Genomic DNA, 72,089 nt, shown 5'->3' with positions numbered 1-72,089 from the left:
ACATTGTCGTCTATGCGGACACCTGGCCGCAGCATATGCAGAGGGTGGCGGCGGTACTACAGTCGCTGAGGCAGGCGGGGCTGACGGCGAACCCGGCGAAGTGCGTGATCGGGCGGGGGGAGATCCGGTATCTGGGGTACATCCTGGGCGGTGGGGAGGTGCGACCGCAGGTGGACAAAACCACTGCGATCGCCGCCGCCCCGCGGCCCAGGACCCGGAAGGACGTGAGGCGGTTCCTGGGACTGGCCAGCTACTACCGGCAGTTTGTGCCGGGGTTCTCGGAGCTGGCCAGCCCCCTTACCGACCTCACCCGGAAGGGGGCCCCGGACCCGGTCCAATGGAGTGAGCGGTGCCAAGTGGCGTTCGATGGGATTAAGAACGCCCTCTGTGGGGAGACAGTCTTGTATGCTCCTAACTTTAACATTCCTTTTTCTCTGCAGACAGACGCGTCGGATAGAGGGCTGGGGGCGGTGCTGACCCAGCAGGTGGAGGGATTCGACCGTCCGGTGCTGTACCTGAGCCGAAAGCTGTCGGAGCGGGAGGGCAGGTACAGCACGGTGGAGAAGGAGTGTCTGGCCATTCGGTGGGCGGTCGGCGCCCTCCGGTACTACCTGCTGGGGCGCTCGTTCACCCTCTACTCCGACCATGCTCCCCTACAGTGGCTCCACCGCATGAAGGACACCAACGCGAGGATCACCCGGTGGTACCTCGCGTTGCAGCCCTTCAACTTCACGGTGGTTCACAGGCCGGGGACGCAGATGGTCGTGGCCGACTTCCTCTCCCGTGATGGGGGGGGGGAGTAGGCTATCGGCCGGTTGTATCCCCGGCCTCGAAACTGGCGGTGGGGATGTGTGGGGAACATGGCGCGTTCTGGCCTGCAGAGGGAGCTAGACTGCCATTGGAGGGGAATGATGGGTTGATTACGGACAGGTGTCAGTGATCAGGCTCGTTATGATGGGCTGATTACGGACAGGTGTCAGTGATCAGACTCATTGTTCCACTGGTCTATTTAACCTGTGTGTGTTTGTTCCCTCGGGAGATGAGTAGGGCAGGAGGTACCTGCCGCACGGAGACACGGAGAGACCGAGAGAGAGAGAGAGCCGCGGCGAGCCAGCACGAGACCCCGAAAGGGGGTGAGGTGCAGGGAGCCGGACGGACGGAGCGGGTCCCGAAAGGGAGGACTAGCGGGGCGGGAGCGAGGGCTCAGCCAAGGAGCGGACTAGCGGGGCGGGAGCGAGGGCTCAGCCAAGGAGCGGAATAGCGGGAGCGAGGGCTCAGCCAAGGAGCGGACTAGCGGGGCGGGAGCGAGGGCTCAGCCAAGGAGCGGAATAGCGGGGCGAGAGCGAGGGCTCAGCCAAGGGACGGAGCGGGTCCCGAAAGGGAGAGACAGCGGGAGTGGGGGAAAGACTGGCTCAGCACGTCAGTGACGGTGCTGAGCAGTGTTGGACTAAATAAAACTATTATTCTGCACCATTCCTCTGTGTCAACCTCCCTCTGTGCCTAGAAACTGCTACAATGACGAATTATTAAAAACCAAAGAGGATAATGAAAGTAATACAGCCATTGAAATTCAACAGTAAATAATTATTACAAGGAAGAACTGAGGACTCTACAGACTAATGCAGGGAGATAAACTGTGGCTCAGCTGGTAGAGCACGGCACAAACAACGCTGAGGTCGTGGGTTCGATTCCCGCTGGGACCATCTGTACTGAAATGTATGAACTCACTGTAAGTTGCTTTGTATAAAAGCGTCAGCTAGCCTAAATGGCATATATTAAACACCACAAGGGTTATCAGCCACCACATAATCAGCCATGAGGGGTCATTTGAGTAAAGAAAAATTGTATATATTTGCTCTCGATCAAATTTCAGGACCCTCCTTTCATGACTTTTCCTAGATATGTGTGTTCTACCACCCAGTATCCTTACATTTTCAAAATCACATCAGGATAAGTTTTTCTGTGTAGGAGGCAGGCTAATTTACAAGACATGCCAACTAGTGGTCTTTGTGTGTAAGTAGCAGCTTCCCTTTGTAAAGACTATGGTCGTTTGACCCCCGAGGCGGCTCTTATAGTAGGTAACATAGACACGACTAGTGTTAAGCTTCGCAGACATAGTGCCAGACAAATGCAAAGGATTCCAGATGATTCCATATACTGCAAAAGACAAATTCTCCATGTCACACTGTCTTGTTGCCATAGTAAATAAATGGTAAATGGACTGCACTTACATAGCGCCTTATTCCAAAGCGCTTTACAACGGCCTCTCATTCACACATTCAAACACCAATGGCGGCAAGCTACCATGCAAACCCGTGTGTAACCCGTGTGTAACCCGTGTGTTACCCGTCCCACCAATGATCACACGACACACAAGGGTTTCCATGACGTGGCCGTTTACTCGGACAGCAGGAATGTGTTCAGTACAAGAAATAACATTTGTGACAGCTACTGGAAATCACAGCATGACCTTGAACTGCGTTTAGTGATCGTATAGTGGTTTTTCGAATCAAATGATACATACATATATTTATCCACGAACCAGCATAATCTCTTTCATATATATATATATATATATATATATATATATATATATATATATATATATATATATAAGAAATAAAACATATAGAACCTATAGAAAATAAAGTATATACACCGTTTGTAAAACATTTAATAATGAATACAATTAAACAGCGCCATCTGGTGGCGACAGAAAAATACAACAGACCTCTTACACTGCCTAACAGCTAGCCGTTCAAGACCAGGTAATTTGTATTCAAAACGCAAATACGAATTCTCACCTTCAGGAATGTGTTCAGCTACTGGAAATCTATGAAAACACAAGTATAATTTTGGGTTAGACAATAAATAAAATAACTCAATTTACTTCTAGAGACGTATACAGTCTTACATGTAACTTACATGTAACGATGAATTGAGTATCAAGGACCCCAATTGAAATAAGCCAGTGGCTTTCTTGGGTTTTTATCCTGTTAGTTGACCTTGTATGTAATATGTACTTTCATGTACCTACTTCTGCAAATCTTCTAATAAAATTTTCAATCAATCAATCAAAACAGAGCTCCAACTTACCACAGCATGATCTTGAACACCTGTGGCTAGCTACCGACTTCCGGTCACTTTATAGATTTTCTACAACCAGTAGATGTCGCTATTGAACACATTCCTGAGACTAACATTAACATTTTAAGCAGGAATTTCACCAACACTAAACTAGTTATTTACAACCTGTTACACAAGGCGCTGGCCCGCTCATTGGGAGCAATTTGGGGTTCGGTGTCTTGCCCAAGGACACTTCGACATGTGGCCAGCCGGGGCTCGAACCGCCGATCTGCCGACCTTGCGATGATTAGACGCCGGCTCTACCTCCTGCGCCACAGCTGCCCCATGCCATGTACACTGCACGACCAGACCTGAAGGTGTCTTTCACACTGGGTGAGGCTAAAGAGCTCCCACGCCCGTTTGTCCATACTCAACCTGCCTGGCTTCACCTGAAACAGGACACCATTTCACAAACAATCTGAAACAGGTATTTTATTGTGAGGTGGTTGATTGCATGGAAAACATAACCTTATGTCTGTCTGTCATCCTGTTTCAAAGAGTTACATCCTCTGGTCGGCAGAATTCACAACCAGGGAGGGACAGACCAAGGCATGGATGGTAAATGGTAAATGGACTGCACTTATATAGCGCCTTTTTTGCTGCTCCAAAGCTGCTCTCCAAAGCTCTTTACAACGGCCTCTCATTCACCCATTCACACACACATTCACACACCAATGGCGGCAAGCTGCCATGCAAGGCGCCGGCCCGCTCACTGGGAGCAATTTTGGGGTTCATTGTCTTGCCCATGGACACTTTGACATGTGGCCAGCCGGGGCTCGAACTGCCGATCTGCCAACCTTGTGATCATTAGGCGGCGACTCTACCTCCTGAGACACAGCCTCTACCTCCTGAGACACAGCCTTTACCTCCTGAGACACAACCTCTACCTCCTGAGACACAGCCTCTACCTCCACCAGCCTCTACCTCCTGAGACACAGCCTCTACCTCCTGAGACACAGCCTCTACCTCCTGAGACACAGCCTCTATCTCCTGAGACACAGCCTCTACCTCCTGAGACACAGCCTCTACCTCCTGCGACACAGCCTCTACCTCCTGAGACACAGCCGCCCCAATGGATGAAGATTACAACAATCTCTCAAAATGTAAAACTTGATCAAACGGCTCAATCAAGTTGCCATTCCACTGGTACATCTGGATTTGTACGTCATAATCTGATAATAAATTAGGGCCTTTAACATCGCAGAGAACATTTTACATAGCATGTCTGTAACCCTCTGATCCCACGGTTTGTCCCATCAAATCAATGCAGCCAGGCTATTGAATAGACCACTGTATGAATGAATGAATGGTCTTTACTGTATCTTTCTCCAATACCAAACTAGATACATTCATTCCCTACCACAAGGTTCACAACTATTATCTGTTTGACCTGAAGCTGAGGAGATAAGGACAGAGTACACTGTTCTGTAATCTGTACTTTAGTAACCTGTCTGTCCAAACAACCTGCCCTTGGATTGAACTACACTACCCATAATGCACAATAGAGCACACCTTTATCATTCTTTATGGCACCTTACTCCTACCCTGTTCATTTGTTACATGCACAAACATGACTTAGAATAGCCTAGCATGTCTGTCACTGTACAGTAACAAGTAAGATATGAGTGCAGTCTGTCATCACACACTTATTCTGATGAAAAATATATTCCCTCCATTTCTCCTCCCACCCTATATTCCAACAAGGCCCCTAAGGTCAGCTGAGACTAATCAGCTAATAATTCCAAGAGTAAAAACAAAACAAGGTGCAGCAGCTTTCAGTCACGCTGCCGCATGCTCCTGGAACAAACTCCCTGACGAAATCAAACAGGCCCAAACCCTTAAAATATTTAAATCTAAGCTAAAAACCTTCATGTTTTGCACCAGTTATGATTTAACACAAACACTTCTATCAATGTCTTTTTGCCATTAACTATTGTCTTATTAAATGTTTTATCTATTTACTTCTTAGATTTGCTTTTATTCATTGTCATTTTTATTTTCTTACTATGCTCCTCTTGCTGTATTTTTAAATAATGTATGTAAAGCACTTTGAATTGCCCCTGTTGTATGAAATGTGCTGTACAAATAAACTGGTCTTGCCTTCTGTCTGTGGAGTTCCTTGGGAGTGCAAAAGCGCCATGGGCTGACTTGCATCACAGTGTCAACAGACATCCATTCACATGATGTCCGTGACAGACTGCCAGAATATATTTTTTTTTACAGCTGGTGAAAACCAAACAAGGTCTGGAGACCTTGACAACACGTCAGTCACGTTCCTAAAACCATCGGACCATCCTGTTGCATAACGACACTGGCCAGCCAAGCCCCACCTCGGCCCCATATCATATAAATACTTCAACCTCCACTCCAAATGCGCTGCACTGCACTGCACAGGCTACCTGCTCCCTTCACCACCTTATCAGCAGCAGTCACAAGGACAGCCAGACAACTCCACCTAGCAACAGCATGCAGTCTGCAGACGCCAAATTCAACAGGAACTCCCTGCTCCTCGCGCTGCGGCGCTACAGCACAGCCGTGCACACCATGGAGCACACGGTGCTGCTGCCCAGCCTGCTCAGGGACGTGCCGTTCGACCACGACGACGACGAGAACAACCAGGACTGCGAGGCGGCCGAGGGGTCCTGCAGAGACGTGTACGAGTACTACCACATGCTGAAGGCCATCAGGAACACCGTGGAGAGCGGACTCATCCCTCTGGAAGGCCTCGAGGCGAAGACCCACATGGCTCTCAACACGTCCCTGGAACCCCTGCTGGAGGCGGACCCCGAGGCCATATTCCACTTCCACCTCAGGGGGCTGTTCTCTGTGATGGGGAACCTCACCCAGAAGTCTCAGAGCCTCACGTCCAAGTACATGGACATCATCGGAGTTTTAAATTAGGGAACCGACCACACAGCTAAGAACTAACTATTATAGGTACAAACAAGCAAACAAGCTTTTTTTTTTTTCCGAATTTGAACAACATGAAAAAGTTACTCAACATTCCGACTGTCAAACTGTTTACATACAGCAATAACGGGTTTTGTGACATGGTGAAATGCAATAAAAGTGCTTTGTCGAAACTGATCTGTGTTAAAATGTTCTTAATGTTAATTGCAAATACTGTGCCTATGCCAGCCTGTGGGATAGAGTATGTACTGCACAGTGTGTGTGAGGACGCCAGCAGCCACCACATGTCTTCATCTGACCTCTGATCTTAGGGTTAGGGTTATATCTTTTCAGGGTTCCTACAAGTTTCAACAAGTCGAATCTAAGACCTTTTTTTAGACCTCTTTGGATAGAATTTTAGACCTATTCGACACCATGTGATAGCTTTTTGTCATCCTCGAGGTGATGAAATTAGGGATTTCACTGTCATACAGACAAAAAAGTCTGAAGGATAATTAATATAAAATAAATAAGTCCTATAATTACTCAAAAGTACATTTTCATTTCCGTGTAAATAGATGTGGTCGGACTGATTTGCTTGCAGGACAATCTTATCTATTTTTTTTATACCTAGCACCTAATTTTTTAGACCTAATAACTGAAATGTAGGACCTTTTTAGGCCTTGTAAATCACATTGCTGGATTTTAGACTTTAAGGCTTTTTAAGACCAGCGCGGGAACCGTGTCTTTTACATCTATTTCATAAATATCACAGTCAATGCACATGTTCTTGACAAATGCATCTCTTTCATAATAGCATCACCAAATGATACGACATTGCATTTTGAACACAGCTCTGTATTTTGTCTGTGTATGAAATCACTTCTAAGTACTCTGCACATGTCCGTGAATAGCAGGTGATAATATAAAGATTTTAAAAAAAGTATTGTACTAGTACTGAAATACAATGAACCCACTCTATTGGAATGAATAATAATAATCAGAACATCATTTAGGTAGGGATTTTATTTTATTATTTACATGACTCTTTCGAGGTTTAGCCAGCATGTGAACGACTTCACAACAACAGGACAACAGAGAGAGAGGCCACCTCTCTCAGCGCACAGGGTGGAAATCTTCCACAATCTCAGCAAAGGTCTTTTTCTCTGTTAGGATGAAGACAAAGAGGAACAGAACACACATTTGATTACATGAATGAAACAACAGAAGAACAGCCTTCTGACAACACATGCATTAACAACATTAACAACATGAATAACATTAACAACCCTAACTAACTATGTGATCCTTGCAAGAACAAGACATCAGTCTGGTTTTACATAACTGAAAACAAGGTTGGAATAATCTGCCCACAAGTAGTTCTCAATCAATAACAAGTAATGACACAAGATGTCTACCAAGATGTCTACCAAGATGTACAGGTTGTGCAGGCATTCCTTCAGGCCCATAACTAATTGCAGCCAACACTTCAATGGATTTTGCCCCAGAGTGAAGACCATGATTAGGTTAGTTGATTTTCAGTTGATCACGTCTCTTCACTACACTGGCTCCCCGCTGTTGGAATGAGCTTCCCACGGCTGTCAGAAGTGCAGAGTCACTACCCATCTTCTGTCTGAGACTGAAGACCGCCATCTCTTCAGGCTACACCTTAACTGCTCCTCCTGAGACATCCACTACCCCCCAGCACTGTGTCTCCTGAGACACCCGCTTTTCCCCTCTACTGTGTCCCCTATGACTTCTACTGCTTCTCTGTTCTCCAGTGTCTATAGATATTTATTTATTTAAAAAAAGACGTTTTCCTTCTATCACTGAGACTGCCAATGGCACCAGGCCTGAGCTAGATTACTCTTCCTGCTACGACTGGTGGATTGATGGAAGGCGTCTGCTAAATGACAAAAATGTAAATGTAAAGTTGAGTTGGTGTGTTGGTACTGGGTTAAAGTGTACCAAGAAGGCCTAGGCTAGTTCTCCAGGACTGGGTTTAGAGAAGCCCATGTTGCCCTTACGTGTCACGTTCTAAAGCTTTGGTCCTCATGTCGGGATCTGATGTGATGATCAGACTTTTTTTTCGAAAAATCTGAATAAATTTCTGTGTTGTTGAAAATCAACGACACATCGCTAGTCAACTAACACTGCTTGTTTTGTGAGCCTGCTAACAATGTAAAGTAGTGTTCTAGTTAACTAGGTAACTATGTAAAGTAGTGTTCTAGTTAACTAGGTTACAATGTAAAGTAGTGTTCTAGTTAACTAGGTAACAATGTAAAGTAGTGTTCTAGTTAACTGGGTAACAATGTAAAGTAGTGTTGTAGTTAACTAGGTAACAATGTAAAGTAGTGTTGTAGTTAACTAGGTAACAATGTAAAGTAGTGTTCTAGTTAACTAGGTAACAATGTAAAGTAGTGTTCTAGTTAACTAGGTAACAATGTAAAGTAGTGTTGTAGTTAACTAGGTAGCAGTGGGGATTACTCACCCAATCTTGCGTTGTTGCAGTATTTTGGCTTGACTAGCGAGTTTGTGTTGTGATTCTCAACAACGTTGAAACGTACTTCCGTGTTTCAAAAGAAAAGTCTGAACATTTTGATTGGTTGTCGATATGAGGACCAAAGCATTAGAACCTGTCACATATGTGTGTAATGAAATGACCCGTTTGTCTTTTGTTGTGACTGAAGCCAACTTTATACAACTTTTTAACTAGATGTTTACTTCAATTTAATCTACCCACCTTTCTCCTGAAACTCCGCTGGATGGAGCCTGACGTACTCGTTCATGTCTCTGTCCAGTCTGGCGTACGTATAGTTCTCATACTTGGTGACGTGGTATCCAATGAACCAACCAACACTCATCATCAAGGCTTGTCGGTGAACACCTGTGAATGGGATGAAGACAGACTGAATACCAAACACACATATATATATATACACATGGGCCTGTATGAGGAACACATGCAGGAATAATTAAGCAATATCACACGAGAGGGAGTGCTGTCATACTCAATATCAGCATGGCTGTGATTCGGTCGTAGGTATGAGGCCGCAGGCCTATTCAGTATAACAGCACGTCCTCGAGTGTGATAAAAAATACAAAACAAAAAATAGTTCCGCAACTGAACTTCAACTGGACTGTTGCCTAGTAACCTGAACACAAACATCCGCAGGCTAGCTACTTTGTATTAACGGTCATTTAATAGAACACCTGTGGCGTGCGGCGGAGTGATACATAGTTAAAAGTCCCAGTGCTGTTATACTGTAAATCAGCACTCATGGAATGCCTCTTGTCCAATCAAATGACTTGGTCGGAACTAACTGTTTCATCAAGCGGGTTAGGAAGGATACAGTAAGGATGAAGCTAGTTTAGATATTCAGCTCCCTGCCTAAGTCATGGGACAGTGGCGTCCCACTTTTTCTTATTTTGGCTCTAGCCTATACTCCAAAAGTTTGGATTTGAGGCCTAGTCCCCCTAGGCATATTGTGTCTATATAACATATAAAATATTGGTGTCTTAACCACAACAATCTCATGAAATTGATGGCTGCTCATCCCTGGTTAATGTGATCACTCTATAACCTTACTACTGATGTTCACATTACTACCTTTGCACTATTGATGTTCACATTACTACCTTTGCAGTTTGCACTACTGATGTTTACATTACTACCTTTGCTCATACTGTATATTGCACATTGCACATGTCTCCTGATATAGCTTCTTTAATACTTCTGCACATTAGATATCATACTGTACATAAACTACCTCACTGTACATAGCTCATAACTGTATTTGCACTTCTGGTTGGATGCTAAACTGCATGTTGTTGTATAGTAGCCTACTTGTACTCTGCGATGGCAATAAAGTTGAATCTAATCTAAAATTATGAATCGAGTGTCCCATCGGAGCTCTATACACCCATCTTCTCTCTCTCTCCAAATACACTTGACTTATTAAACATCCTATTCTAGTGCTCTAGGCCTGCAGATGAAGGTGTTTCTCCTCTGTACCTGCTCTCATCGGCGGTCTTCGGTTCAGGCTGTTCTGTAGCATGGCGGTGCACCAGCCCAGCAGTCCCAACCACACCGAGTTACGGTTCACTATCCCTGGGGGAGGCAGGACCGCGGCTTCGGCCGGTAACAGGCCCATATCGGCAGGTAATATACAATATAATACAATAGAATATGATATAATATGATTACAACAATACAACCTGTCAGCTGCCTGTGGACTGACTCTCTAGCCTGGCTAACCAGTCAGCATCCCCTCACTAGGAAGTCAAGGGCATCCTGGGCCGGAAGAGTGTAACAGAGTAAAATGTCCGCCGGGAAAAACAGTGTAACAGAGTAAAGTTGTCCTACAGGAGCAGTGTAACAGAGTAAAATGTCCGACAGTAGCAGTGTAACAGAGTAGAATAAGCTTACCGAAGAGCTTATTTCCATATGGCTCCAACGTTGACGGCTATCATTCCGCCACCAAACCGAACGTGTTTCTGCTATATGGCCGTGACGATGGTATGGAGGACGGAGTCTATATTTTTATTTATTTATTTCCTTATTACTGTGTGAAGTCATTTATTTATTCATTCATTCGTTGATTTATTTATCTATATATTTTTTAGGACAGACTTGGTCCTCCATATGATGGCGCCCTCACGTGTTTATAAATGAGTAGTCACATATGCCCTTTGTGATCTATACCCCCATTTATATTCATATCCATTTGTGAGTGCGCATGCGTTGCCGATAGCAAAAGGCTTGGCTTGAAAGCTGTTGAAACGTAGAAAGTACATGAGAATTATAATTTCCTATTCAGTAGATGAATCATTCACACACACACGGCACAGTCCGAATTGTTTCAGCAGCTGTATAAAATAAAATATAGATATATTTGATGTCCAATGTCCAACACGCCCTTAGAAACGGTGTAGGTTTCCCATCCGGTCATATTTTCCAACTTTTCCGGTTCCGGCCATAGGTCCTGCCCTTTCCGGCCATAGGTAGCGCTACAACTTCTATTGTTGTCATGAATGGAATCGAATTTTCGCCGTGCGATTAAAATGCTGTGTGCATTGGGCTTAACCCATCAGTAATGTTGGCTGTTTATAGATCTAATCTCTAGCTACCTTAAGATACATGGATGTTGCGCGCGGATGTTGCCATTTTCGAGAGAGAGAGAGAGAGAGAGAGTTAGAGAGAGAGTTAGAGAGAGAGAGAGAGAGAGAGAGAGAGAGAGAGAGAGAGAGAGAGAGAGAGAGAGAGAGAGAGAGAGAGAGAGAGAGACAGACAGACAGAGAGAGAGCGACAGAGAGAGAGAGACAGAGAGCGACGAGAGAGAGTTTAGGTGAGAGAGAGACAGAGACAGAGACAGAGGGAGAGACAGAGAGCGACGAGAGAGAGTTTAGGTGAGAGAGTTTAGGTGTGAGAGAGAGAGACAGGTGAGAGAGAGTTTAGGTGAGAGAGTTTAGGAGAGAGAGAGATAGGTGAGAGAGAGAGAGACAGGTGAGAGAGAGTTTAGGTGAGAGAGAGAGAGAGACAGGTGAGAGAGAGTTTAGGTGAGAGAGAGAGAGACAGGAGACAGAGATGGAGAGACAGGTGAGAGAGAGAGACAGGTGACAGAGATGGAGAGACAGGTGAGAGAGAGTTTAGGTGAGAGAGAGAGAGACAGGTGACAGAGATGGAGTTTGATACAGCACTCAAGTTTTACTTGATGCATGATATGTATCCTCCTGGCATACCCAAGGTTGGACACCTTAAATCAAGGATTCGAAAGGCGTCCAAGAATTACTTGATGAAAGGTAAGTCAGTGTGAATAACTATGTTATAGCCACTCTTGAAGCCACTGCTTGAAATGGCGAAAATGCATAGGCCTATATCAAAATTGAGTGTCTCATTAAGCATCTGCTAACTATTATGTGCATAAAACCTGTTTCCAGTGGCTTTATATTTGCACTTCTAAATGAATGCTGTATTTTCCTGCTGCATCAGGTGAGGAGTTGTACTATAAGCGCAAGGACAAACTTCGCTTGGTGGTGTGCAACAAAGATGGAGTTCGTGATGTCCTGATGGTAACTTTCTTATCTGACTTGAGTTCTTGTCCATCATCTTTCCCAATTATGACAAGATTATCATTGTTGGAGACCTCAAAACCTACTTATTCAATCTCGCCTTTTAAATGTCTGTCTTTATTGTTGTTTCATCTGTTCTATTGTTGTTTTATCTTCTTTGCTCTCTGTGAAGCACATTGTGTCACCTTTTTGTGAGAAATGGGCTATACAAATGAAGTTTGATTTGATCTGAAGGAGTGCCACGACAACCATGGGACTGGGGGTCATCCAGGGAGACACCGAACGCTGGAGAAGGTGATGGCGTCCTACCACTGGTCCACCTTGCGGGAGGATGTCATAAAATGGGTGAGTTTTTGATGTTATTAGTGCATGGTGTGTGTGAACATTGTAATTTATACACTGCCCGTTAGCAATGATCTTTTACTCAAAGATCTCCAACTCTTGTGTAATTCTCATACTGACCACAATCTGATTCTGCACTGGAACACCCAGACCATCATACAGGCTACGGCCCCTCAACCACAGCGGTTCTGCACCTAAGGCACTAAGCCCAGCAGCTGACCACCACCACCAACATGACGCCTCAACCACAGAGAATTCTCTGACTCTAGATAATTTCCTCTGAAATGTCACTGTTTTAAAGGTTGATGAGTGCCCCCGCTGTCAACATCATGAGAAAATAAAGACAGTTGCACCTGTACTCCATCCCATCCAAGTGAAAGAGGCATGGAGTGTCCTGGGGATTGATCTCATTGGTCTACCCACCACTGCAAAGGGCAAAAGGTAGCTACTGAATGTTGGGCAGAAGTATGTGTAACTCCTTTTGGTTAAAGCTAGTGAGATAAGCTGACATCATGTATTGGATAAGTCAATAAAAGTTATGAAGCAAGTTTTTGGTGGACCCCATGAGGAATAGCTGCTGCAATGCTGTAGCTAATGGAGAACAATCTGCATTTTTCATTGCAGTTACATTCTGACTGCAACCGACCTCTTCACCAAGTGGGTTGTGGCAAAAACCCTCTACACCAAAACAGCCAATGAGGTGTCCAGGAAGATAGTCAACATTCTTCTTGACTTTGGACTGGTAGAGAGGATCATTACCGACCAAGGACGGGAATTTGTGAATGAGGTACAGTTATGTATGTAAGACACAGTGTATGTGATGTGTGACATTTGATAATTGTAATTTAATCTAATTTAATTGCATACACTAATGCATCTGCAGGTCAACCGTGGTGTTTTTGAGGCTCTGGGTGTCAAACCCTGCATCACGTCAGCCTACCACCCCCAGGCCAATGGACAGGACGAGCGCACAAACCGCAACGTGAAGACTGCGCTTGCCAAGTACTGTGGGGAGGGTCGGAACGACTGGGATGCCCATTTGAGGGGCGTCGTAATGAGCATCAACACCTCTAAGCAGGTAGCCTACTATTGTGTAACAACTGCATATGTAAAGAATTCAAACAAACATAGAAAGAAACAAAACACAATTCAAACAATATAGAAAGATGGTGAAATGCTATTGATTGTACTTTTGTTTTGTTTTACAGCGATCAACCAAGTACACCCCGTACATGGCACTGTTCGGACGGCACCCTCGCAGCCCAGGTGTCATCAACACAACACAGACTGAGGAGGGTGACGACTCAGCTGTGATTGTGGTTGATTTGCCAGAGGAGGATGTACAGGCGAAGACTGTCGAAGTTACAGATCTACATGCAAAGGTTATGTAAAAATGGCAATTTATGCATAATAATATCTAATAATAACAAATACGCATACAATGGCAATATATGCTATAAAATAAGAATATTTTTTAAGGGACAATTAATTAAATTATTTTTAAAAATCTGATTTACCAGAACATCCAAATTGCCCAGGCAAGGCAGAAAAAGGCCTACGAGGCCCGGAACAAAAAGGAGGTCAAATCCTTTGACTTCAAAGTTGGGGATGAGGTCCTACGGGCAAACAAGCGGAAGGAGGGACGGAAAGGAGGGCGACTGGAGGCCAATTGGTTTGTGCCGCACATCATATCCTCCATCCTCTCCATCCCCAAGAAGCGGAAGAGGGAACAGGAGGTGAGCATGATGCTGAATGGTAAATAATAGTGTTTTTTGTCAGTTCAATAGTTGTGATTGCACCATGCATTTTATTCCTTCAGTGTGAGCGGTCTGACAGTGTGGTGGGCAGAAATGACCACAGCTATGCCACAACAATGCGAGAGGAAGACGCCAAGAAAAAGAGGACAGAAGACGACAACTTGGGTATGTTTCTCTTCACCAGTACTGTATATTACTATAACCTTATATGAAAACGGTGCCACTACACCACTGGCTGTAGAACTGTTTCTATGGACCACTGTAAGAGGACTTTAAACAGTTTTTGTCTTGTAGACCGTGGCAAGTCCACCCTCCTGGTAGCGGAGTGGATGAAGAAGAACGCCCACCGGCTGGAAGGGAAGGACAATTGGACAAAATACAGAGAGAGGAAATAGAGGCTAAATTGAAACTGACTGAAGACGAAGAAGAACGTCAAGAATTGCTGGACATTTTTTTGTTTGAATTTGAACTTTCAATTGATTATGATTTATTTCTGTTAGAGGTCAAGGACAATCTTGGCATCCCTGTGTGCGCAAGTTTCAAGGCTCCCAGTTCGGAAGAGTGACTGATTAATTAGTGTGCTTGCAGTCGCAAATATAAAACTGAATCTGAACAGTAGTGTGAACTACATGTTGGTCAGTGGTCACATTACCCCAAACGATAACGGTGGCTGACCGATGGCCTTATTCACTTATTCCTTCCAGCTAGAGTCTGGATCTAGCTAGAGTTAGAGTCATGTCAGATGGAGGGGCTTTTGACACGTGCATGCTGTCTGAGTCAGTCCATCCTCTCCATGGGCGTGGGTTAGATGTGGCTACAGGCCCCACGCTTTCAACTGCCAGGCTCTCCCTCCGTCTCTCTGGGGCCTACGTCCAATTTATTAATTATTTTTTAGTCCACGTCCAGGATCGGCCTGGTGACAGACTAGACAGCATTATTAACATTGACCATGGAATTGTCCTGCCGGAGACCGGCTGTTACCCATTGACGCATCCTGTCTGTCCATAGCTCCCGCTCTGTAGCATCTCCACTCTTCCTTATGGTGGTGACAATACCCGGTCCCTTGTGGGGGTCACTACACTCATTGGTGTGGTTATTATCATGGTTCTGCTTGTTTGAGGTTTTCCCAAATAAGATATATATGTATATGTACACATGCTATATTTCGGTTAACCTACACAATGTTTTTACTTGATTCCAGCTAATTTGTGAATGAATATGTTTTTGTTTGTGTATGGTCAATCAATTTTTATGTAAATATGGTTTCATGCTGTATTGATTTACAATAAATTCATTGCATTTCATTCAATCTTGTCTCTTTACTACAAAAACACATCTGATTGAGGAAGACTACAAAACATTGAGAAAGGATTTGGTAAACCAAGTATTTCATGCGTCATATGGTAAGAAGAGGGGTGTGGCCATAGTAATTAATACATCTCTACCATTCTCTGAAGAGAAAGTGATAAAAGATAACAGGAGAAGATATGTAATGGTTGACCCTATTACATTAACCATAGCTAAAGGTAATGAATCTTTTTTTCATTTCATACCTTAGTAAGACCATTAGTTTACTCTAACGAATTAAAATGATTAACAAGCATAATGGCACAGAGAATGCAGAGATGTGTATATATACAAAGGGTTGAAATATATGTTATTATTATTATTACTTTATTATCACATAACAGCTATTTGAAGCAAACTATGGAAAATGTATAACTGAGTAGTGAAACACTAAGAAATAGTGAAATACATTCTTAGAAATGTCTACCTTGTCATGATTACAAAGATACCACTTGATTGAACACACACACTGTGACACATTGGTCACACGCGCGCGAAACACACGCACACACACACACACACACACACACACACACACAACACACACACACACACACACACACACACACACACACACACACACACACACACACACACACACAACACACAGTTTCAGATCTACTAACGGGTCTTCGTCGTCATCGCGAATCATAGCGAATCATAGCGCTACCTATGGATCTAACTGGCTAGCTAGAAAACCAACTGTGTGGGATTTACATATTGAGGAGTGCATGTCAACACTTTTCATTATTTTAATTCAGTCGAATATTGAAGAGAGGCCTGCTATATGGCCGTGACGATGGCGCCCTCACGTGTTTATATATGAGTACTGCAGTGTATCAGATGAGCGCTACGTAAACGCAGTCACAAAGGGTATTATTCATTTACAGTTTTTCTCGATTGCTAAAGCACAATTTCTAGATCTCTGAGCACAATGACCAGTTGCCTAAACACATTTAATAAATCAGGCCCCCAGTTGGCTTAACTATAAACACATTTCACCTCCGATTTCACAAAACTCTGAACACATTGGCATTTGCCAAAACACACGTTGCAGAACTCTAAACACATTTGCACTTACTAAACACTTTCGCACTTGCTAAAACATATTATAACTTGCTAAAACACACGTTGCACAATATGAACACATTCTCATTCACTGAACACATTTTGCTCACACGATGCAAAATGGTAGACAAAAGTTGAACACAATGAAAGCACGGGTGTCATTGCTTAAACACGGTGACTCAAAATTGAAGACACCTGCAAATAATGTGACACCATCCATATTGGCCAGTTTATGTCGACGAGGTCCTGTGGCCTGACCCCGCCCGACGACGTGATGCACAGGCCCCCCCACAGGCCCCTGCACAGGCCCCCCCACAGGCCCCTGCACAGACCCCCATGATTGCAGTCGTGTGACCTTGCACAATACAGTACCTCTTTACATACAAGAATTTGTGACATGTTTTATTTTGTACTGTATTTCCCCTGTATGCTATTTCTCTCTTTTGAAATATTGGTTTTGGGGAAATCTCTGATGTCGAGAAAAATGGAATGGCAAAGTACAGGTTGTCATCAATAAATGGGGTTCAATTCCCCCCAAAAGAATCTGTGACTTACTATTGATTACTATACAGATGGGATTACTATACAGATGATGGGGTATTTAGAACATCACACCCTGAACATTGTGTTTTCAATTTTTATTGAAGTGTGTGATGGATACCCAATAGTGTTTACATTTTTGCAAGCTGTGAGGACGATTTTGTTGTCAAAGTCTGGTTTTGGCCATAGGAGCAACAGTTTTGTGGTGAAAGTTTGGGTTTTGTGGTGAACGTTTGGGTTTTGCAGTGAGAGTTTGGTTTTGCAAAGAAAATGCAAGTTTTTGTGGAGCTAGCTTGAGAAAAGTGTTTTGTGTTTAGAGTTTAGTGAAAACGGAGTGCAGTTTCCTGAAATGTGTTCTGACATTCGAGAAAAACTGTAATGTACATTTGATCTCAATCATTTCATTGCGGAGAGCTAGGAGTGTAGCCTAATGGAATAGGCCTATAGCCTAATACATTTGAGAATAGTATTTAGAGAAATTAAGTTAATGCTGTAAGTAAGTCTGGCTACAAATGCATCTGTAGGAGTGTTGCCTAATGCAGTAGGCCTAACACATTTGAGAATAATATTGTGTGAGTGAAGTCGGTGAAGACTATTATTAATTATTATTATTATTAATAATAATAATAATAATTATTATTATTATGTCTGTTATACTTTGCCTACTGAAACCAGAATTGTGTAACCTGGGTTTATAGCTAGTCGCATTTGTAACCAAATAATTTACCTGAACAGATTTATATCCGGTTGATATTGCCCGAGCACCGGGGAAAGACTGGTACTCAGTCCCGACCCTGAGGCGCAAACGTTGGCGAAGGGACCGCAAGCAACGCCGGGGCCGCAGGGGAGGCCTGCTAGCGAGGCTGAGAAAGAGCCCGGACAAGCCAGCTTTGCCGAGTATATTCCTCTCTAACGTAAGATCCCTAGCCAACAAGATGGACGAACTGAGACTGCAGGTAGCTACCAACAACACGGTGGGGGATAGCTGTGTGATTATTCTCACAGAAACCTGGCTCAGCGCTTCCATTGTCGACTCTGCGGTCGCGCTACAAGGCCGCTCGCTACACGGAGCGGACAGGACGGAGCTTAGCGAGAAAAAGCGTGGGGTGGTTAAAAAAAAAAAGTGGCCTGGTTATATCTACGAAGGACAGCTGGTTTTTAAACACAAAAACTGTGAGTAGCCACTGCTCCCCAGACCTGGAATACTTGACTGTTAAATGCTGACCCACATACCTCCCGAGGGAATTCAACGCAGTGTACATAACAGCTGTTTACATTGCACCAAGCGCGGATGCTAGCTTAGCATTAGCCCGGCTACATGACGTCATCAGTGGTGGACAGAGCACAGATCCTCAAGCAGTGCACATCATAGCGGGGGATTTTAATCATGCTGACCTGAAGGTAGTACTACCCAAGTTTTATCAGCATGTTAAATGTACAACAAGAGGAGAACACACTGGACAAGGTATACACCAACATCAAGCTTGCCTACAAAGCTAGACCGCTAGCTCATCTAGGCATGTCTGACCACGTGTCCATCCTCCTGATCCCAGCCTACACTCCCATGAGGAAAAGTGCTCCCATCACCACTAAGACTGTCAGAACCTGGCCAGCAGGGTCCGCTCCACTGCAGATCTGCCTGAATGACACCTCATGGCAGGAATATGAGCATGAGGACCTGGAACAGTTCATGTCGTCGGTTCTGAACCACATAGTGAACTGCACCAACTCAGCCACCGTGGACAAACGTGTCCGGGTCTACCCCAACACGAAGCCATGGATGACTGAGAAGGTCCGACAACTGCTCAAGGAGAGGAACAACGCCTTCGCAGCGAAGGACAAACTGCTGTACAACACCACCAGGGCTAACCTAAACCGTGGCATCCGGGAGGCCAAGGCAGACCACAGAGAGAAGATTGAGGAATGCTTCCTGAGCAACGACTCCAGGCGGGTGTGGCAGGGGGTTCAGCACATGACAAACTTCAGAGCCAACAGGCTCACAGCCGCTGAGGGCGACCCCCTGCTGGCGGAAGAGCTTAACTCCTTCTACGCCCGGTTCGACGAGGGGCGAACGGAGGTAACCACAACACAAACACCACTCTCTCCAGCTCTCAGCAGCCTCACCCTCACAGAGCATGAAGTGAGACGTGTGTTGAAGGCGGTGGACCCCAGAAAAGCCTCAGGGCCGGACGGCGTCCTGGGACGGGTGCTGAGGGACTGTGCCGACCAGCTGGCCGAGGTTTTTACCAACATCTTCAACCAGTCCCTGTCCCAGGCCACCATCCCACCCTGCCTGAAAACCTCAACAATCATCCCAGTCCCGAAGAAAAGCACGGTGAGCTGCCTAAACGACTACCGCCCGGTGGCACTCACACCAATCATCATGAAGTGCTTCGAGAAACTGGTCCGGGCCCACATAGTCACACGCCTCCCGCCCAACCTGGATCCATACCAGTTCGCCTACAGAGCCCACAGGTCCACAGAGAACGCCATCGCGACGACTCTCCACTCCACTCTATCCCACCTGGAGGGGGGGAACGGCTACGCGAGACTGGTCTTTGTGGACTTCAGCTCTGCTTTCAACACTATCCTTCCAGACAGGCTAGTGACCAAACTACTAGACCTGGGACTATCACACTCCATCTGCGCATGGATCAAGGACTTCCTGTCTGACCGTCCCCAGAGGGTGCGGGTGGGCTCCCACACCTCCACAGCCCTCAGACTCAGCACTGGGTCCCCCCAGGGCTGCGTGCTGAGCCCCATCCTCTACAACCTCTACACCCACGACTTCACCCCCGTCCACCCCAGCAACTCCATCGTAAAGTTTGCAGACGACACCACCGTGGTGGGCTGCATCTCAGGGGGGGACGAGGCGGCGTACAGGGATAAGGTGGAGCAGCTGGGCAAGCTGTGCAAGGTTAACAACCTGCTGCTGAACCAGTTAAAGACCCAGGAAATCATCGTGGACTTCAGGAGGAAAAAATCTGAGGTCCAGCCCCTGCTCGTCGATGGAGGGAGCGTGGAGAGAGTCTCAACTCTCCGATTCCTGGGGGTGCACATACAGGAGGACCTGTCTTGGAGGACCAACACAGCAGCCATCATCAAGAAGGCACAACAGCGGCTACTTCCTGAGAGTCCTCAGGAAATACCACCTCAGACAGGAGCTGCTTGTGACCTTCTACCGCTGCACAGTGGAGAGCATCCTCACCTACTGCATTTGCGTGTGGTTCTCCAGCTGCACAGCCGCAGAGAGGAAAGCGCTACAGAGAGTCGTGAGATCGGCCTAGAAGATCATCGGCGCCCCCCTCCCATCTCTGGAAGAGCTGTACAACACACGCTGCCTCAGGAAGGCCTCCAAGATCTCCAGGGACCCATCCCACCCTGGGAACGAACACTTTGTTCGGCTGCGCTCAGGCAGGCGGTTCAGGACCATGTTCGCACGGACAAATAGACTGAAGCTCAGCTTCTACCCTAGGGCCATTCAGGCCCTGAACACAGCAAAGACCTAGGTTCTAGGCCCTGAACAATCTAGACAATTTGATGGCAGCTACTAGATTGTAAATATAAGTGCAATATTGAAATACAACTGTGAACATTCTAAACCTGCTAACTGCGACACTTTAATGAATGTGCAACAAATACTATGTGCAATATGACAACCCTTGTGTACATAAGGTTCAGATATAGGAGAAAGTTAGGATATTTATAGCATAGAGTACAGCACAGTGTTTTATTGTATAGTATAGTAGTATAGTATAGTAGATAGTGTACATAGCCTTTATTTATGTAAACCAGCTCTTTTCCCTTTTTTTATTTTACCCTTGGCCCTCTTGTTTTTTAGTCTTTTTTCCAAGCACCAGGGGAGCCCCCCCTCCTAAATTTCGTTGTATGGTACCTGTACTGTATTAATGACAATAAAGACCATTCATTCATTCATTCATTCATTTAGGAGTCTTTGAGAAATCAATGCAAAGGTGTACGAAGCAAGACTGATGGAAATATTGGTTGTGCAAATATTGGTGAAATGTGTGTTTGTGTTTTCGAAATGTTCCTCTGTGTATGTTTTACATCATTGGTGTTGTTTGTAGCAGCTTCCCAATAGTAATTAGAGTTTTTCTAACAATCCAGGTTCTGGGGCTGGTGGTTTTTGATGGATATTGCGTTGCCAGATGGGAACGACATTTTCCAGCTTCTGAGAGGAATGATGTCATGTCAGGAGCGGAACACCGTGCTAGCCTGAGAGAGACAGAAGAGAGAGAAATGCCCCCTGGCGCCTGGTCTACTGCATGCATACGGACTAGTTTCAGATCGGGGGATATCCCCAGGCTTTGGTAAGTGCAAATAGAATATTATTTGAACGATTTACGTAACCAAAAGCAGGCATCTTTAGGCCAGTGTAGGTCGCTTGCATTGCTAGCTGCAGCAGCTAACAGGGTGGGGGGAATGACCCCCTCGTTCTCCCAGAAGGAGTGTTCTGTCTCTTAACTAGTAGATAACGAGTAGCGCAGTTAACTAACCAGTAGCTGCCTAACCCTAACTAGTAACTAGTAGCCTAGTGACGAAGGGGTTTTCCAAACATGTTTGTCGAAGCTGGTGTTTACACTGCAAGGAGCAGCTGGGATGCTAGCTACCAGCTAGCTGTCCTGAATGCAGCTGCCAGAGCTGGCTGTTGTGATGCTAGCTAGCTGCTAGCCTCATCTGTCCCCGTTGGATGTTATTATAGACAAACTCTTCTATCTTAAAGTAGTTAGTAGTTAGTTAGTTCCCCCGTAACCAGGCCATCACCTAGCCAGTTGCAGCAAAGCATGTGACATTCAACTGTTCGTCTCGATTGGTTCTGCAGCATCATGCGTTATTATGTGCATCAGAGCATCTATGGACAGAACCATAGAAGTGTTCTGACTAAATGGAGTTTTGCACAATTTATAGTTGCAGTTTTCAGTGACGAGGCTCATTAGCTAGAGTAATAGGTTGTGGCTGTAGTGGGGATGTGCTTGGCTTCCTCTGCAGTCCTCTCTGCATCTTACCACTCTAGCCCCCCTGGGTCCCCTAGAGACATGCACAGAGACATGCACACAGGCATGCACAGAGACATGCACAGAGACATGCACAGTAAGGACATGCATGCACAGAGACATGCACAGTAATGAAATGCACAGAGACATGCACAGAGACATGCACAGTAATAAATGTAGTTAAAATACAACAGGTCATTTTGTTATGGATGAAGGAACATTTATAAGCAAAAGCTGACTGACTGTCAGACAGGAAGTCTTTACAGATCCTGTCATGCAATTTCATTGATTTATTTATTTCTCTCAGTCTCTCTTTTTCTCTTCCCCCCCCCACACACACACACTTTTCATCCACAGTGTAGAATGATCATGGAGGACTATGACTACCTGTTCAAGATCGTGCTGATCGGAAACGCCGGGGTGGGGAAGACCTGCCTGGTTAGACGCTTCACTCAGGTTGGTACCGTCAACCACATCCTCATTAACCACATCCTCATTAACCACATCCTCATTAACCACATCCTCATTAACCACATCCTCATCAACCACATCCTCATCAACCACATCCTCATTAACCACATCCTCATTAACCACATCCTCATTAACCACATCCTCATCAACCACATCCTCATTAACCACATCCTCATTAACCACATCCTCATTAACCACATCCTCATGAGTCAGGTGTGAAACACTGACAACCGGAGGCTGTGTCTCAGGAGGTAGAGGGCCAGGCTGTGTCTCAGGTAGAGGCTGTGGCTCAGGAGGTAGAGGCTGTGTCTCAGGAGGTAGAGGCTGTGGCTCAGGAGGTAGAGGCTGTGGCTCAGGAGGTAGAGGCTGTGGCTCAGGAGGTAGAGGCTGTGGCTCAGGAGGTAGAGGCTGTGTCTCAGGAGGTAGAGGCTGTGGCTCAGGAGGTAGAGGCTGTGTCTCAGGAGGTAGAGCTGCCATCTAATGATCGCAAGGTTGGCAGATCGGCGGTTCGAGCCCCGGCTCACATTATTACACCAAACAAAATAAGTGTCTGTCCTGATTTTTTTTTTCTTTCTTATCTTACCCCCCCCCCCCCCCCCCCCCCACTATAAACACATGAGTAACCCCCCCATGGCGATAACATCCCTTCCACCCCCCCCCCCCCATAGTTCTTCATTACACTATATTTGGTATATCATAAAATCATAATAATACAACAATTACAGGTTACATTCACATACAACACAGCCTACAAACACAGTCACTCCATCAACTCTTTTATCTTATGTATTGCAGAGGTCCATGTTTGAATTGTCCTTTCTTTAGCTCCATGTATTCTGGCTATAGATTGTTCCATGTATAGTATGTCCAGGAAAGACAGCAGCCATTGTTTACGCGTAAGAGTATGTGGAGGGTTCCATCGTAATGCTAACATCTTTTTGGCTGCGGTAAGACCAGCAAATAAAACACGAAACATGGAAGCTGACAGATCCAATGATGAAGTATCATTCAAAATCAATAATCTCTGACAACAAGGTATATGGATCCCCAATAGATTAGATAAAGTGGAAGATATTAGTTTCCAAAATGCCGCCACCCCAGGACATTCCCAGTACATGTGTAAAAAGGAGCCCACATGACCGAGTGAACACAGATCACAAATTGAGGAGGGTATGATTTTCATGAGGTGGCGTCTTCTCGGAGTGAGGTATAACCTGTGTAAGAAGTTAAAGTGAATAAGCTTATGATTAGGATTTTTAGATGTGATATCCAGATTGTCCCAAACAGTCATCCAATCAATATCCCCATCAGAAAAATCAAGGTCTCTCTCCCATACCTGGTGAACATCAAGAGGTTTACAGGAAGCTTCTAGTAAATGAGTGTATAATTTAGAGACTAAACCCCTTGTCTGTACTCCCACATCTAACATCGTGTGAAGCTCATGGGTATATAGAGATTGTCCCCAGGGAACACCATATGCACGCATGGAAGATCTAAGTTGCAGGTAAAGAAAAAATGAGAACCATGGTAAATTGTAGGTCATACGCAGATCATTAGAACCTTATAATTCTAACGTCACGAAGTCATCTAGTCTGAGGAGGCTAACTGTATTGTATTGTTTTGTGCTCATGCTCTGCAGGGCCTTTTCCCCCCTGGACAAGGGGCGACCATAGGAGTCGACTTCATGATCAAGACTGTGGAGATTAAGGGGGAGAAAGTCAAGGTCTGTAAATAATCATCTGCTTTGGTTTTGTGTGCAGACCTCGTTTATTTTGTAGAAATGTAGGCTACATGTGTTCCTCTTGTCTTTGTTTGGAATATACATTAGATTAGATTCAAATGTATTGTCATGGCAGAGTACAAGTACTATACAACGAAATGCAGTTTAGCATCCAACCAGAAGTGCATTAAGTAAGTAAGTAAGTAAGTAGTGGCATGAAAAAAGCTTCCTGGCAATGTTGAAAATGATGTACAGAGCTATTCGGACACTTTTAAAGTGCAATCTTGATCATAGAAAATACCCCCAAAAGAAAAATATGGTTACACATAGGGCTGGACCGGAGGCCGTTTCTGTAGTCCACCCTCCCCCCCCGGACCGCAGGCTAGCCTGCCACAGGGCCTTAGCCCCTCTCCATCTCTTAGTGCTGAATGGCACTGGATCCCATTTTAGTCTTTATGACTCTGCCAGGGATCAAACCTCCACCTCCAGATCTTAAGGGTGGACACTAATGACACTAATGACACTAACGACACTAATGACACTAATGACGCTAAGGATGCTAATGACGCTATGGATGCTAATGACGCTAATGACACTAAGGACACTAATGACACTAGTTACAAAGCCACTGAGTCAGTGGATGACACGTTAGCACGTAGCCTACAGTATCTACGACACACAATAGGCTTAGTTGTATTTGCTTTTGATACTTTATATATACAGTATATATATAAGATCAGAGAACAAAATAACTCAAGATAGCGATGATGATATGATTTACATTTAAACAATTTCTGACAATCTGTTGCAGTTGCAAATCTGGGACACGGCTGGACAGGAGAGGTTCCGCTCCATCACCCAGAGTTACTACCGCAGTGCCAACGCCCTCATCCTCACCTACGACATCACCTGTGAGGACTCCTTCCGCTGCCTTCCGGAATGGCTGAGGGAGATCGAGCAGTACGCCAACACCCAGGTGGTGACCATCTTAGTTGGTGAGCGTCCATATCATATACAGTATATACTGTATATATATACAGTTAGGTCCATATATAATGAATATGGGCTTAAAGTGCAGACTCTCAGCTTTAGGGTAAGGGTATTCACATCCAAATTGAAGGAAGGGTTTAGGAATTACAGCTCTTTAATATGTAGCTCCCTCTTTTTCAAGGGACCAAAAGTAATTGGACAATTGACTCAAAAGCTGTTTCATGGGCCAGTGTGGGCTATTCCTTCATTATTTCTTTAGCAATTAAGCAGGTAAAAGGTCTGAGCTGATTCCAAGTGTGGCATTTGGATTTAGAAGATGTTGCTGTAACGCACAACATGCAGTCAACGGAGCTCTCAATGCAAGTGAAACAGGCCATTCTTAGGCTGCAAAAACAACCAAAAAAATCTATCAGAGAGATAGCGGGAACATTAGGAGTGGCTCTAGGACAGAGAACAGTACCTTAGGCTGTAGGACAGAGAACAGTACCCTAGGCTGTAGGACAGAGAACAGTACCCTAGGCTGTAGGACAGAGAACAGTACCTTAGCCTCTAGGACAGAGAACAGTACCTTAGCCTCTAGGACAGAGAACAGTACCTTAGCCTCTAGGACAGAGAACAGTACCCTAGCCTCTAGGACAGAGAACAGTACCCTAGGCTGTAGGACAGAGAACAGTACCCTAGGCTGTAGGACAGAGAACAGTACCCTAGGCTGTAGGACAGAGAACAGTACCCTAGGCTGTAGGACAGAGAACAGTACCCTAGGCTGTAGGACAGAGAACAGTACCCTAGGCTGTAGGACAGAGAACAGTACCCTAGGCTGTAGGACAGAGAACAGTACCCTAGGCTGTAGGACAGAGAACAGTACCCTAGGCTGTAGGACAGGAGATATGCTGAGGCAGAGAGTGTATCGTGTGTCGTGGGGCGGCTGTGGTGCAGGAGGTAGAGCCGCCGTCTAATGATTGCAAGGTTGGTAGATCGGCGGTTCGAGCCCCGGCTGGCCACATGTCGTAGTGTCCTTGGGCAAGACACTGAACCCCAAATTGCTCCCAGTGAGCGGGCCGGCGCCTTGCATCGTAGCTTGCCGCCATTGGTGTGTGAATGGGTGTGTGAATGGGTGAATGAGAGGCCGTTGTAAAGCGCTTTGGATAAAGGCGCTATATGAGTCAGTCTGTTTACCAGTGTGCAAAAATATCCTCCCCCCCAAACCCATCTGGTAACCATGGCGAGGGTGCTGACAGGCCGGTGGGTTGGCAACATCACGGCAAAAAAAGCATTTTATATCCCTGTGCTTCTCCCTCCTTGTAGCCTAACAAAATAACATCTCAAATGAGAATGGTAGAGATAATGCAGAGCCTTGCTTCATCTGCGTGCTAGATAAATGACCTTCTTGGATTAATGACAGAGTCTCCTAGGCTATATTTGGCAAAATCAAGATCCTGCAGTATATTGTGGTCTACGGTAACCACACTGTTTTCATCATAACTTCTAATCAACAGTTTGTATTGTTACCGAGTGAAAACACTGGGGACTGGGGGGGGGGGGGGGGGGGGACTGGGGGACGACGACGACACTAAAAAGGTCCTGCACATATATTCCATTATCTGAATGGTTTTATCAAGTGTCCCATCATGTGATTTGTTCTTAATGAATTTAACTAAATAGGGCCCAGAATGGCACCCTGAGGCATTCCACACGTTACTGCTGTCAGGCGAGAAACAGCTAGCCAACCCAACAGAGAACTGTCTATTAAACAGAGCTACCCAGACCAACAGAGAACTGTCTGTTTGAGAGATGTAAACCCATTTAGGGCAGTGTCAGGAATTCCCACACAAGTTCTAAAAAATGTCAGTTGGGAGAGTATGATTGTGTCAAAAGCAGCACGGAACACTAACCAGTAAATGTGCTCCCACCATAATATCGTTTAATATTCATAAAAAATTGTTTTGCTTGCCTCATAATCCCAGAAACTGAGAAAGTGTGCAAAACTGTGCAGGTTAGAAGAATTGTATTTAATTCAAATTGTATTTCATTTGATTAAAATACAAATATTTGATTACACTCAACATTCTAGCTAAAATAGCTACGTTTGCTAGTCTCCTCTGGAGCTTTCAATATAAGCTTGCTATGTTTATCTTCAGGCAACACGTACATGCAACTCATTCACTTTACCAGTGTATTGTTCCACAGAGCAGTCAAGGTTGCCTTAATTCCAGAATGTACTAGGGCTGCACGATTAATTGATTTTAAATCGAAATCGCGATTTGAGATGATGCGATTAGCAAATCGCAAAGCCTGCGATTTGGGATACATTATACAGCGCGTCGGATTCAACGTCAATGAACGCACACACCCAAGAACAACACTGCACGTGAAACGCCCAGGTGTGAATCTATGAAGACGTTTCAGTAGCTAGCAACATTCATGGTGTGGATAAATGGCTTCAGCAGAGCCAGAAGCAACGATTTAGTCCCGAAGAAAAACAGCACTTCTGTTTCGTATTTCGGGTTTAGGACGACAGATGTGCAACAAAAGCAGGTGTTGCGCACGACCTGTCGGGGAACAATCGCTACATCCAGAGGCAACACCACAAACCGGTATGAGCAGTATCACAGGCAGCTCTATGACGAGTGTACGGTCAGAAACGGAGAGTTAAGTGAAAGTCCCGTAGCCCAGTCTAACGTTAAGCAAACTAGAGTTTTAGAGTCGTTTGCGGCTGTTACGCCGTATGAAAAGGGCTCACGAAGGCACCGTGAAATAACCAATTCCATCACACACTACCTCGCTAAAGACATGGGGCCCTATTATGCACTTCATCAATAAGACGAGGCGGTAGATCTAAACTTAAGACGTGGAGGCGTGGTCAAGGCCACTTTGCTATTATGCGTGCTGTAGTGGGCACCTAAAACCCGGCGCTAAGCAAAGAAATTAGTCATGGGTGTGTTTTGGGCGTCTTCTCAATCAACCCAATCAGCGTGCCAGGTGCCATTCCCTTTAAGAACCGGCTGCGTTAAGTCATTAGCGCTATGCTATTATGGAAGTCCTAAGAAGGAGGTCAGCGCGCTTCTCTGCCTCTCCCTTCTGAAATAAAGCATTTATACTGTGACCGTAATTGACGTCTTGCCGTGGAGCCACGTGCGTGTTCATGTGTGCCCACATGCATGCGCAAACCGCGGAGGCGCGCTCGTGTTTCAAAACGTGCATGAAGTCTAAACTTAAGAACTTTTCAAACCACTTCTTAGCGATAGGAGCAAAGTCAGATCGCATAATAGCAGGGGCGCCTAGTGCACTTCATTAACATATGAACACTCCCACAATGAGCAATATATGCACGGGAGTTTTACGTCTTATGTGTGGGCGCCTATCGACACCTGCATAATAGCAGTAGCGCGTATGAAGCGCATAATAAGGGTGGCGGTAGGTCTTAACCTGGCGGTGCGTCTTAATTAACACTTAAGACGGCAAGTTAAGAAGTGCATAATAGGGCCCATGGTGTCTATTAACACTGTGACCAACTTAGGGTTTAAAAAACTAATCCAAACGCTGGATAAAAGATAATGTGATTCCATCCCGCACGTACTTTAGTCATGCGGCCATCCCAGAAATGTACGCGGAATGTAGGAAGATACTTTATAAATTGTAAATTGTAAATATGTTCTTGTCTTGTGGTTATGTGTGTTCATGTCCATGTGACAGTCATGTGCAATGTGTGTACCGGTATGTTTTTTTTGACACTGCTGTTTGAGCTGTACCGAAAACAAATTCCACCGACCTAGGTCGTGTGGTCATTAAACTATTAAACTAAAACTAAACTTGAGACGGAGCTGAAAAATGTCGAGTCGTATGCAACAACAACCGATCTGCGGTCGAGCAGTCTCACCGTGCACTTCATACATTACGACGACGAGTTGAAGAGTTGCCGGCAAACGTTATACTTTCCTGCTTTATCTATTTAAATGTTTACAGAAAGGACCTATTATTTTTTATTGGACATTTTTATTATCTCTTTATTTAACTTGATTGCAGTATGTGCAATATTTAGATGCTGCTCCTGAGCCATAATTAAATAACCTTGTTTGTAGAAAGGTCCTATTTGATTTTCATATTGGAATTGGAATTGATTTATTTTTTTACACTTGTTGAGAAACAAAATGGCAGCTGTTTAAAAAACCCATACATAAATATGTTGTTCCAATTAATATCTCATATCTAAGTTCTCATCCTTGCATTAGAATTAGAGCAGTTAACAGGTTGATGGTATCATGTGGTAATGCTCTCTGAAATTAGCCCATGATAGACAGATTCATCCAATCACCTGCCAAGTATTTTTTAGTTCCTGCCCTTTTCCAAACAGCTTCCAATGAAGCTTTCCTAGATGGTTGTGTGAAACAAACCATCTGAGTCAGGTTAGTAATGCTCCATCACATGTTTTAATCTGAAGCTTGACTTTAAAGCAACCCAACTTTAAAGCAACCCAATGTAAGTTTAGTTCTTTCACTCGTAGCTCGGGCTGTGGGGGTGCTAAAGGAGGGAGCCAATTCTCCTAAGTCCCCTGAAGACGTACAAACAAACTGCACGTTGATACAACCTTCCTAGCCGGAGATATGGCCACACTTTACAAAAACTTCTGTTGGGTCGCTTTAAAAAATAATAATCGCAAATTAAATCGCAATCGCAATATCTGTCCAAATAATCGCGATCCACGATATTATCGCGAGAATTAAAAAATAAAATAAAATAAAAATGTTTTTTTTAAGCAATAAAACACACTGTAATCACTTTAACTTAGATTTTGTTGTATTTTTAGGACATTTTAAGTCAGTAATTCAAATTCAGATTCTAGTGGCACATATCTCTGGCCATAATCCGGGTCCTTAAGAAAGAGCAATTCCTTTTCGGCCAATCAGCACCTTTCATTAACGTACCCAAGGAAGTTTAAAGAACGCACTCCCAGTGTTGCCAACTTCCAGAGCCCCTTGGCGACTTAATTAGTCAAAAGCGACCAGCGACAAATCTAACTTCCTTTTCTGGTCATTTGGGGAATTACTGTAAAGCATCTAACATATCCTGTATTCCACGGTTCACGTTACAACCGAGCTCAGGAGAGACGAGTAGGGATACAGTCTATGGCGAGCGAGGGTTGCCGTCTCCTCTCTCCCTCAACACTCTCTCCCTCAACACTCACTCTCTAACCCTAAACCTATATATATATAATGTCTCCTCTCTCCCTCAACACTCTCTCCCTCAACACTCACTCCCGCGCCAGTCTGATTGCAGCCGCGGGGAGCGTACCGTTGTTCCCCGGGTCCTCGCAGGGGGTTCGGGCAAAGTTCGGGAAATAACGGACGGTTGTCATGTGTTTATACAGCATGGATGTTACGTGCCTAATGCCTTTGATGCGCACACTTGCTACTTGCCGCTTTAATCATTGTATTTAGCCTATAGCACAAGTCATGCATTGAATGTAACCTCAAGTGCTGAACAGTATTAAGTAAACCACAATATATTTGCTAAAGCTTAGGGGCGACCGTGCCTTTTGCAGCCATAGACTGTCACTGCCTGGTAATAACAAGGAAGGCCAATGACAGTATGTATCCCGTCTAAAGTTTTTCACCAGCCATGGTGAGAAGGCTAGCATACGTTACCTAGTGACTGACTGACAAGGCTGACTTGACAGTAACGTTACCCATGCAGGCTGAACAATAGCGCGAGACAAGTTCTGTGAGTATATTCGCGCGGCTCGTGAGGAATTGCAATTATATTACAGTAACAGTCGCTAACATGACTGCAAAAGTAATGTAGCCTAGGCTGAAAAATAGCGACAGACATTTGTTAAACACAGTTTATTCATAACATACGATTATGACGATTATCCAAATAATTAAAATTCTCCACGATTAAGTTATCGCGGGTGTTTTTATCGCGATTAACGATAAAAAAACGATAATCGTCCCATCCCTACGCTCAATATCTCTGAACTGCCTTAAACGGAGATAGAACCTTATCATTCTAAGCTCACGATATGTGTATGCTGTATATGTGTGTTAATATATAACATATGTTATACACAGTTCTGCATTTCGGCCTGTGTCATGTTGAATGTTGTGGTTAACGTTAAGCGTGTTCCATCTGTCTCCACAGGTAATAAGATCGACCTGGCGGAGAAGAGGGAAGTCCTCAGGCAGCGGGCGGAGGAGTTTGCGGAGGCGCAGAGCATGCTCTACCTGGAGACCTCCGCCAAGGAGTCTGACAATGTGGAGAAACTGTTCCTGGACCTGGCGTGTGAACTGATCCAGGAGGCCAAGCAGAACACCCTGGACAACAATGACACTGCCCCCATGCCCGGGGAGGGCAAGACCATCAGCTACCTGAGCTGCTGCAGCCTCAACTAAGAGAGCTCAGAGAGCTGTGCGGCAGTGGACTAGCCAATCACTGTGGGGTGGCGGAGAGCACTAGCCAATCACAGTCGTCCACTGAGCTGTCACAGCCCTCTCTCTCTCGCCCCATGCCTTTTACCTTCAACTGAACAAGGGGAGTTTGTCAAAATTAGCTTTCTAGTACCGTAATTCTCCCTGTGATCTGCCACTAGGGGGCGATGTTGTTTTATCCTTGATGGTTTAAAAGTGACCGTTGTTGCGACCCTGAAGTGAGTGAGTGAATATTTTAAGGAGTTCTTAAAAGGAGCTGTTTTACACACCTTCATTCGTTTGACAAAAAAATGATAAAGTCCCTCCTGTTGGGTTGTTATAACCTCCTGTTGGGTCGTTATGACCCTCCTGTTGGGTTGTTATAACCTCCTGTTGGGTTGTTATGACCCTCCTGTTGGGTTGTTATGACCCTCCTGTTGGGTTGTTATAACCTCCTGTTGGGTTGTTATGACCCTCCTGTTGGGTCGTTATGACCCTCCTGTTGGGTTGTTATAACCTCCTGTTGGGTCGTTATGACCCTCCTGATTACAACGAGATGAAGAATTCACCAGCAGTGTTAACCTGATTTGAAAACACAACAACAACAAGTATTTTGTAACAGGCGACATGCCATTCGTCGTTCTAGCCATTCGTCAAAAATCTAAACGACTAGTGAAAGTTTGTGTTGTGTACAGTAATAACACCACCTACTGGCGGATATACATCAAACTCACCCTAAAAAAAGTGTTTAGATATTTTTTAAGGAATGCTACATTGAATCGGTTGAATTCATTCTTATTTCCTAGTCAGCTGTTGTGGCCAACGCACAACTTTGATACACCCCTCTGATCGACACACTAACAGCTTGAATCAGAGACATGGGAAGTTAAGCTCATGGTCTTTGATTGGTGCCATTATTTAGTCTTTAAACAGTTAAAACACAGCTAGCAGAGGGGTTTTGTGGCTATTCCTAATTTTACACTTCGTATTTGACCGAAGGAATTATTCAAGCAAGTAGTTTCATGTCTATGTGGTTTTGAGGTGTTTTACTCATTCCAACTTGTTTTTTCAGAAATTGCACAATCATTTTGTCTCTAGCCTCTGAGAGCGATGCAGTGAGCCTACAGCATGTTTATGAAAGCAGACAGAGCTTTGTTTAGTTTTTTTTCTACCCTGTTTGTTAATTGTATTATTGTGCATGTCCTAGGAGTTTTAGACAAGGGACATGTCTCTTAACCTTCATTATAATTTGAATGTGTCCTAGCTGTTGTTTACACCTAGGTTGTAAGGTATGTTTACACATATAATTACTATTAGGGATTCACCGATACCAGAACTCATCCTCGTACTCGATACTGTGCTCATGTACTCGTAAAACTGCTCCAATACAACTGCTCCCGATTACAGCAACGTAGCGTAAGCTTTAACCTAGCGTAACCGTAACCTAGCTTAACCTTTCATAGCAGTTTAGAGATGTTTTAGGATAAGCGATTGGGATGTAACGATGTAACGAACACTCAACTCATAATTCGATACGAGTCGTGACACTCTGGGTTCACCATACGATTTTCTCACGATTTCTTTTTTAAACAAAATTAGATTGCAGATAAATTATGGCTGAAAAAGACTCTTTTATTTATTTCTCAGACAAAAACTACAAAATGCTGTATTTTCTGGGTAGGGTATAGGCCTAGCTGTAAAACACAAACTATGCAATTAATGCATATTTACTTTTCTTTGTAAAAAAAGACAAGCTCAAATAATATATTAGAAAAGTATTGACAGCATTTTACAGGCGTTGTTCTCAATACCGTAATTCCTAAACTATATGGGCTATCAAAAGAATTCCGATGGTTTCTGAAAGCAGAGAAGCTGTGCTTTCTACCCATATAGGGTTATTACGGTAATACATTTTCATCTCACCGATTTGAATCATCACATATTTGTATCAATAATGAACTGTCTCACGATGCATTGTTACATCCCTAATAAGCGATGAAGATGACGAAAGTAGAGCAGACTGTAAACTGTGCTCTGCTAAATGGTGTGTGTGACAGGGTCTGGTGAAAGAAGTAACACGTTGGAAATCGTGTAGTTGCGAAAAAGACCAAAACGTTATTTTATTAAAGCGAGGACTGTGTGATCATCTAGTTATGTGTAGTTATGTGTTTTTAGCATGTTCATGTTCTATCAGCATGTTGTGATGTGCTAAACATGCAGTTAGATGTTACATAGCAATGTTTTTTGTTAGCTACTAGCTAGCTACCAACGCGTAGCAAACACTTCTGTTTGGATTAAGAGCAATTTTCTCCGGTATTTGGTTTGAGGTGGACCAACATTCAAATGAGCATATCTCCTTCAACTATGTCCAGATTTCAATGTATGACACACCATTTGAAAGCTAACAATCTGCACTTTTCATAACCTGTAAAATAATTATTGTCGGCTTGGGGACCAAAACACCAGACCCTGTCACATGTTTAATGTGTTAGTCAGAAAGTGAGGAACAGCTGATTTTTTTTTTTTCAAAGTCATTGTTAGAACTATAATGGTATTATTAAGCGCTTTGTATCGGCAAATACCCAAATGTAAGTACTTGTACTTGGTCTGAAAACAGTCTTATCGGTGCATCCCTAATTACTATGTAACTGTGAATTATTATTTTTCAATATATCCCTAAACTTGTATCTGCTGCTAAAATATGTTCTTAATTTCAATGTCATATAATATTAAACCCATACAAACTACATGTATTATTTACATTTATTATTAAGTTAAACTGAATTCTGTTGGTCTTACAACATTCTTCTACAATGTATTCAGGGAATTATGAACTACCTGATAATAACTGAATTAACATACAGGCCTGAATCCTAACTTTAATTAAATCTCAGTAAGACAACTCTTTATATACAGTACATGTACAGAATGTTATTGACCAATGAAATGGATACAATGGACCTATCGCTAAGCCACGCCCCCCAAAACTCAGACAAACAAACAACGCTTCACTGACAGACTGACCGACCGTGACTGAATGACATTCAATGACTTACAATGGCGGGAGTTGGCAAATTTCTGATTTCTGATTTACCACAGCAAGTAATAGACATGTTTTTTTTTTTAAAGATGACAAGAATATGTAGTCTAGAAGCTTTTCACCATCAGATATTAGTGAGTTGTTTGTCCAGGTTTTCTGCCTGTAGTGACTTTTGCTGTGATATGATTGGACAATTTCTATTTTGGGGCGTGGCTTAACAACGCATCCGGGTACTTTCCCCTCCCGTCATGTCCACGCCCCTTTTTGGGTGATAGAAGAGTGGAAGTTTGACTGGCGGTCAATGGGAATTTCTGGTCTTCGCTACTTTAATCCGATAAAATAAGAAAACCGTAGTGCTTTTTAGATATTAGGAGCCCAAATCCGATGGCCAGTTAGGCAAACTATTATATAGTGTCGTTGCCGATCAATGATCGACGTCGTTATATAGAGAAAATTAATGAAATAGGGGTTGATTCACCAGATCAGTCATACGTCATCTCCCTGTCATCAGGGATTTGTAGTTCTTCATTTGATTTGCCGTGGTCCTAACGTCTTCACCTCCAGTCCCCCCAACAGCGTTTGCTTTCGTTTCTTCTTTGAACATTTATCTCCCATGATTACAATAGAAATATCATGCACAGTAGCACTAGTCGATAGCCGTTATGGGTGAAGGGTTAGTAGGTACTAAGTAGTACCTTAGTAGGCTAGATCAAATGAAGAACTACAAATCCCAGATGACAGGGAGATGACGTATGGCTGCTCTGATGAATCAACCCCTATTTCATAAATGTTCTCTATATAACGACGTCGATCATTGATCGGCAATGACACTATATAATAGTTTGCCTAACTGGCCATCGGATTTGGGCTCCTAATATCTAAAAAGCACTACGGTTTTCTTATTTTATCGGATTAAAGTAGCGAAGACCAGAAATTCCCATTGACCGCCAGTCAAACTTCTCCGCTTCTATCACCCAAAAAGGGGCGTAATCATTCTGATGACAGGGAGATGACGCGCAATTGCTCTGATGAATTACAAATAACAGACGACGGTTATGATCACAGGACTGAGGTAGTTCACCACCTTGTTATTGATGGATGTGTTATGTAATAATAATAATAATAATAACTAGGCTAACTAGGTTATGTAGGCCTGTCTGCATAACCAGCATTCTCAATAGTTCATCAAGATATGTAAATCCTTCCAAATGGGGCCAAGCCTGAAAATGTAATCACATGTCTTTCTGTCATTCGTCTTCAGAAACGGTTTAGAAAGACTCTAAAATATTCTACATATTCACAGGGGGCCGCATCATTTATTCCAACTTTTTGTTTGAGTCGAGGCCGCGGGACGAATGGTTGGTAAATATGGGGTTAGGATTCGCCTGTCTTAGAAATCTATTGGATCCACCGACACAGACATTTTGTCAAACCCCTCCTCAAGCCTGTGTTTCTCGTAGGGACACTTAAGCACTACACAAGAGTTAACACTAGAACAGCCATCCTAGATATGTGCGTTCTACCACCCAGTATCCTTACATTTTCAAAATCACATCAGGATAAGCTAGTATGAAGCTATTTTGCAGTTTTTCTGTCTAGGAGGCGGGCTAATTTACAAGACGGCCAACTAGTGGTCATTGTGTGTAAGTAGCAGCTTCCCATTGTAAAGACTATGGTCATGTGACCCCTGAGGCGGCTCTTATAGTAGGTAACAGACACGGCTGTTCTAGTGTTAAGTGAGCATCAAACACTTCATCACAAGCACTAACTATTCCAACTGTCAACTTCTTTGTACTATTTGCTCCGTTTTGTCATTTACCAAACCTGTACATTTCTGCCTTTTTTGTTGTCTTGCTTTTTATATACACCATTATTTTCTTTGTAAGCAACATTTGTCCCATGTTTATTATAGTTTTATACACATTCGTTGTACCTATTGGTTGTTAATTGCTATTTATTTAATAATAATAATAATCATAATCATAACTTTATTTGTATAGCGTTTTTCCTGCAAACGTTGCAGCTCAAAGTGCTTTAATCATTCTATAATCTTAATGTAATTATTTAGTCATTTAAAGGCAATATTAAACAGATGGGTTTTTAGTCTTGACGTGAACATATTTGCTGAGGTTGCATCCCTAATGTTGCATCCCTATTCCACAATCTGGAGCATAAAATGAGAATGCAGCCTCACCAAATCTCTTCTTTTGTACATGTGGTACACAGAGAAAACCAGCGTCAGAAGACCTCGGAGAGAATATTGGGCTGATATGCTAGCAAAAGGTCTTTCAAATATTCTGGTGCTATGCCAGTGAGAGCTTTTGTCAATTTGTCAATATATTGTTTTATTGATTTTTTTTTATTTTTTTTATTGGTGTTCATTTGTCATTGTCTTTAGTTATAGACCTTGTTATGTGCCAGTTTGTTGGTTTTCTAGTTGAAAATGTTGACTAATAACTTACCACAGTAGCTAGCAGTCAAATAAGAAGTCTGACTTCACAGTGCATTCTAGTTTGACTGACACCTACACTCATACTAGCTCCTTCAGTCCACCATGTTAGTGTGTAAAGACCCCTAAGATCCATATACAGTTCTGATCATCCAGCATGGGATTTGAACTCAGGACCTTCCGATCACCAACTCACCAACTCACCAACTCACTATCCACTGCGCCAGGCGAGGGGAACGATAGGCTGTTAAGGGAGGGGCAAGAAGGTGCGAAGAGGGGGAAGAAAAAGAGGGAAAAGAAAAGGGAGAGAGAGAAATTGAGGTTTCTTTTCCATTATGTCCATGTTTAATAGTCACAATGTATTCTAAACAATTAAACAACAATAACAACCCCCGTTATTGAATGGGGGGGGATACTATTACATGTTGTTATATTCTTTATTCTTGATAAAAACTCAAATTTGAAGTCTCTTTGAATTAAAGCATCTGCTAAATGGATAAAATGTAAATGTGAAATATGATGTCGTTGTAGGGTCGTCCTCCTTATGTCCTTCATCACTTCCTGGTGTGGTTGGTCCTCTAACTCTGGGGGGCTTCGTGCTATCATCGCTTCTGTGTGAAGGGTTTGGGGTCAGGCTCAGATATGTTGCTCTCCCATTGCATTCGTACCACCCAGAATCTGAGACTGTCATGTGACTGTAGGGTGTGTCAGGAGGAGGGGAGAGGAGAGGGTGTATCAGGAGGAGAGGAGAGGAGGAGAGGAGGACAGAGGGTGTGTCAGGAGGAGAGGAGGAGAGGAGAGGAGAGGACAGGAGGAGAGGAGAGGGTGTGTCAGGAGGAGAGGAGAGGGTGTGTCAGGAGGAGGGGAGGAGAGGGTGTGTCAAGAGGAGAGGGTGTGTCAAGAGGAGAGGAGAGGGTGTGTCAGGAGGAGAGGAGAGGGTGTGTCAAGAGGAGAGGAGGTGTGTTTTGCCTCACAGCATTGATACCATGGTTACCACCTCAGGTTACAAAATAAACATGTTGAATGTAGAAATGGAAGTTGTACAGTGCATTATACACAGTGTGATGGTGATGACAGTGATATTAAGGGACAGATAGAAATGAAACAAAATAAAGGTTAAAATGCATCATCAATGACGGCTCCCTTCAGTGGGCTCTGGTTACCCCCTTTAGCCATAAAAGCTGATGTGCCGTGCCACCTGTAGATCATCACGTATTGCAAAAATATTTTGCATGTCTTATAACAACTTGACATGGAACACTTTTAGCACCTGAACAGATCAGTATGGTAGAATTGTATATTTTGATGCACCCTAATGTCCACATCCCCATTTTACACCCAAAATAATATCTTCATTTAATCCTAACTTTTCATATACACAGTGTGTGAGGCATTCATGAGAAACGTCTCCTTATATGCTCTGTAAGTCACGCCCACAGCATCTGGAATGAATGGGAAATAAGGGGAACATGCTCACATTTGTCTCTAGCGATCCTTTATTACTCCAGAACAACTGGTTCCATATGGTTCCTTCCTCTCATTCTAGCCTCAGTCCCCCACCCTCCCATTCTGGGAATGCTGTAGCTGCAGGCTGTAGGGTGATCCTATAAACAAACATGGATCAGCCAGAAAAGCCAGTAGATCAGGGGTGTTCAAACTACGACCCACGGGCCAACTGTGGCCCGTTGCCTGTTTTCTGAGGCCTGAAAAAAAAAAAAAAATGGATATGGCCGTTAGAAAATAGTCTTGCGGAAAACAAAATAAAAAAACCTTGATCAAAAAGAAAATAGTCTGAAAATGAGAATGAGATTGAGAAACCTGGTATTCAAGACCAAATGTGGCCCCTGAGCCAAAAGGTTTGCCCACGCCTTCTGTAGGGTGATCCTAACAAACACGTGAACATTAAAATTCATGAACATTACAAACTCTTACCAGATTTTTATTACATTTTTATTAAAATTATAATCAATTTAACAGAACAACTGGTTCCATGTGGTTCCTTCCTCTCATTCTAGCCTCAGAGTCGTCAACCTCACCCAGCTCTGTCTCTAATCTTCACTAGATGGGCCAGGCAGTCAGATGTGAGGTTAGATGGGACAGGCAGTCAGATGTGAGGCTGGTCTAGATGGGCCAGGCAGTCAGATGCAGTGGATGCAGATGCAGTGGAGCGCTGCGTGTGCGGGGGGGGTTCAGTCCATTTTGTGGGGGGACCAGTGGAGGAGGTGGGCCCCGGCCGCCAGGCGGGCAGATGGGCCCAGGCTGAAATGCCAGGGGTGACGGACATGGAGCACTTCCCCCGACCCGAAGAGAGGGAAGATGAAGCTGGGGGAGGCGGGGGCGGACACACACACACCTGGACAGGACATAAAAACCCCTTAGAGAGGACAGATCTCTTCAGTGGTAACATCATCAGTGGTAACCATCTACCACTGGGTTTGCAGGGTTGAAATGTACATGCCCTTCATGAGGCTAACTTCAATGGGGTTTTCTAGCATCATTAGTGCTCTGGTTAGCCCCTGGTGTGTGTGTGTGTGTGTGTGTGTGTGTGTTTGGGTAGTAGTCACCATATGGGGAGCTCTGGGTGTGCATTAGTCCAGGGGTGTGGAGGCTCAGTGGTCTCAGGATGGGGGGCTGGGGGGGAGCGCCCCCCTCCCCTACACAGCCATGACAGGGCTGCTGCTTCTCCTTCCCTCTGGGCGGAGGCTGCTTCCATGTCTGAGGGAGGGGGAGGGGCTGAAGTCTCTGTTTATATTCAGACATATAGATTATATACACTACCGTTCAAAAGTTTGGGGTCACCCAGACAATTTCGTGTTTTCCTTAAAAACTCACACTTTTATTTATCAAATGAGTTGCAAAATGAATAGAAAATACAGTCAAGACATTGACAAGGTTAGAAATAATGATTTTTATTTGAAATAATTATTTTGTCGTTCAAACTTTGCTTTCGTCAAAGAATGCTCCCTTTGCAGCAATTACAGCATTGCAGACCTTTGGCATTCTAGCTGTTCATTTGTTGAGGTAATCTGAAGAAATTTCACCCCACGCTTCCTGAAGCACCTCCCACAAGTTGGATTGGCTTGATGGGCACTTCTTGCGTACCATACGGTCAAGCTGCTCCCACAACAGCTCAATAGGGTTGAGATCTGGTGACTCCCCTGGCCACTTCATTACAGACAGAATACTAGCTGCCTGATTCTTCCCTAAATAGTTCTTGCATAATTTGGAGGTGTGCTTTGGGTCATTGTCCTGTTATAGGAGGAAATTGGCTCCAATCAAGCGCTGTCCACAGGGTATGGCATGGCGTTGCAAAATTGAGTGATAGCCTTCCTTATTCAAAATTTATTTTACCTTGTACAAATCTCCCACGTTACCAGCACCAAAGCAGCCCCAGACCATCACATTACCTCCACCATGCTTGACAGATGGCGTCAGGCACTCTTCCAGCATCTTTTCATTTGTTCTGCATCTCACAAATGTTCTTCTGTGTGATTCAAACACCTCAAACTTCGATTTGTCTGTCCATAACACTTTTTTCCAATCTTCCTCTGTCCAATGTCTGTGTTCTTTTGCCCATATTAATCTTTTCCTTTTATTGGCCAGTGTCAGATATGGCTTTTTCTTTGCCACTCTGCCTAGAAGGCCAGCATCCTGGAGTCGCCTCTTCACTGTAGACGTTGACACTGGCGCTTTGCGGGTACCATTTAATGAAGCTGCCAGTTCAGGACCTGTGAGGCGTCTATTTCTCAAACTAGAGACTCTAATGTACTTGTCTTCTTGCTCAGTTGTGCACCGGGGCCTCCCACTTCTCTTTCTACTCTGGTCAGAGCCTGTTTGTGCTGTTCTCTGAAGGGAGTAGTACACACCGTTGTAGGAAATGTTCAGTTTCTTGGCAATTTCTCACATGGAATAGCCTTCATTTCTAAGAACAAGAATAGACTGTCGAGTTTCATATGAAAGTTCTCTTTTTCTGGCCATTTTGAGAGTATAATCAAACCCACAAATGTGATGCTAGGCAAACTGGCTAGAAGTCGCTCTATGTGTAGAGGGCTGCAAGGGAATTTTCCTGGCTACATAGTGTACAGGTTTTTGCTTTTGCCTGCTTGTGGCTCTGTCAGTATGTGAAGCGCATTGAGTTGCATCTTGTAAGAAATGCGCTATACAATTTTTTTTTTTAATTTGATTTGATTTGATGCTCCAGATACTCAACTAGCTCAAAGGAAGGCCATTTGTATAGCTTCTCTAACCAGCAAAACCGTTTTCAGCTGTGCTAACGTAATTGCACAAGGGTTTTCAAGGTTTTTCTAATCTATTAGCTTTTTAACGATTAGCGTTTATTTCCTTAGTAAAAGCTTTAAACAAAACATGTTGCAGAGCAGAAACCGTACATGAACATGACCAAAAACACATGAACATAAAATATTTGTCAAAAATAAAAGATTAGAAAAAAAATGAATTGGATCAAAATAAATAACACACTTCCCCCCAACCATTATTATCTGGGGTTATACCGGTAAGCCTTTTTGCTTCATTCGCTTTTTTTCATTGAGTATTGTTTCTAATTCAGCCATTTGTGCTTTTTTATCTTTAGCACCTTTTCTCAGGCTATTGGACTTGGCAATAAAAGTGAGGTTGCCTGTGCTCTCCGCTTTGAGGGCTAATGAATCTGCTGAGGTCTCAAGAGCATTTATGTCATCTGTCAGTCTTCTTTTCATATGTTTAAGTTAATCTATTTCATCTAAAAGGTCTTGCTATAATTAATACATTAAATTACTGTATTTAAACAAAAAGTTGGGTGTTTCTCTAACGTTACTCTAAATATATGGCCATAGCTATACACAGGTTTACACCAGTCAACATGAATCTGATATGGCATGCACTATGACAGCCACTAGGGGCCACGCTAAAACTGTAATATCAGGAGATTGGAAACTGAAAACACGACTGTATGCAATGAGTGCAGTTACTTTTGATCACACAGAGCTGTCAAATGTTTTACTAAAAACGTAATTGTAATAAAACCAGGCAACATATGGTAACAACAATGTAACTTCATTTGTAGGTCAAGCTGTACTCGAAACAGCGCTGCTCAAAGGGAGTAACGGTAATGTAGCTGCTAGCATCACTCTGACTGTGTGATTCGGTGGGAGAACTGATTAAGACATAGGCCTACTGAATGTTAGCTAACAGCAATATAACATATGACTGTATAATCTAGCTAACTAATTTACCTTAGTAACTAGTATGGTTGTTTTATTCCCGTCTACATGTTACCTGGTGTAGGACCCGTATCTGCATTGAACTTGCGCAGTGTCGTCTTGTGTGACGCTCCAGCAGCATGGCTCGTCAATGTTTAATCGATTTTTATCGAAGTTTTATCGATTTGCCGCAGGCTTTGTATCGGGCCATATGTAGGTTCAGTGAATCTTTAAGAATACATTGTTTGTAAATGTCTTTAGTGAGACACACATCCTGAAATTTACATTTGCCAGGCATATCTGAAATTTAGCTAGCTACAGCTGCTTGCTGCCGCTTAACCTGCACCGGAATTTTCTTGAGGCAAGTGCGTAGTGCGACTCAGATAGCGGGAGACACATGCAGACAGCGTAACGTAGCTTTACTAACATTACATTAAAACGTTTAGATTGAATACCCCTCTCTCTCCCTCTCTAAAACAAATTTTTTTGAGAGAGGGAAATTCAAGCACTTTCAAGGACCCATGTCTATTTTCAAAAACGTTCAAGGCCTTGATTTTTCCCCCTCAAATTCACAAACTTTCAAGGACCCGTGGGAACCCTGTAAAATGCATTAATACTGTTTTATACTCAATACAAAATAAAATAATATATGTATATGTCTTTAAAAGAACAAACTGATTAAATCACTTAAGGCCAAACTGATTGCATCACTTATTAAGCCACTATCACTATAACAATAGATCAATAGATCAACATCAAGTAGAATACTGATGACTAGTAACCAGTCAAGACCATTGGACTCCGGGATATATTTGAGCTCCTGCATGAGGGCTGACGAGTTGGCGATGTTTACTTTCCTGCTGGCTAGCTGTTGTGTCGTTACTTTGGCCAGATCATCATAAAAAAATCGAACAAGGACATTTAGGATTTTGTCCATGTAAAGATTAGTAGCTTCGTCGATATTCATTGACAACTTTGCTTTTTTAAGCTTTTCACACAGAAGTGTTTTAAATTTCGGGACAAAGGCCATGTGTGTTTAAATAGCTGGCGTGCTGATTGGAAACGGACAGCTTTGTCAGTGCATTTTTGTCTTCTGATAGATAGATAGATAGATAGACTTTATTTGTCATTGCTACAGTACAGGTACCAAACAACGAAATTTAGGAGGGGAGGCTCCCCTGGTGTTTAGGAAAGGAAAAAGAAACACATTTTAGAAAAAGCATAGATGCATAAAATCACAAGAAGGTAAGGAGCTGGTTTACATCAATAAAGGCTATGTACACAATCCACTGTACTATACTGCACAGATAGTCAACTAGGGTTGTCATATTGCACAAGAAAGTATTTTTTCACATTATTTTAAAGTGTCACAGTTTGCAGGCTTGAAAATGTACATGTTTGTGATAGCTTCTTGCACAAATCGACGAGTGGCTGAGCCATTATGAAAGACAGATCATGTTCAGCTATAAACGCGCACACTCGGATCTTTTGCTCGCAAACACGGTCGGCCATTGAAGATGAAGTGGTAGGCTACCTGTAGCCGTCGCTCCCGGCAAGGTTGTTGTATGAGCAAGCGCTCGAACCGAAGCTTGGTGACCGGGATCTGAGGCATGTCGAGCAATAACCTTCTTCCCACTACTATACTATATATATATATATATATATATATATATATATATATATATATATATATATATATATATATATATATATACTATAGTATATACTATACTGCCGTAGACGAGTTTCTTTGAGCACGGCGTACAGAAACAAGCACCCGACTCCCTCAGTTTGAGGCACCACGTCCCATAAGGCTTCCCGTCACTACTCTCCTCTATCCATGCCCAGTGCCATTTATTCCTTACTCCCCGTTCTAGTACAGCTGTGTCTTCGCCAGGTTTAAGAAACTTGGCTTCCATTTTAATACTCTTACTAAAGTTAGCGAGATAGCGGGCTGCTAAAAGCGAACGTCTCTACAAGCTAACATTACACTCATTCAAACTTCTTAAGGCCCGCCCCACTACTCTGCCTCCGATTGGCTATAAGTCGTTGGTTGGCTTGAGCAATGTGATACCATTGGTAGGCGGAACTGTCTCTTTGCTGAAGATGACTCTTTAAATTACAATGTAAACAAATAGCATGTGATTTTTAAATTTATTTTTTGCTCAAAATTCCGGCACCGTGCTGAAGAACTTTAAGCCCTGCAATCTCTTTGTCGTGGTTAGACCTGCAGCATGACATTGATACAACATTACCACCCAAACAATCTCTATGCGTAATAGAAATCATGAACATTACAAACTCTTACCTGATTTTTATTACATTTTTATTAAAATTATAATAAATTTAACAATGCAGTGGATGCAGATGCAGTGGAGCGCTGCGAGTGCGGGGGGGGTTCAGTCCATTTTGTGGGGGGACCAGTGGAGGAGGTGGGCCCCGGCCGCCAGGCGGGCAGATGGGCCCAGGCTGAAATGCCAGGGGTGACGGACATGGAGCACTTCCCCCGACCCGAAGAGAGGGAAGATGAAGCTGGGGGAGGCTGCCAAGAAGGCTGGGGCGGACACACACACACCTGGACAGGACATAAAAACCCCTTAGAGAGGACAGATCTCTTCAGTGGTAACATCATCAGTGGTAACCATCTACCACTGGGTTTGCAGGGTTGAAATATACATGCCCTTCATGAGGCTAACTTCAATGGGGTTTTCTAGCATCATTAGTGCTCTTGTTAGCCCCTGGTGTGTGTGTGTGTGTGTGTGTGTGTGTTTGGGTAGTAGTCACCATATGGGGAGCTCTGGGTGTGCATTAGTCCAGGGGTGTGGAGGCTCAGTGGTCTCAGGATGGGGGGCTGGGGGGGAGCGCCCCCCTCCCCTACACAGCCATGACAGGGCTGCTGCTTCTCCTTCCCTCTGTGCGGAGGCTGCTTCCATGTCTGAGGGAGGGGGAGGGGCTGAAGTCTCTGTTTATATTCAGACATATAGATTATATACACTACCGTTCAAAAGTTTGGGGTCACCCAGACAATTTCGTGTTTTCCATGAAAACTCACACTTGTATTTATCAAATGAGTTGCAAAATGAATAGAAAATACAGTCAAGACATTGACAAGGTTAGAAATAATGATTTTTATTTGAAATAATAATTTTGTCGTTCAAACTTTGCTTTCGTCAAAGAATGCTCCCTTTGCCGCAATTACAGCATTGCAGACCTTTGGCATTCTAGTAGGGCTGCCACAAACGATTATTTTCATAGTCGATTAGTCACCGATTATTTAAACGATTAGTCGACTAATCAGATCATAAATTACAGCTTATCGCACAATTACTCAATCGCTCTTATTTAGCTATCATCTTCTAAATCAGCTTCTAAATTTAGCTTGAAGTTGTTAGTTGTTGTTGTAGGCATGTGCTAACTAAAAATAAAGACAATTAAAATGATTGTTCACTCAAAAATAGATCTTTTAATGAAGCAGCATATTTATTTCTGGCATCACTTGCATGTAATGTAATGTAATAGTGCAAAACAAAGGGTATAGTGCATCTTCTCAGGCATCAATTTTATCACAGTACATCATTTTTAAAATGTAGTACTCAGCAGTTTACACTCTACTACATTTAAAAATGGTGTTTGATGCCTGAGAAGATGCACTATACCCTTTGTTTTGCACTCTCCCTCCCTCTCTCTCCCCCCCCCCCTCTCTCTCCCCCCCCCCTCTCTCTCTCTCTCTCTCTCTCTCTCTCTCTCTCTCTCTCTCTCCTCTCTCTCTCCCCCCCCCTCTATCTCTCTCTCTCCCTCTCTCTCCCCCCCCCTCTATCTCTCTCTCTCTCCCCCCCCCCCTCTATCTCTCTCTCTCTCTCCCCCTCCCTCCCTCTCTCTCTCTCTCTTACACACAGGGCCGGACTTATGCATGGGCTACCCTGGGCTTGAGCCCAGGGGCCCCGGGCTACAAGGGGCCCCAAAATAAATCCAAATGTATGAATAAATATTTGCTCTTTGATTATGAATTCATAAATTACGTTCAAAAATTGTTTTGTTGCAGTGCAGGGCACGGAAATACAGCCCCCCCCCCCCCCCGCGGGCATGGAAATACAGCCCCTATCACTATTCCTACTGGACGCTCTGATGAATGACGTGTTTTAATTTGTTTAATTATACTGTATATTTAGGCCAATGGAGAGGTTTACATCGACGCGTCACGCGCAGGGCAGGGGCATCATCTTTGGTGGAGCGATTGTCAATGTCATGATCATGGCGGACAGGAGGAATTACGAGAGTGGAGCGCAAAAAAGAAAAATGAAAAATGAAAAAGTGGAAAGCGAAAGGGAGACACTGAGAAAAACTCCAAAACTTACTGGGTTTTTCAAACCAGTCGTAGATGCTTCATGAGTTCAGACACTCGCGCCCAGACACATACTGTAGCTGTCCAATACACACCTCACTTACATTTCGTCTCAGGCACCCACACACTCCCCCCACGTAGGCCCTGTTAGTGTAGGTTTGTTATTTTGTCTGTCTTTATTTAAAAAAAAAAATATATATTGTCAACCTTGTCTCTGTGTCCGTCTGTTCTGGGGTTCTGCCACATTTGACCGCTTGGTTCAGGCCTAACACTTGCTTTTTCTTCATGTGCTTTATGCCAATAACATACTCCATTGGGATACGTGTGTTTCTGGTCATAGGTTCTGGTTGGTGTAGTTGTAGCTTATCATTTTTAGTGTAGGTAGGGGCCCGAACAATGACTCAAGCCCAGGGGCCCCCACCCCCCTAAGTCCAGCCCTGCTTACACACACACATTTAATATCTTTATTTGCGTTCACATTTTACAATAACATTCTTGAACACAAACAGTATTAGTTGCACCAGCATAGGACACTCGATAATTCAAGCTTTACAATCTGTCTATGGGTACAGGTAGCAGCGTCTCCTCCATATGTGGCGGCTGCCTGACGACTAGTCTGTGGACATTACCAAGGCTTCCAAATAAAAACACTAATAATTTACATTTGTACCCAAACTGTACAATGGCATAGAGATCCGTGTCCACTGACAGTCCTATGTTCAGGTGCGCCAGGGAAGGGTCGGCATTCTCCGGTAGTCTATAGACTCTCCCGCTGAGCAGCGCCCGCTTGAACGCGAGCCTCAATACGGTGATAAAAAGCATTGATGTCAAAGCGAGTTTTCCAAGCACTGGTTGCATCTTCTACATTAACGATGGCAGTTACAACGGGTGTGTGTGTGTGGGCAGATGTTAATAAAACGTTATTTAGGTTTAGATGTCGAAAAACTCTCAAACAACTTTCACGAGCTGTGCGGCCACCGGCCCGCTCCCCAGCTGCTGCTGCACACACACTAGAGTGCAGATCAGACTGACGCACTTCACATATCACATCGTGTAAAAAAGTCCTCCTTCCATTCTGGATGGAAGTTGTACGTTATTGGTTTCTTACTTGGTCCAGCTTCCCCACTCATTTGTATACCCTTTCTTTAGTATTATATAGTAAATAGTAGAAATTGGAAGGCTAACTAGTTAATTAGTCTCGCCGGTATTGTAGTTGGCGCTGTTGACTGCGCATGCGTGGTGAACCGTGTGTTAGGTGAAAAGATCAGATCTCAGACTGGCTTACCTGTACGTCAATCAAGTGGCAAAAGCCATAGTGAGGATGGATGATAGGCGAACGCTAGCCAGTGGCAGCTTCAGGGAAGAAAAACGAATGCTTATCGCTTATTTCAGCTCCCAAAAAACATGCGATGACGTCGATTACCAAATATGTCGGCGACGATTTTGGTAATCGACGTCGTCGCGACTAGTCGACTAATCGTGGCAGCCCTACATTCTAGCTGTTAATTTGTTGAGGTAATCTGAAGAAATTTCACCGCACGCTTCCTGAAGCACCTCCCACAAGTTGGATTGGCTTGATGGGCACTTCTTGCGTACCATACGGTCAAGCTGCTCCCACAACAACTCAATAGGGTTGAGATCTGGTGACTCCCCTGGCCACTTCATTACAGACAGAATACTAGCTGCCTGATTCTTCCCTAATTAGTTCTTGCATAATTTGGAGGTGTGCTTTGGGTCATTGTCCTGTTATAGGAGGAAATGGGCTCCAATCAAGCGCTGTCCACAGGGTATGGCATGGCGTTGCAAAATTGAGTGATAGCCTTCCTTATTCAAAATTCCTTTTACCTTGTACAAATCTCCCACGTTACCAGCACCAAAGCAGCCCCAGACCATCACATTACCTCCACCATGCTTGACAGATGGCGTCAGGCACTCTTCCAGCATCTTTTCATTTGTTCTGCATCTCACAAATGTTCTTCTGTGTGATTCAAACACCTCAAACTTCAATTTGTCTGTCCATAACACTTTTTTTCCAATCTTCCTCTGTCCAATGTCTGTGTTCTTTTGCCCATATTAATCTTTTCCTTTTATTGGCCAGTGTCAGATATGGCTTTTTCTTTGCCACTCTGCCTAGAAGGCCAGCATCCTGGAGTCGCCTCTTCACTGTAGACGTTGACACTGGCGCTTTGCGGGTACCATTTAATGAAGCTGCCAGTTCAGGACCTGTGAGGCGTCTATTTCTCAAACTAGAGACTCTAATGTACTTGTCTTCTTGCTCAGTTGTGCAACGGGGCCTCCCACTTCTCTTTCTACTCTGGTCAGAGCCTGTTTGTGCTGTTCTCTGAAGGGAGTAGTACACACTGTTCTTCTTCTTTCGTGTAACGTCAGAGGTCCAACTCGGTGTCGCGTAGCCATGCCCGCATCTCTGGTTCTAGGTCGAAGAGGCTGGCTTCTGAGGGTGGTCTATATAAGGGGCAGATGGTGATTATGTGGTCGGCGGTCTGCTCTGGGTCACCGCACTCGCATGCCGCACTGTCCGCCAGGCCCCACGCCTTCATTGATGTTTTAAAGCGACCGACACCAGTTCGTAGACGGTTCAGTGTGGTCCATTGCCGGCGTGGTAGGTCGTCTCCTCCAATGGCGCCATCTCCTGGGTCCCAGATGTAGCGGTGGATTCGGGAGGGCCCGGCTGACTCCCACTCCTGCTTCCAAGCTGCTGCCAACCATGCATCTCTGGAGATGTCCTCAGAGGTGGAGTTGAGCATGGCTTGTGCTGCCTTGTTGTAAGGGTGGCGGGTCTTGAGTCGGCTTGGAGGTGCTGGTGTTATGCAGGATGTGCCAGTCATGCTTTTGTGCCTTCCTGGCCAGGGCGAGGGTGGCAGCCTCCCGTCGGAGGCCGGCCGGTGCTATTCCCGCGAGGACTGGCAAGAGGGACACAGGTGTAGGCTTCAAGCATCCAGTTATTATTCTGAGGGAGGTATTGATAGCCACGTCGACCTTTCTCGCATGAGGGCTTCTGCTCCAGACTGGGGCGCAGTATTCCGCTGCAGAGAAGGCCAGGGCTTGGGTGGATATTCTTAGCGTCTTAGCGGAGGCTCCCCAGGTTGTACCAGCAAGGCGGCGGATCAGCGCGGCCCTGGATGTCACTTTGGCCTTGACTTCTTCCAGGTGTTGCTTGAAGGATAATGTCCGATTCAGGCGCACTCCAAGGTACTTCAGGGCTTGCTGGACCTCCAGACATTTGTTGTCAACGCGCACCTCAAGTTCCCTCCTGGCTTCTCTGGTGCTAAGGTGGTATGCCGCTGCGACTGTCTTTCCGACACTGAGTTGTAGACGCCACCTTCGAAGGTATGCTACCAGTGTGCCTATGTCTACGTTAAGACCCTCTTCCATCGCCTTCCACGTTGGTCGGCTCAGCATGATGGCAAGATCGTCTGCGTAGCCATACTTTCTAGATGCTAGATACACACCGTTGTAGGAAATGTTCAGTTTCTAGGCAATTTCTCACATGGAATAGCCTTCATTTCTAAGAACAAGAATAGACTGTCGAGTTTCATATGAAAGTTCTCTTTTTCTGGCCATTTTGAGAGTATAATCAAACCCACAAATGTGATGCTAGGCAAACTGGCTAGTAGTCGCTCTATGTGTAGAGGGCTGCAAGGGAATTTTCCTGGCTACATAGTGTACAGGTTTTTGCTTTTGCCTGCTTGTGGCTCTGTCAGTATGTGAAGCGCATTGAGTTGCATCTTGTAAGAAATGCGCTATACAATTTTTTTTTTTTATTTGATTTGATTTGATGCTCCAGATACTCAACTAGCTCAAAGGAAGGCCATTTGTATAGCTTCTCTAACCAGCAAAACCGTTTTCAGCTGTGCTAACGTAATTGCACAAGGGTTTTCAAGGTTTTTCTAATCTATTAGCTTTTTAACGCGATTAGCAAACACAATGTACCATTAGAACACTGGAGTGACGGTTGCTGGAAATGGGCCTCTATACACCTATGTAGATATTCCATTAAAAAACTGATGTTTGCAGCTAGAATAATCATTTTCCACATTAACAATGTATAGAGTGTATTTCTGATTAATTTAATGTTATCTTCATTGAAAATAACAGTGCTTTTCTTTAAAAAATAAGGACATTTCTAAGTGACCCCAAACGTTTGAACGGTAGTGTACATGCATAGACTGGGACAACTAAATGAGCTTTCTCATAACGACTGTTTGAAACTGGCTGGATTTAGTCTTGTTCAAAGAAAACCGAGAGAAATAGTGAAACCAGTCCATACACAAACCCTCAAATAAAAGCTGAGAATCTCTACTGTAACTTCATGGTTATTGTTTTTGATTTCCAATCCAAACTTTTGGAGTGTAGAGTCAAGAGACTAAAAAACACTTGACTGTCCCATTACTTAGGCAGGGAACGGTGTGTTTCATTTTAGGATATCACCGACTAAACACAGTCAAGCCTGTGTCCTTACCTCAGTTGTGTCTCCATGGTAACCCAGGTCTTGGGCTGCCTTGGGCTGTACCACCTCTGGGGTGGGGGGGTCCGGGGTCCACCCCTGGTCCTATTAACAACATTAAAACATTACACACAATAGAACAGTTAAGGCATTGGATATGACGTCTGATAAGCCATCAGATACACTACTGAGAAACAAGAGTAAAGGTATAATGCTATAATGGTAACTATAAAAAAATGTTGTTCTAATTCACGTGAGCCAGTGTTTCCATGTATTGCAAACAATATCGAAAAAGTACTGTTGGGATTACTTTTTGTGCATTAAACAATACAACACCCTTTTAGAAGGTCGGAGTAATATTATAAAACTATAATAATCAAATTGATTTACTTTTAATAGACATGCATTATCTATTGTACACATTCACACTCTTGTTCAATCTGAGGGCGTGATACAGGGTCAGTGGTCCTACTTGGGCCTTGACGTTGACATGTTTCACCCCGATGTACTCCAGCTCTGGGAGGTCAAGTAGCTCCTCCACTTCATCTTTGATCCCGACAGCAGGGCGGGTTGCAGCCTAAAACACACGTATCGCTCACCACATGCACCCTCACAGAAATAGCACATCTAACAATGATATGTTATATGAAGAAAGCTTGTATCTATTGTACGTGTGTGTGTGTGTGTGTGTGTGTGTGTGTGTGTGTGTGTGTGTGTGTGTGTGTGTGTGTGTGTGTGTGGTGTGAGTATTGTTAGAATGGGGAAAGGGGAGCTCTTCACCTGGGGTGTGTCAGGGGTTTGGTCCATGTCCATGTCTACTTCCATTCCTTCATCAAACACACCTTCTCCCAGATAGAGGGTCACAGGGTTGAACTGGTCACACAGCTGAAAGGAGAAATAAGAATATATCAGAATAAATGGATGAATGCAATCGATCATTGTTGTTGAATGGATATATACAGTATGTGTATGCAAGTGTGTGTGTGTGTGTGTGTGTGTGTGTGTGTGTGTGTGTGTGTGTATGTGTGTGTGTGCCTTACTGACCTCTGAGTTGACTGCAGAGGGACAGGAGATCCCGTGGCCCTGGCTCTGCAGGACACTGTGAATGTACACGTCCTCCTCTGTGTTTGTGTCACACAGGAAGACCTGCAGAAAGTCTGTGTGATAGCTGTCCAGGGCTCCCACCAGGGGGCGCTCACAGCACAGCTTCTGGAAGGAGCTGGTGGCGTTCAAACTCCAACTGCCCTGGAACACCAAAACACTGGCTTTTAATATTGTTAAGTAAGTAAAGTAAAGTAAAACTTTATTGATATGGCGCCTTTCGTACATGAATGCAACTCAAAGCGCTTTGAATGGGAGAGTGCTATCCTGAATGTAAATGTGGGTTATGGAAGTCAATGGGACTATGGGAACAGTACAGTGTTAAAAGCTTGGGGAGATTGGTGGTCAATAAGAGTGATATGAGATTGTGTGGAGCCTTACACCCATTGGCTTGATTCCAGTGAGCGATGAGGGGACTGCTTGTGCCGGGAGCTCAGAGTAACAAGACCTTGGGGTGAGAAACCAGAGAGATGGAGGGAGACAACAGCAACACAGACAAGGAGGTCTAAACACTTGTCATCAAAATGACCGTCACATTTACGCAACATTGACTTTACACTACAGTATGTGGCGAGAAGCAGTCTCCCACACTATGGTGTCGACCCAAACCATACGGACACAGTACGACATTGTTACGGGTCAGACTGCTTTCTTGTCACATACAGCTTCTCAACATCAGCTTTATTTTAGAGAGCCAAGCTACAATGAAACACAGAGTGAACACCTACACACAGAGCTGCCAAGTCTCACGCTTTGGTCGTGAGACACACGCATTCAGGACTGAAGCCGTAAGCCTTGTCTGTGAAACCGGCCCATTGACTTTCATTGATGCATACTGTCTGAACTGGACCAGAAGAACCCTACTTGTCTACATTGCTGTCTGTCTGTCTGAACTGGACCAGAACAAGCCTACTTGTCTACATTGCTGTCTGTCTGTCTGAACTGGACCAGAACAAGCCTACTTGTCTACATTGCTGTCTGTCTGAACTGGACCAGAAGAAGCCTACTTGAGGAACTTGAGGCTGGTCCTGTCCACAGTGGTGAGGTCCCCATAGTCCACGTAGTAGACCTCCACCTGGGTCTGGCTGAGGATGCGGTGGACGACGACGCGGTAGAACCACATGTCTCCGGGATCCACGCAGCACACCTGGCCCTGACGCACGAAGCCTGAGGGAAGGGCATAGCGCTCCGCCACCTCAGGACAGGTGTAGCAGCTCCTAGGAGGAAGACATGGTCCCACAAACTCTGACAGCATTGGGCTACTTTACGCAAATCCAAAGTGACTTCAAACAAATACATTTAAGTAAGTGAATCATCTATCCATCAGTCATTGTAAGAAAAAATCATCTATGCTAAGATCTATGCTAGGCCATTGGCAGTCGCAATGCTAGAAGAAGGAAGATTTTTTTAAATTTATTTTTTATTCTATTCATGGTTCTATTTGACCAGTGAAGATGCAGTACTCTGATCTAACCATAGGGTTACGTTCCAGCTACTATGTCATTCATGTGGTTACCTGAGATATTAGACCTGATAAGAGATCTGATCATCTGCAGCATGACTACAACCAAGGCAACCATTAATTTCCTGTTCATGTTTCCTTCCCGGTCTGAGTGGCACCGTCTCCTCACCTCATCTTCATCATCATGTCCACCAGGGCGCGGGCCTCCTGGGTCTCGTTGAAGCGGATGTAGAAGTTGCTGGGTGACTCCACATGCTCCACCAGCACAGATATCAGCTCCCGGTGGCCCCTGCGCGTGGGAGCCCTCAAGCGCTGACCCCGCAGGGCGTCCAGAGGAACCACCTTCCCAGGACTGGACCGGACCTGGACACACACACACACACACACACACACACACACACACACACACACACACACACACACACACACTTGTGTTTTTACTTGTGTCACCACAAAGAGGCTTTGAGGACTGAATGAAGGTTCTCTAAGATTTACAATCTCTAAAGAAGATGTACAGGTGATCAGACATACAGGTGATCAGACAGACAGGTGATCAGACATACAGGTGATCACAGACATACAGGTGATCAGACAGACAGGTGATCAGACAGACAGGTGATCAGACAGACAGGTGATCAGACAGACAGGTGATCAGACAGACAGGTGATCAGACATACAGGTGATCAGACAGACAGGTGATCAGACAGACAGGTGATCAGACATACAGGTGATCACAGACAGACAGGTGATCAGACATACAGGTGATCAGACAGACAGGTGATCAGACAGACAGGTGATCACATCTATTCTTGTGAATGCATTTTGGTTTCAGCCTCAATTGTCTATGAATTTGTCCAGCTTCTGCAGGGGGCATAGAAGCTATGGATTACACCTTGAACAAAAGGGCAAGTAGGACATACCAGCTGCCCATGTCTTCTTAGACCTGAGTCAGACATACCAGCTGCCCATGTCTTCTTAGACCAGAAGAAGTCCATCTTAGAGTCAGATGGGTCTCTTCTCTCACCTGTTGGAAGGTCTTGGTGGTGAAGCGGAGGTCTGTCTCTGACTTCAAGTCTGTGTCATTGGAGGCAGAGTCCTCCTCCTCCTCGCCCTCCTCCTCCTCGCCCTCCTCCTCCTCCTCCTCCTCTCTCCGGCCCTCCCAGGGCGACGCCCCACAGCTGAGATGGCAGCCTTGGCTGGAGGGGTTCAGACCTTCACCCTGCTCAGCATCTGTGGGGCTGTCGGCCTCTACAGCCCCTGGCCAAAAACATCAGGGTGCTGCGTTTCTACAAGACCATGAGCTATAAGATACAGTACTCAGTTCTGCTATAAGATACAGTACTCAGTTCTGCTATAAGATACAGTCCTCAGTTCTGCTATAAGATACAGTCCTCAGTTCAGCTATAAGATACAGTCCTCAGTTCTGCTATAAGATACAGTACTCAGTTCTGCTATAAGATACAGTACTCAGTTCTGCTATAAGATACAGTCCTCAGTTCAGCTATAAGATACAGTACTCAGTTCTGCTATAAGATACAGTACTCAGTTCTGCCCCTATCTTCACATGACCCTTCCCCCCGATGGGACACATGGCTCTCAAGAATGTGGGAATGCAGTGGGATTAGCTGAACAGAATCGATAGGATGCATTTTACTTTTTAACTATTTAGCAGACGCTTTTATCCAAAGCGACTTACAATTACAGATTATAGAGACACAGTAAATTAGGGCTAAGTGCCTACTCAAGGGCCTACTAGTGGTGGTGTTCCCAGGTCTTACTCAAGGGCCTACTAGTGGTGGTGTTCCCAGGTGGGATTTGAACTCATGACCTTCTGATCACCAATCCAACTCACCATCCACTAAAACACCACACCCTCATGGCCATGTATAGTTAACGGTAGAAAACAGGGACACTGAATGAGCAGTATGGACACAAGTGCTAAACAATTGCAATATTGATAATGTATTCCTGCTTTCACATCAGGTGCTTGAAACAAATACATTGAGAGATGTTTTAAGAAATGTGAAGAAAAACCAATGTTGAACAGAAAACATACCATCTTATCTGTCTACACAGATATATCTGCACTATACTATACTACACTATACTATATACATACTATACTACACTACACTATATATATATATACTATACTACACTATACTATATCCACTGCAGCATCAACCCACCTGTGTCTCCTACCGGCCTCACAGCTGTGTCTGTTGAGGGGTTCTGCTGTGGTGGAGGTGGCTCTATCTGTCCCGTCCTCCCTGGTGTCGTCACCCGTGGCGCCATCGACACCCCGACCTGCCCCGCCAGCGGCCCCATGGCAGGCGCCACCTTTAGGGTCAGCAGGGAGCCCGTCCGGCTCTGCTTGATCGCCACCAGGTCAGCCGCCGCCGCCAGCATCTCCGTGACGGAGTAGAAGCCGTAGTCGGTGACGCGCAGCGGGCGGCCGAAGCGTCGGGCGAAGCCAGCCTCCAGCTCTGACAGGCCAACGGGCCCCTGGGTGAGCAGCTGGCCGAGCTGGGCCCGGAGCTGAGCAGGCAGGGCCGGGGGCGCGGGGGCCCGCCGGGGCGGCGCCATGGAGGACGGCTTTCTGTAGCGCGGGGAGAAGAAGCCGCCGCTGTTCCTGGCCACCAGCTCCCCCATGCCTCTGGTGCTGTCGTCCACAACCGCTGCAGAGGGACCAAGGGATGGGAGGAAAAAGAGAAGCAAAGGGATTGGATGGAATGAAGTCATTATTTTTCATTTCATACATGTGCTCTGTGCAGGTCAAAGTATAAGACTGGGCTTACCTTTCAACACCAAGCTGCCGTCTCTCAAATACCTCACGTTCACCACGTCAGGCATCGCCATCATCATGTCCAGCACATTGCTGAAGCCCAGGGCCTTCAGAGGCAGAGGGTGGCCCATCATGTTGATGTAGTCCTGTTTCAGTTGGTCCAGGGACAGGCCTAGCTTGCTTGATATGAGCAGGGAGCGCACCTCCTTCTTCAGCTTCGAGACCTTCTGGTCTTGGGTCATCCTGCCTGTCAACTGTCAGACCAAGGAGAGATGAGGAGAACAGATACTTTAGTACAAACCTAACAACATTTCAAAATGTTATAGTGACAATCAAATTAAACCCATGTTTCTTAGGCTGCTAGTTACTCACGACCTGTTCTTTTCTTTTCTTTTTTAAGGTATTATTTTTTAAGTCCAACCAAGTCAACTCGAATCTGCAAAGCAATTTATTTAGAGAAGAAAGTTATCTATCCATTTTGTTGGCCAATAGTGTCTTCTATGGATGCAAAGCAACTTACTCACTACTTGAATAACAGTTCAGCCAAGTCGATTCACGAGAGAGAAGTCAAATAAAGACACGTATTGGCAGTGGTTTTTAAGTCGCTGTTCTCACACTTCAGCGAGTAACCTTATAACCGTAACCCTAACTAACCTAGGTTAACTAACCCTCACCAACCTAACCTAGCTTAACTAACCCTAACCAAGGTTAACTAACCCTAACCAACCTAACCTAGGTTAACTAACCCTAACCAACCTAACCTAGGTTAACTAACCCTAACCAACCTAACCTAGGTTAACTAACCCTAACCAACCTAACCTAGGTTAACTAACCCTAACCAAGGTTAACTAACCCTAACCAACCTAACCTAGGTTAACTAACCCTAACCAACCTAACCTTAGGTTAACTATCCCTAACCAACCTAACCTAGGTTAACTAACCCTAACCAACCTAACCTAGCTTAACTAACCCTAACCAAGGTTAACTAACCCTAACCAACCTAACCAAGGTTAACTAACCCTAACCAACCTAACCTAGGTTAACTAACCCTAACCAACCTAACCTAGGTTAACTAACCCTAACCCAGCATTGACATTGACTTCATAGCTAGCTAGCTAGTTAGCGACCATGGTACATCTGTCTTATCAACATTGTTGCACGACAGTTGCAGCTTGCAGAATATAATATAATAATATAATCTTTACCAGCCTCTATTCAGACACGGTTGTCCATGAGGGTTTGTGTACGTTCAAATAAGATTATTATTATTATTCATGAAACAGTACGTTCAAATAAGATTTTTGAAATGTTATGAAACAGTCCTCAGTCTTGAATCAGCAACGTGCAGGTGTTAATGAGACAGACAGCTGACATCATTATCACACTGACTTCAGTCATGACAGAATAACTATACTTATTATAACTATATATATATATATATATATATATATATATTAACTACTATAACTTTGAGAATCACCTAAAAGGTTGCATCTGAAGGATATTAGATATTACTTACTAAAGGAAGGTCCTGAAGAAACTTCGTGGGCAAGCCTTATTTTGGTAGTTAGAGGGGAGATGGATAGATTCATAGATAGATAGAGTGCTTAATGTTTAAAGAGCCTCAATAGTATCAAAAATATGTTTAGAAGTGGGGTCAGTCAGTACACATTTTAAAGTTGGATTGAGATTTCACCCTCAATGCATTGACCGATGAATGATCAGCACTAGCAGTAGCACCCTCTGGTGGTATTCAGCTGTAAATGTAGGAGTATGTTCTATTCAAGTGGTGTCAATGAAGCACACTGGTAATGTCCATGATTAAATCCAACTGGGAAATAAGAAAAGGAGGTCTTGAAGGGGTTACACAGCCCTGACAGCTGACACCCTCCTCCTGAAGAGGGCTGCTAAAGACACACAGAGAGAAAGAGAGAGATTAAGAGATTAACTATATATAAACCCCTCAAAAAAAGTTCGGAAATGCTTTTTTGGTTGATTATTCCTCCCCTTTAATAATACCAATTGGTATTGTATTTTATATCGTTGGAAAGCCTGATTGGTCACCTTTACAATGAGGTACAACTTGTAAGGATCATACATTCATGGAAGGAGTAACACAGCTAAACGTGTGGGTAGCGGCCCAAAATTATTTGCCAAACGATCAACAACCATGACGTGCGCCGACACCCACCATCGTTTGTTCGGGAGGGGGGAAAGCTGAGGACTAGAATTTCAAGTCCTGATCTGGGCCCACTGAATGTGTGACCGATGACAGGACGCTGATGTGTACTTTAGGCACACAAAAATAATGCTGTAATGAAACGTCAAAACATGTAGGTGTCTTCTCAGCACGAGTCAACCTAGCACAAAAAAGGACAACTGAAGCATTTCAGCTAACTGACACGGAGAACAGTGATGAGCGCTAGCATACAGAAAAATGAACCACGACGAGGTTAGCTAAATAAAGTCTCTAAAACGCTCATAACACCTATGTTTTCGATACAACATGACAGAATTTATGTGCACTCATCCTTAAATGCATGTACAACTTCTCATGTGCACTCAAATTAAAGTTATGACAAGTATATTACAAGTTTACATTGCACTGCTGTAGGTAGACACGTACCTCTCTCCGTCTCATAGAATGCAGACTGAGAGAGAAACGCGGAAAATGCAACCTATAGCCACCACTGCCCCCTAGGGGCGCAATTACACACACACATATCCCAATACCTAGATTCTAGTGATAGAATTTAAGCACCTGCGCACCTTGCATGGCGGTAGTGGAGAGAGAGGGGAGCGATGTATTTTTGTTGACCGCATTATACGCATATGACGCAGATGAACCACTGACCTCATGTCTTTTAGCTTGCTTGTATAGTTGTTTTTATTTTCTTAATATTGTTGTCTTTATTTGCACTTGACACCACGGACCTAATTGTCTCTTAGCTTGTTTTATACCATTTTCGCTTTTTAATTTGTCTAGTGTGTAATATTTGTGAATATGTGAATATGTTTTTCTGTTTTTGCACCTTCAGAAGAACCACTACAATGTCATTGTATAGGCAACTGTACAAGGACAATAAAGCCTATTCTATTCTATATTCTATACGCATTGTTTGTTATTTTTCTGGGTTTGATCGCTTATGGATTATTTTTGTACGTCGCCAAGTTTGATTGTTCTATTATTCAATAAATGCTCTAAAACATACTTTTCATCTCAGCGGATTGTTTGGCGCGTCATACAATTACCAGCCCAGACCCTGCTTACGTCTCTCAGCGACTTTTTACTTTTGTCTGCTGCCTATCAAAATCAAAAAATATTTTTTGTCGTTTAAAAACAAACAAAAACGGAATGGTTAAAACCCTTAATATGTAATAACCAACGTGATACAAGACAGTCATAAATAAAGTATTTATTTCAAATATAATTTTTTATTTTCATTAATCTCGGCGGGCCACTTGTAGATGGCCTCTGATTGGCCGCCACTGATGTGTGACATCTCGCACAATGTATTATGACGTATTAGAGTGTACCACTATAAACCACGGTGCGTCCTGTCATCAATCACAACTTGGTAGACATCTCATATGTCACGTTGTATAATAAAACAAGGAGAAGATTGAGACTCAAAGAAAGCAACAAACGGTAAGAATACCTATTTGAAAGCACTGTCAAGAGCAATAAGCCTATTCATAGTTTGCAGTCACGTGACTGGCGCAGAGCCCTGGCGACCTGTCATTTTCCCACCTGTTTCAAGCAACGATTAATTAGATCACCTCTCAAAAGAAGAAAAACAAAGATATGTCAACAAACTACACATTTTGGACACTTGCGATCCATATAGAGACCCGCCGCAGTATTTCAATCAGTAAAAACAGCGAAGTCGCTGCCAGAGCTGCAGTTCGGTGATGTTTACATATATCTGGTGGAGAATCCTTCCCCTCACACTGCCGCCAGGATGAAAGCGTACAAAAGTACAGACACTTATCTGTTTTTTCCATCAGGATGGGTCAATAATGCTAATGTTAGCTAGCTAGCTAAAGCACCTACATAACCAACTCCAAGCTGGTAGCGTCCACAAAAACAATCCATGTCAGAACGATTATGCAAATATAATGACTACAAATAGAATAACTAGGCTAGTCAAAGTCAAAGTCAGCTTTATTGTCAATCCAATATATGTACAGACATGGATTATATGTACAGTCAATCCAATATATGTACAGACACAAGATAAAAAAATAACTATATACAAAAAATACCAGATAAAAGATTTGAAATGTGCGGTACGTACAGGGGTGGAATACAATATGAACAATGACAATAGTGCAATGGTGGTAATTGGCTCAGTATAATAGAGTAAAGTGGCTAAAGTACGTAAATAATTAAAATAATCAGTGAACTTGAGCTTATCTTTGAAATGTTCAGAGCTGCAGAGACGTGTGTACTTTGATGGTTTGCCCTCCACAGGGACTGAGACACGTCAAAACCACAATCTTCTCTCTGGGTTTTCTTTTTCTGAGGGAATTCTGTAGAAGCACAACCCAGGGTCGTCTCCTCGTCGGTTAGTGCACCCGATTGCACAGCAACTATCCAGCATTTTGTCAAACAACTAATTACTTGGTAAAAACCTGATAAAATAGCTGGCAGGCAGCAGAAGAAAGATTAGTTTCGCCAGGTGGGCGTTCCCATTATGCCGTGACGACACGTGCAAACTAGCACGGTCAAGTGTAATCAGGGTTGCCAGATGGGATTGTCAATTTCCAGCCTAAAACCCGCCCAAATGCTTTTCTTCCAGCCCAGTGTTATCAAAAGTAGCCCAATCGGCGGTAACCCGCCCCATCTGGCAATACTGAGTGTAATAGGCCTATATAGCACTGTCAAGAAGAGTAGTATAGTATAGCACATATAACACTTAACCCCTGGGGTTGGGTCAGATCGTTTGATGTATCTCTGATTTCCATTATACTGTGTGTCCTGTCAAAGGGCTGTACACCCAGGTCCCATCCTAACATGAACAGAACAAGCCTGTACACCCAGGCCCCATCCTAACATGAACAGAACAAGCCTGTACACCCAGGCCCCATCCTAACATGAACAGAACAAGCCTGTACACCCAGGCCCCATCCTAACATGAACAGAACAAGCCTGTACACCCAGGCCCCATCCTAACATGAACAGAACAAGCCTGTACACCCAGGCCCCATCCTAACATGAACAGAACAAGTCTGTACACCCAGGTCTTATCCTAACATGAACAGGACAAGCCTGTACACCCAGGTCTTATCCTAACATGAACAGAACAAGCCTGTACACCCAGGTCTTATCCTAACATGAACAGAACAAGTCTATACACCCAGGTCTTATCCTAACATGAACATAACAAGTCTGTACACCCAGGCCCCATCCTAACATGAACAGAACAAGCCTGTACACCCAGGTCTTATCCTAACATGAACAGAACAAGCCTGTACACCCAGGCCCCATCCTAACATGAACAGAACAAGCCTGTACACCCAGGTCTTATCCTAACATGAACAGAACAAGCCTTTTGCTGTCGCCTTCTGACTGATTGTCATTTTAATCCGTTTTTATGTGATCCCGTCTGAAGCTACTTTGACTTCACGTAACAAGTTGACCAGAATGTGAGATCCGAACTCTGTTGTGTAGCAGATGTTTGGCATAAAGAGGGCCAAGAGAGCCACCAAGCTCTCCAAGAGCACTAAGAAGTGCGCCAAGAGCGCTAGGAAGAGCGCCAAGGGCCTTAAGAAGAGCTCCAACACTGATGCAGGTGAGAGGGTTTTCTGTTTACTTCTCCCTGTAAAAGTCCCTATGTTGACTATTTGAAGACTTGTTTGATGAGAAGAAAAAATTTCTTTCATTCCATTAAACATCCAATCACAGACAATGATAATGACTTGACCATCATTCCAATATCCACATGCTAACATTCATTATGAATGCAAGGCTGGGAAATGACTCCATCATGGTATGCTAGTGTGAATATTGTAACACAACCATTGATTGTCTTAATGTACTACAGACTATATGTCATAGGTGGCAATAAAACCCCTCTGTTTGGTTCTTTTAGCTCCTTCTGTGATGTCCTCCGCTTCCGGAACGAAGTGTGTGGACAGAGAAGCAGTAATGAAGCTGCTGGCGGAGGAAGGTGTGGTTGGTGCGTTAAACATCAACACAGCTGATCAGGCCTCCTTCCCCATCCTGATGACCTTCATGAAGGGTCTCAGTGATGAGTAAGTATTATGCGCTCTACTGTATCTATGCTCCTTATGTTTCTATACACACCCAATATTTTGCACCCTGCGCATAAACAGTACAACAAGTGTGAGCCAAGACCAAACAACTGAAAATGTTTACTTGTTTCTTCACCAGGCAGTGGAGGGTGATCCACGACGGCATGAGAGACCCTGTAAGTGTATTTGATGTGTGTGACTTCAGAGTTAGCAGGCATACCATACCAGTCATTGTTTGTGTTGTGAATCAGTGAATCGAAATGATTACCTTCTTTAAGCTGAACACCGACTAATTCTTCACTCTCTTTTGAATGAACACAGATGACCAAGGCAAAGCTTGACTTCACGGGTCGGAAGATTGTGAAAATAATCGCCAACATGGCCATAGAGGTCCTCCTCCCGACTCTTCAGCGGGTCATAGAGCTGAGTAAGGCCAGGGAGGCTGCAGTCTCTGAGTGGGTCAGGGCTCTCCTCCACCACCTCCCTGGAGGAAGGAGAGGCCCAGTCCCCCTGCCACTCAGACACTGAGTGGGAGACCAGCACATCAAGGTCTTCCTCTGCGAGGTATGCTATAATCACAGCCACGCCTCTATGACTACAATGATCATAACATCACAAATAACTTAAATCAGGGGGTAAACCCACACTAAGCTTTTTTTTTTTTACTTTGTTTTGTTTTAGAACCAAATGTTTGTTGCACAGTTTAAGTGTTGGACTTTATCAATGCTGATAATACAATGATTTTTTTGGTGATGAAATGTTTTGGCCATAGACAAAATACCAACAATAATCAGAATGAGTAACAACGTACTGTAAAAAGTCAAATCCCTCTCCACTACATCAGAATCTGATGTGAGCCACCAATGTGATAACTCTTATGCTTTTATCCCCCAGGGATTGATAAAGTTGCATTCGATTGAATTGAATGTCATATTTGTCTTTATTTTGAAGTTCCCAGACTTTGCGGCAGTGTGTGTCCGGAGGATCCCCCCCCCTGGATGATCCACTCCAGGTCCACTTTGGGATCACAGAGGACACCATCCTCCAATCACTGGGCTCCGTCTCCTCTGGCTCATTTGATCTGACCAGACCTGTGGTGAGAGACGTCCTGAAGCAGGTGAACTCTGACGTCTCCTTGATAATCTCCTTATCAAGGTCAGAGAAGTCCACCCCCATAGTCTGCGACAGGGACACCACCATGTCCGCGGCTAGGAGGATGTTGCACGTGGTGTGCACCAAGCTCCGGGAGTTGGGGATCACCAAACCAGTGGTGCCAAAGGTCAAGGTCACGACCTCTAAGACCGACGTGGGGCCAGTGGCGGCAGAAGTCATGACTGCCATCGTTGAGACGGTGGAGTCCTGCAGCACAGCTGATCAGGGGGCAGCTGACATGTTCAGACAGTTGGCAGAGAAGATCAGCACGATCAGCTCTGTCTCTGATGAGGACGGATCCTCTGCTGGAGCGCCGCATAGACGCGTGTCCTCCTCTGGCAGTGTGGGACACCTCAGGAGTCTGTTTCACTCCGAAGCCACCAAGGCCGTGAGTGCAATTCTGAGCCGGAATGGCTTATCTTATAGCTATCTTATCTTAGCTTATCTTATATCTATAGATATGGAATGGAATGGACTTTATTTGTCATTGCTACAGTACAGGTACCAAACAACGAAATTTAGGAGGGGTGGCTCCCCTGGTGTTAGGAAAGGAAAAAGAAAACACATTTTAGAAAAAGCATAGATGCATAAAATCACAAGAAGGTAAGGAGCTGGTTTACATCAATAAAGGCTATGTACACAATCCACTGTACTATACTGCACAGATAGTCAACTAGGGTTGTCATATTGCACAAAGAGTATTTTTTCACATTATTTTAAAGTGTCACAGTTTGCAGGCTTGAAAATGTACATGTTTGTGCCTCAGCACTAGCTGCCATACAATCCGTCCGGACTGTCCTGGGCCCAGAACTTAGGCCTTTTCTGTGTTCAGGGCCTTGACGGCCCTGTGGTAGAAGCAGTCCTTCAGTCTGTTTGTCTTAGCGGCCGGGGTCCTGTACCTCCTGTTCGAGGGCAGCTTGACAAAGTGTACGTGCCCAGGGTGGGTCGGGTCCCTGGAGATCTTGGAGGCCCTCCTGAGACAGCGTGTGTTGTACAGCTCCTCCAGAGAGGGGAGGGGGGCGCCGGTGATCTTCTGTGCTGTTCTCAAGACTCTCTGTAGCTCGTTTCTCTCCGCTGTTGTGCAGCTGTGGAACCAGTTGGAGATGCCGAAGGTGAGGATGCTCTCCACTGCGCCGTGGTAGAAGGCCACCAGTATCTCCTGCTTGTTGTGTTGTTTCCTGAGGCATCTCAGGGTGTATAGCCGCTGTTGTGCCCTCTTGATGGTGCCTTTAGTGTTGTCCTTCCAGGCCAGGTCATCCCGCATGTTGTGTCCCAGGAATCGGAGGGTTGAGACTCTCTCCACGCTCTCTCCGTCGATGAGCAGGGGCTGGATCTCGGACTTTTTCCTCCTGAAGTCTACGATGAATTCCTGGGTCTTTGACTTGTTTAGCAGCAGGTTGTTAACCTTGCACAGCTTGCTCAGTTGCTCTACCTCATCCCTGTACGCCGCCTCGTCCCCCCCCGAGATACATCCCACCACGGTGGTGTCGTCTGCAAACTTTACGATGTAGTTGCTGGGGTGGACGGGGGTGAAGTCGTGGGTGTAGAGGTTGTAGAGGATGGGGCTTAGCACGCAGCCCTGGGGTGACCCAGTGCTGAGGCTGAGGGCTGTGGAGGTGTGGGGGCCCACCCGCACCCTCTGGGGGCGGTCGGTCAGGAAGTCCTTGATCCACGCACATATAGAGTGTGATAGACCCAGGTCTAGTAGTTTGGTCACTAGCCTGTCTGGAAGGATGGTGTTGAAGGCGGAGCTGAAGTCCACGAAGAGCAGTCTCGCGTAGCTGTTTCCCCTCTCCAGGTGGGATAGAGTGGCGTGGAGAGTCGTCGCTATGGCGTCCTCTGTGGACCTGTGGGCTCTGTAGGCGAACTGGTATGGATCCAAGTTGGGCGGGAGGCGTGTGAGTATGTGGGCCCGGACTAGTTTCTCGAAGCACATCATGATGATTGGTGTGAGTGCCACCGGGCGGTAGTCGTTTAGGCAGCTCACCGTGCTTTTCTTCGGGACTGGGATGATAGTTGAGGTTTTCAGGCAGGGTGGGACGGTGGCCTGGGACAGGGACTGGTTAAAGATGTTGGTGAGATATAAACATGGAGGAGGCCTCAGATATTGTTGATGAGTTTGTGGCAGACATAAGGTCTATCACTCACTCAGCTGGGTCTGGTGCTTCAAAGGAGGAGTCTCTGCATGTTGCCCTGACCCTAGTTCAGAGGCTTCAGAGAAGGCTGAGAGCGTTTTACGCGCGGCTGGTGTCTTTTAAAGGCACAAGCCAGAAGAGTAAACTGCCCTCAGACCAGGATAGATTCATCCATGGATCTACTCTGGTAAAAGCGGAGTCTTCTCGCAGTGAGCCTATTTTTCCATCCAACTCACTGGTTGGAGTAGAGCTGCGTAGAAGTCAGAGTGAATGCTCTCGACCGATGCTGGCTCTCCAGAGCCCTCCGGTGAGCCAGCTCGAACTCGACCGCACCACCAAAGAGGTTCTGAGCGAGATTCTCGTCTTTTATAAGACAGAAGACGAGAGGACAGCCTCCGCTGGACCAACGGCGTCTGATGAATCCCTCGCTGCCTGCGAGTTTGTGGAGGACGTGTTAACATGGTTATGGGAGTACTCCTCCTCCTCCTCCTCCTCCTCCTCATCAGAGAGTTTGTGCGTGTCTCCGAAGGCAGTCGTGAGCGAACTGTCCAAGGAGGACTTTCAGAGTCAAGCCACTGAGAAAGTGAGGGATTGCTCCCTCAGTTCTTCCCACCACTCTGGGTCAACTACCTCCTCCTCTCTGTCACCTGCCAGTGCTGACTCGTCAGCATTAGACCTCGTCGGCATGGTTGTGAACAGTGTGAAGAGCCTGTTCCAGGACGAGGAGTCCTCAGCTGGTCCCGGTGTGCTGCCCACACACACTGAGGCCTCTGAGGTGTCCGAGGCTAGTGGGCTTAGTGCTGGTGATGGTGTGTCGGAGCTGAGACTGTGGTCTACAGCGCAGACCATCTGCAGAGATCTGAAGAGGAAGCTGAAGGAGTTCTTCACTCGGCGTGAGATGCATGCCTCTGAGCAGAGTGCATCGATGGCTGAGGCTAGAGACAGCATTAGCCAGATCCTGGTCGCCATTCAGGGTGACATGGAGGCACAGTCAGGGGAAATGGAGACCTCAGTGGAGCTACAGCAATGGCACAGTGCTGTAGGATCTCTGCTGGAGAATGTAGAGAGGGTGTGTAGTGAGGGTAGTCTCACATGTCAGCCTCCCACAGAGCTTCCAGCAGAAAGCAGTTTCCCCATCGTCAGAAGCAGCTCTGACGAGTCTGTGCCGGAGGATTCCGTCGGTGACTCCAAACAGCGGATGGCCGACGTGGTGCAAGTCCTGATGGACCACATGGACTCTGTTGGTTCTTGAAGAGGTCACCTCTCTCGGAGCTGACCTCACCAGACGGGAGGAGCTGCTGTCCCAGGGGGGGATCCGCACCCTGACCATCGCCCTTGTGGACAGACTCCAGGAGCTGATGTCACTCCACAGCAGTCTGCCAGTGGCCGTTGGGACCAGTGTGTCGGACAGTGTTCTGTACAAAAGGCCACCGGCAGAGAAGCGTGCGATGGTGTGCAGTGAGGTGGTCTCCGCCTTTGTGGAGGAGTCGGTGAAGCGTTTGCTTCTTCAACTGATCGTCCCTCCCTCATCATGGAGCATGGAGGTGGAAGCTTCCAACAGCAACGCCCCGACCAGAGACTCCAGCCACAAGAGCCTGCTGTCCACCAGCTCTTCAGAGATCTACAACGACACAGTGGATCTGTTCTCCAGGGCCCTGGTCAACCAGGTCAACCAGGTGATGGCCCTATCAATGGGATCCGACACCTCCACAGCCTCGGTCACACAGCCTCAGAGGGATGCTAGTGGGAAGAAGAAGAAAGGGAAATTCAGCAAATTCCTTTCAATGATGAAGCGCAAGGTCAAGGTAAAACAGAAATATACAGTGAATTTATAAGAGAGCCACATTCCACATAATTTCACATTAAGGAAATGTAATGTAAAGGTAAAGTCTTACCAGTTTATCATAAGACAGCAGACAAGCTATGCATTTTTGTTGTAGGAATAATGGGATTTTAAGAGATATGTTCTGTCATTGATTCTTCTTCTGTAACAACTGATATAGTGCAAGAGGACCAACCAGGTTGATGTCCAGCCTCCAGCCCCAGGACCGGAGGACATCAAGGTTGGTCTCCAGCCTCCAGCTCCAGAACAGGAGGATATAAAGGTAGGTGTCCAGCTTCCAGCCCCAGGACAGGAGGGCATCGAGGTTGCCCACGACGATGGATACAGCAGAGGTAAGTCAACATGTAGAACACATAGACCAAGGACATACTAACCAAATTAATGAAGTATTCTATTCTGTAGCTATAGGCCTGGTGAAGCTCATATGAACTCTCTCTCCTCTCTCTAGCGGCCAGCCCAGTGACAGCTGAGACAACGCCTTGTGAGGAGAGCGGAGCTTCAAAGAAACAGAAGCGTTCCCTCCTCCAGAGGATGCGCACATCTGTGAAGAGCCTTGGGCTGCTGAGCTGCCGTCCAGGCAGACGGTCTCCGTCCAACGAGACCCTGTAACCATCTTCACAACGATGGACCCACAGAGGTAAGTCAACACATAGAACACATAGACCAAGGACATACTAACTAAACTAATAAAGTATTCTATTCTGTAGCTATAGGCCTGGTGAAGCTCATATGAACTCTCTCTCCTGTCTCTAGCGCCCGGCACAGTGGCGGCTGTGACGACTCCTCCAGAGGACGCACACAACTGCAAACAGCCTTGGCCGGAGCTGCTGTCCACCGTGAATAAAACATTATTTGGATTCCATTCCTTTTGCTTGTGCATTTTTCATATGTTATGAACTTGTTATGCTGAAGATTGTGTAACTAGATAAGTGGTCTTAAAAATATCATAGCTAGAAGCAACTGCGATTACAGCAACAAATATAGTAGCTAAGCATGTTTACAGCTATGCCTGAGGCAATATCCCAATAGAAATGTAATCATAACAAGAATCATATACAAGAATCATATACAAGAATCATAACAAGAATCATGTACAAGATATATAATGAATCATTAGAAATATACATGAGCTATAAATGGTAGGCCTACTGAAGAAAGATGGTCATCCATTCTCCCTCCCTCCCTGATAGTAAACAACAAAGTAATTACTATTAAAGTGATTATTACTATACATTTATTAACTTTAACTTTATGAAGCAGTTTAATTGGAGTTGTGTTAGCCACATAAAGAAAATACATATCTAGAACTGAATTATGAAGGTTACTATGGGGATTAGGTTAGAGAGAGAGAAGGAATGAGGATTGTGTTACAAGCAATATCCCCCTACCTGGTCGTACCCTTAAATGTCCACTAGATGGCAGGCATGTATCAGCATAAAGCAGGGGTCTCCAACCTTTTTTCATCTGAGAGCTACTTTGAAAATATTTAAGTGGCCAAGAGCCACTCATATCTTATTACTTACATTCATTCACATAACGTATTCTTTTGTCTTTTTATCTCTTTCAAAACCTTGTGCATGTGTGTAACAAGTGCGTTGACTCATTCCTACACTTAGTGAGATGACTGTCACTGCATGGAGTCTATAACAGTTGTGTATGCTGGAGTGTATCCACTTAGGTTCACTCTTATTCAGTCATTTAAATGCCCATCTGTCAGTCTTGTTCAGAATGTAGATTTCATTACATTCATATCAGAAAAAGCTGATTCTCAAAGGTATGTAGACAAATAAAGCAAATACTTTCAGGGCTGCTTGGTGAATATTCTTATAGTTTTCTGGGTCTACCAGGTTCCAGAAATGTTGTGAATGTTGTTGCGATTGTAGCTGGACATTATTCTGGAGATTTAACCTCCATCTCCATCTCTACTCTTTAAATCATTATTACATTTACATTTACATTTTTGGCATTTAGCAGACGCCTTATTCCAAAGCGACTTACAATCAATACATTTGAATACTAAGCATGTGAATCAGCAGTCCACCATTCGTTGCAGGAAGAGTACTCTAGCTCGGGCCGGGGGCCACTGATAGAAGGAAAAACCTTCTCCCTATTATCGCCTTCTACTAAAAAAAAAATATTTTATTTTATTTTTTACACTGGAGAAACTGAGAAACAGTACAAGGGGGGCAATAGAAGTTCTAGGGACACAGTAGAGGGGAAAGCGGGTGTCTTTAGGAGACGTAGAGGTGAGGGTCAGAAGATGTCTCAGGAGGAGCAGTTAAGATGTAACCTGAAGAGATGGGTCTTCAGTCTACGACGGAAGATGGGTAGTGACTGCCGTTCTGACAGCCGTGGGGAGCTCATTCCACCAGCGGGGAGCCAGTGTTGTGAAGAGACGTGATCGGGCAGCCCGACTGCTGTGTAGAGGAGGAGGGGCCAGTCGGCCAGCCGAGGTGGAGGAGCGGAGTGAGCGGGCAGGGGTTTGGAGGGTTACCATTTCCTTCAGGTAGGCAGGGGCTGTCCCTTTAGCTGCCTGGTATGCAAGCACCAGGGTCTTGAATCTGATGCGAGCTGCTATCGGGAGCCAGTGCAGGGTGCGAAGGAGAGGGGTGACATGCGAGTATTTGGGGAGGTTGAATACCAGCCGGGCAGCAGCATTCTGGATGAGCTGCAGAGGTCTAATGTCTGAAGCGGGGAGCCCCGCCAGGAGTGCATTGCAGTAATCCAGGCGGGAGATGACCAGTGCCTGGATCAAGAGTTGCGCTGCCTCTCTGGTAAGGAATGGTCGTATCCTTCTGATGTTGTAGAGGAGGAATCTGCAGGAGCGAGCCGTTGCTGCAATGTTCTCCGCACAGGATAGTCGGTTATCCAGGATCACTCCAAGGTTCTTGGCTGTCAGGGAGGGGGTTACAGTAGAGTTCTCCACTGTGATGGAGAAGTCTTGGAGAGGGCAGGCTTTCCCGGGGATGAAGAGGAGCTCAGTCTTGTTAAGATTGAGCTTGAGATGGTGGTCAGCCATCCAAGTTGAAATGTCAGCGAGACATGCTGAGATACGGGTTGCCACGTGTACATCAGACGGGGGGAAGGACAGGAAGAGTTGAGTGTCGTCTGCGTAGCTGTGGTAGGAGAGCCCATGTGAAGAGATTACCGAGCCAAGAGACTTGGTGTAGAGGGAGAAGAGTAGGGGCCCTAGGACGGAACCCTGGGGAACTCCAGTGGAGAGGGTTCGTGGAGAAGATAGCGATTCTCTCCAGGTCACCTGGTAGGAGCGGCCCGCCAGGTAGGAAGAAAACCAGGAGTGTGCGGTGCCAGAGATGCCCAGGTCTGAGAGGATGGAGAGAAGGATCTGGTGATTGACTGTGTCGAAGGCAGCAGACAGGTCAAGGAGAATGAGAACAGAGGAGAGGGAGGAAGCTTGGGCAGAGTGGAGGGCTTCCGTGACAGCAAGGAGCGCAGTCTCAGTGGAATGCCCAGCCTTGAAGCCGGATTGGTGGGGGTCTAAGTGATCCATCTTCCGGAGATAGTCAATCAGTTGTTTAGATGCCGCACGTTCAAGGGTTTTGGAAGGGAAGGAGAGAAGGGATACCGGTCTGTAATTGTGGACAGATGATGGGTCAAGGGTAGGTTTCTTGAGGAGAGGCTTGACTCTGGCTATTTTGAAGGCCACTGGGACAGATCCAGTGGATAGGGAGGAGTTGATTAGGGTGGTAAGGTAAGGAAGGATGTCGGCGGAAATGGATTGGAGAAGGGGGGAGGGGATGGGGTCAAGAGGGCATGTGGTTGCCCGCTTTGATGTGATAAGTGTGAGAATCTCATCGGGGGAGAGGGGGGAAAAAGATGACAATCCAGAGATCGAGTGTTGAGGGGGGAGTTTGGAAGGGGTGTTAGCATTGTTAGTGGGAACAGTGTTAGCATTGTTAGTGGGAGGAGGGAGCGGTGGGGGGAGAAAGGTGCTGCTGATGTCGTCCACCTTTTTTTCAAAGTAGGTGACAAAGTCATCGGCGGACAGGGAGGAAGGAAGAGGGGGAGGAGGTGGATTAAGGAGTGAAGAGAAAGTGGAGAACAGTTTTCTAGGATTGGAGGCAGAATAATGTATTTTTGAATGATAGTAGGATGTT

At 44.9% G+C, this 72,089-nt stretch overlaps 4 protein-coding genes across 5 annotated transcripts; 2 read left to right on the top strand and 2 right to left on the bottom strand.

The window, feature by feature from the left end:
- The first annotated feature begins 5,513 nt into the window (after window positions 1-5,513).
- thrsp (thyroid hormone responsive) lies at window positions 5,514-6,213 on the top strand. Its single transcript, XM_080534070.1, has one exon. The coding sequence runs from the start codon at window positions 5,593-5,595 to the stop codon at window positions 6,025-6,027; it is 435 nt and encodes a 144-aa protein (XP_080390196.1). The 5' UTR covers window positions 5,514-5,592; the 3' UTR covers window positions 6,028-6,213.
- Window positions 6,214-7,036: 823 nt separating this feature from the next.
- Window positions 7,037-10,309, bottom strand: ndufc2 (NADH:ubiquinone oxidoreductase subunit C2). Its single transcript, XM_080537599.1, has 3 exons — window positions 10,031-10,309; window positions 8,759-8,902; window positions 7,037-7,181 (listed from the first exon to the last, which is right to left on the bottom strand). Exons 1-3 carry the CDS (start codon window positions 10,167-10,169, stop codon window positions 7,132-7,134), a joined length of 333 nt encoding a protein of 110 aa, XP_080393725.1. The 5' UTR covers window positions 10,170-10,309; the 3' UTR covers window positions 7,037-7,131.
- Window positions 10,310-21,339: 11,030 nt separating this feature from the next.
- rab30 (RAB30, member RAS oncogene family) lies at window positions 21,340-34,472 on the top strand. Of its 2 annotated transcripts, XM_080549532.1 has the most exons (5): window positions 21,340-21,472; window positions 22,514-22,612; window positions 24,267-24,350; window positions 25,159-25,342; window positions 31,476-34,472. In XM_080549532.1, exons 2-5 carry the CDS (start codon window positions 22,520-22,522, stop codon window positions 31,724-31,726), a joined length of 612 nt encoding a protein of 203 aa, XP_080405658.1. In that variant the 5' UTR covers window positions 21,340-21,472; window positions 22,514-22,519; the 3' UTR covers window positions 31,727-34,472. The 2 variants fall into 2 exon arrangements, with proteins under 2 accessions (XP_080405658.1, XP_080405659.1); XM_080549533.1 differs by lacking the exon at window positions 24,267-24,350.
- A 10,355-nt stretch (window positions 34,473-44,827) lies between these two features.
- Window positions 44,828-59,442, bottom strand: LOC308153653 (tudor domain-containing protein 5-like; the record flags this gene model as incomplete). The annotated part of the gene is made up of 13 exons (XM_080526848.1): window positions 44,828-45,003; window positions 45,213-45,363; window positions 51,251-51,340; window positions 51,708-51,812; window positions 52,016-52,120; window positions 52,280-52,480; window positions 52,718-52,784; window positions 53,344-53,553; window positions 53,968-54,161; window positions 56,001-56,476; window positions 56,597-56,837; window positions 58,451-58,490; window positions 59,438-59,442. The coding sequence occupies 13 exons, from the start codon at window positions 59,440-59,442 to the stop codon at window positions 44,828-44,830; spliced, it is 2,061 nt and encodes a 686-aa protein (XP_080382974.1).
- Between the last annotated feature and the right edge of the window lie 12,647 nt (window positions 59,443-72,089).

This window comes from Nansenia antarctica, assembly GCF_963989245.1.
Source record: "Nansenia antarctica genome assembly, chromosome: 1".
NCBI classification, from domain to species: domain Eukaryota; kingdom Metazoa; phylum Chordata; class Actinopteri; order Argentiniformes; family Microstomatidae; genus Nansenia; species Nansenia antarctica.
Note: the sequence above shows the minus strand (reverse complement) of the source record. Positions and strands in the feature narration are given on the sequence as shown.

Excerpts from the sequence above, each read along its gene's own strand:
- thrsp (XM_080534070.1), top strand. The coding sequence starts at position 5,593 with ATGCAGTCTGCAGACGCCAAATTCAACAGGAACTCCCTGCTCCTCGCG.
- ndufc2 (XM_080537599.1), bottom strand. The coding sequence starts at position 10,169 with ATGGGCCTGTTACCGGCCGAAGCCGCGGTCCTGCCTCCCCCAGGGATA. Across the intron at positions 8,903-10,030 it reads AAGACCGCCGATGAGAGCAG|GTGTTCACCGACAAGCCTTG; the intron begins GTACAGAGGAGA and ends TCCCATTCACAG. Across the intron at positions 7,182-8,758 it reads AGCGGAGTTTCAGGAGAAAG|AGAAAAAGACCTTTGCTGAG; the intron begins GTGGGTAGATTA and ends TCATCCTAACAG.
- rab30 (XM_080549532.1), top strand. The coding sequence starts at position 22,520 with ATGATCATGGAGGACTATGACTACCTGTTCAAGATCGTGCTGATCGGA. Across the intron at positions 22,613-24,266 it reads TGGTTAGACGCTTCACTCAG|GGCCTTTTCCCCCCTGGACA; the intron begins GTTGGTACCGTC and ends CATGCTCTGCAG. Across the intron at positions 24,351-25,158 it reads TTAAGGGGGAGAAAGTCAAG|TTGCAAATCTGGGACACGGC; the intron begins GTCTGTAAATAA and ends AATCTGTTGCAG.